The sequence below is a fragment of the Mytilus galloprovincialis genome, chromosome 5 (assembly GCF_965363235.1).
Source record: "Mytilus galloprovincialis chromosome 5, xbMytGall1.hap1.1, whole genome shotgun sequence".
NCBI lineage: Eukaryota > Metazoa > Mollusca > Bivalvia > Mytilida > Mytilidae > Mytilus > Mytilus galloprovincialis.
Genome location: NC_134842.1, coordinates 37,547,810 through 37,619,898, shown reverse-complemented (window position 1 = coordinate 37,619,898; position 72,089 = coordinate 37,547,810). Strand labels below are relative to the sequence as shown.

At 31.0% G+C, this 72,089-nt stretch overlaps 4 protein-coding genes across 4 annotated transcripts in view; 3 read left to right on the top strand and 1 right to left on the bottom strand.

Annotated features, from left to right (window-relative positions):
* Positions 1–24,911, top strand: part of LOC143075754 (vacuolar protein sorting-associated protein 53 homolog) — a 27,698-nt gene extending 2,787 nt beyond the window's left edge. Inside the window, exons 3-20 of the mRNA XM_076251318.1 lie at positions 1,198–1,351; positions 1,885–2,000; positions 2,524–2,643; positions 5,486–5,564; positions 6,064–6,207; positions 6,727–6,869; positions 7,281–7,419; positions 8,412–8,528; positions 10,820–10,911; positions 11,204–11,446; positions 12,051–12,281; positions 15,345–15,423; positions 16,460–16,608; positions 17,082–17,151; positions 18,988–19,073; positions 20,583–20,634; positions 22,688–22,792; positions 23,821–24,911. Of these exons, the coding sequence (XP_076107433.1) occupies positions 1,198–1,351; positions 1,885–2,000; positions 2,524–2,643; positions 5,486–5,564; positions 6,064–6,207; positions 6,727–6,869; positions 7,281–7,419; positions 8,412–8,528; positions 10,820–10,911; positions 11,204–11,446; positions 12,051–12,281; positions 15,345–15,423; positions 16,460–16,608; positions 17,082–17,151; positions 18,988–19,073; positions 20,583–20,634; positions 22,688–22,792; positions 23,821–23,988 (2,287 nt within the window). The 3' untranslated portion in view covers positions 23,989–24,911. The remainder of the gene's footprint in view (positions 1–1,197; positions 1,352–1,884; positions 2,001–2,523; positions 2,644–5,485; positions 5,565–6,063; positions 6,208–6,726; positions 6,870–7,280; positions 7,420–8,411; positions 8,529–10,819; positions 10,912–11,203; positions 11,447–12,050; positions 12,282–15,344; positions 15,424–16,459; positions 16,609–17,081; positions 17,152–18,987; positions 19,074–20,582; positions 20,635–22,687; positions 22,793–23,820) is intronic.
* Positions 24,912–28,350: 3,439 nt separating this feature from the next.
* LOC143075751 (conditioned medium factor receptor 1-like) lies at positions 28,351–49,012 on the bottom strand. Its single transcript, XM_076251315.1, has 11 exons — positions 48,827–49,012; positions 45,356–45,431; positions 44,521–44,669; positions 41,760–41,896; positions 38,348–38,459; positions 37,276–37,435; positions 34,253–34,432; positions 31,874–31,963; positions 30,933–31,077; positions 30,025–30,140; positions 28,351–28,566 (listed from the first exon to the last, which is right to left on the bottom strand). The coding sequence occupies exons 1-11, from the start codon at positions 48,953–48,955 to the stop codon at positions 28,445–28,447; spliced, it is 1,416 nt and encodes a 471-aa protein (XP_076107430.1). The 5' UTR covers positions 48,956–49,012; the 3' UTR covers positions 28,351–28,444.
* A 159-nt stretch (positions 49,013–49,171) lies between these two features.
* Positions 49,172–63,314, top strand: LOC143075752 (phosphatidylinositol transfer protein alpha isoform-like). The gene is made up of 10 exons (XM_076251316.1): positions 49,172–49,286; positions 54,599–54,629; positions 55,204–55,391; positions 55,923–56,022; positions 56,663–56,740; positions 58,527–58,607; positions 59,236–59,313; positions 60,465–60,560; positions 62,003–62,125; positions 62,852–63,314. Exons 1-10 carry the CDS (start codon positions 49,255–49,257, stop codon positions 62,903–62,905), a joined length of 861 nt encoding a protein of 286 aa, XP_076107431.1. The 5' UTR covers positions 49,172–49,254; the 3' UTR covers positions 62,906–63,314.
* Positions 63,315–69,976: 6,662 nt separating this feature from the next.
* Positions 69,977–70,699, top strand: LOC143077063 (serine-enriched protein-like). The gene has a single exon (XM_076252947.1). The coding sequence runs from the start codon at positions 69,977–69,979 to the stop codon at positions 70,697–70,699; it is 723 nt and encodes a 240-aa protein (XP_076109062.1).
* The last annotated feature ends 1,390 nt before the right edge of the window (positions 70,700–72,089 follow it).

Genomic DNA, 72,089 nt, shown 5'->3' with positions numbered 1-72,089 from the left:
TAAAATCTACAAAAAAGTCAGCATGGACCCCTTGAGGAGTTATTGCCCTTTATAGTCAAATTTTGTCAATTTTTGTTATCTTGTACAAAAATCTTCTCCTCTGAAACTACTAAAACAAATTTAACCAAACTTGTCCACAATGAATTGGAAATTTTTAAGGAAATTTTGCTGTTTTTGGTTATTATCTTGAATATTTTTATAGATATAGATAAACTGTAAACAGCAATAATGTTCAGCAAAGTAAAATCCACAAACAAGTCAACATGACCAAAAAGGTCAGTTGACCCCTTAAGGAGTTATTGCTCTTTATAGTCAATTTTTAATAATTTTGTAAATTTTGAAAATTTTTGTAAATTTTAACAAAATATTTTCCTCTGTAACTAATGGGCCAAGTTCATTATAAATTGAGATAATTGTAAGAAGCAAGAATTTTCAGTAAAGTAAGATCTACAAACACATCACCATCACCAAAACACAATTTTGTCATGAATCCATCTGTGTCCTTTGTTTAATATGCACATAGACCAAGGTGAGCGACACAAGCTCTTAAGAGCCTCTAGTTTTCAAAGTTAAGGTTTGTATATGTAAAAATTTATAACATTATATGGTCAATAAAATTTGTAAACAAGGCTTTTTCTTGTCTTCATGTATTTATTTTGACTGTCAGTAGACTCAGTACCATGTTAAAAAAAAAATCATTTTTATGCCCCACCTACGATAGTAGAGGGGCATCGTGTTTTCTGGTCTGTGCGTCCGTTTGTCAGTCTGTCCCGCTTCAGGTTGAAGTTTTTGGTAAAAGGTAGTTTTTGATGAAGCTGAAGTCCAATCAACTTGAAACTTAGTACACTTGTTGCTTATGATATGATCTTTCTAATTTTAAAGCCAATTTTGACTTTTGACCCCAATTTCACAGTCCACTGAACATAGAAAATGAAAGTGGGAGTTTCTGGTTAAAGTTTTTGGTCAAGGTAGTCTTTGATGAAGTTGAATACCAATCAACTTGAAACTTAGTACACATGTTCCCCTTGGTATGATCTTTCTAATTTTAATGCCAAATTAGATTTTTTACCCAATTTCACGGTCCATTGAAGATGGAAAATGACAGTGCGACTGGGGCATCCATGTACTTTGGACACATTCTTGTTAAATGTGTTTCAGTTATTCGCAAAACAAATAATTTCTTCTACCATGTTTTAGGAGCCTTGATGATGATATCCGTTTAGTTGTAAGAGGTCAGACCAATGTTGGAGAAAGTGGGAGGCAGTCATTGGAAGAGGCACAGAAAGCAATACAGGAATTGTTTGCCAAGATAAAAGACATCAAAGATAAAGCTGAAAAATCAGAAGAAATGGTGAGGAGGATTTATTACAATGATTTGATCTCACAAACTTATAACTAGACTTTCACAAATATTTTCAATTTTATATTTCAAAACTTTAATTCTTAACTATACATAACATCTTCTTATATCTATAACAATAAATAAAGTAAAGGAAAATAAAACCATAAATGAAACCTGCATTTTTTACTTAATTAATTTTCTGCTACTTTATTAATTATTAACGTGTTTCATATTCCCAGAATACTCCAAATATTCCCATAGTTTGGGTTGCTTATGTAAATAATGAAATGATACTCTCAAGTAAGTGGAACAGAACTCGTCCTATATATATATTAAGTTCAAAATTTTTACTTCATGCTTCCATATGTTAAAGATTCAACTTTATATAAGACAAATTAGTGTCCTTTCAAGGAAATGTGTTTAGTAAATTTGGAAAAGAACTGTGTTGGATTCATTATTAATCATGTTAATTCTGTTTATACATTTTAACTTTTTTCATTTGTTTTTTTATACCAGTTTATTATTTTGTGTTTTTGTTTTAGGTTAAAGAAATTACAAGAGATATCAAACAACTTGACCATGCAAAGAAAAATTTGACATCATCAATAACAACACTAAATCATTTACATATGTTAGTAGGAGGGGTTGATTCTCTGACGTAAGTATCACTCTTCTTAATTTGTAATAGAAATAGTGTTCTACTATTTTAATATTTAGACATTTATTTCATTCTAAATTTTTTATTATCTATATCCTCAACATTGCTTTGTTGTAAACCAACAGATTTGTGCAAACAACAACATCAAAAAAGTAATACAACTGTGACAATAAATTTTGGCAAAGTTGGCTTATTAAAATCTGAGACATTACTGCACAAATTCTTATATCCACAGGAGGCAACAAACAGGAAATCCCCATTAAAGAATCACTGATTATTTATAAAGGACAAGTTCATTTTTATCATAAATTTTGGTGTGAAGTATTTTGGGGCATTTTCATATTGAGGCCAAAAAAAGCACAACAGTCATTCTTAATGTTTGATGTACTAAGAGTTTGTAAAGGTGGATGATTTTTCTCAAAAAGTCTTTCTATTTATCAAGTGGTGTTTGATTACCACCTTATGAAGTTATGCCTTAAAACGTGTTTCAGTTATATTCAAGATATATGTACATTAATTACAGATTACTAACCAAGAGAAGACAATATGGAGAAGTAGCTAATCTGTTACAAGGTGTTCTCAACGTACAGGAACATTTTGACAGATACATGTCTATTCCTCAGATCAAACAACTGTCAGACAGGTAATTCATCCCTAAAGATATTAGTGCTATTCCATAAAAATATATATGTATATGATGTTAACACTGTTTTTATATAAAATGGAGATTGTACATACTATTTTAAAGAAGTTTTGCCTTGTCTTTGATGGATTGCCTAGTGTTGTATAAAATATTAAATGTGGCTACTGCCTACATTGTATGTGAGACTATGGATGTTGATATTTTGTAAGTAACCATCCATTCATTATTATTTTTTAAATAAGAGTTTTAACCTAAACCAGAACAAATATATAGAAAACAGGATGATTCAGGTTCTTCATGGCTTATGTTAAATATTCATATATTATATTATTTTCTACTTTTCTTTGAAATTTTTTGCATAACTTAGAAAATTTATTTCAAAAATGCACTGTAAAATGATGTTTTCCAGCTTTCAAATTTAGTGCCAGGAGAGGCCAGAATCCAGGATTTTGCACCATTTTACCCCAGACCCCTCGCCGTAAGTGCACCTTGCTTCACGAGGTGCATTGACTCACTTCGTGAGTCACAGTTTCAAATTCAAAATTTTCAGTTTGTTTTTTTTATGCCAGAATCATGTCTGAAAATTGTATGACAAGTAATTTAACACTAAAGATATTTAGCTTTTAAGATATATTTTACAATGTAATTAAAGTTGGATGGATTTATAGTTGCATCATCATTCTTAAACTAGTGGTAAATGATGAGAACATATAGAATTATAGATATACAATTTGAATGTATATATGTACTGGACCAACAGGTTAACATTCTAGCTCGCAAGGTAACAGTCAGTTAGAAGAAAAATAGTCTCTTCTCTTCTGGATGCAGCAAAATTTGGTAGTTTTTATACGACCGCAAAATTTGAAAATTTTTTCGTCGTATATTGCTATCACGTTGGCGTCGTCGTCTGCGTCGTCGTCGTCGTCGTCGTCCGAATACTTTTAGTTTTCGCACTCTATCTTTAGTAAAAGTGAATGGAAATCTATGAAATTTTAACACAAGGTTTATGACCACAAAAGGAAGGTTGGTATTGATTTTGGGAGTTTTGGTCCCAACATTTTAGGAATTAGGGGCCAAAATGGGCCCAAATAAGCATTTTCTTGGTTTTCGCACTATAACTTTAGTTTAAGTTAATAGAAATCTATGAAATTTTGACACAAGGTTTATGACCACAAAAGAACGGTTGAGATTGATTTTGGGAGTTTTGGTTTCAACAGTTTAGGAATTAGGGGCCAAAAAAGGGCCCAAATAAGCATTATTCTTGGTTTTCGCACAATAACTTTAGTTTAAGTAAATAGAAATCAATGAAATTTAAATACAATGTTAATGACTACAAAAGGAAGGTTGGTATTGATTTTGGGAGTTTAGGTCCCAACAGTTTAGGAATTAGGGGCCAAAAAGGGACCCAAATAAGCATTTTTCTTGGTTTTCGCACCATAACGTTAGTATAAGTAAATAGAAATCTATGAAATTTAAACACAAGGTTTATGACCATAAAAGGAAGGTTGGTATTGATTTTGGGAGTTTTGGTCCCAACAGAATAAGGGGCCCAAAGGGTCCAAAATTAAACTTTGTTTGATTTCATCAAAATTGAATAATTGGGGTTCTTTGATATGCTGAATCCAAAAATGTACTTAGATTTTTTATTATGGGCCCAGTTTTCAAGTTGGTCCAAATCAGGATCTAAAATTATTATATTAAGTATTGTGCAATAGCAAGTCTTTTCAATTGCACAGTATTGCGCAATGGCAAGAAATATCTAATTGCACAATATTGTGAAATAGCAAATTTTTTTTTTAATTAGAGTTATCTTTCTTTGTCCAGAATAGTAAGCAAGAAATATCTAATTGCAAAATATTGTGCAATAGCAAGATTTTTTTTAATTGGAGTTATCTTTCTTTGTCCAGAATCAACTTAAATCTTTGTTATATACAATATACAATGTATATTCACTTTTTACTACCAACTGATAAATTAAAATAATCTTTACCATTCAGTGATAACAAGCAGTTTTTTTACATCTTAATATTTTATGATGTATTTAAATGAGTAGTTATTGTTGCAAACTCCATTAGAAATTTTAATTGAGATCAGTTTTGGAATAAGGGAAAGGGGGATGTGATTAAAAAAATTGGGTTCAATTTTTCTCATTTGAAATTTCATAAATAAAAAAGAAAATTTCTTCAAACATTTTTTTGAGAGGATTAATATTCAACAGCATAGTGAATTGCTCTAAGAGAAAACAAAAATTTTAAGTTCATTAGAACACATTCATTCTGTGTCAGAAACCTATGCTGTGTCAACTATTTAATCACAATCCAAATTTAGAGCTGAATCCAGCTTGAATGTTGTGTCCATACTTGCCCCAACCGTTCAGGGTTCAACCTCTGCGGTCGTATAAAGCTACGCCCTGCGGAGCATCTGGTTATAGTGTTGGCCTGACTGATCTCAATTGATTCCTCCATTTGTGCATCTCATGCACATATTTGTTTCCTAAGAAACGAAAGATGTGTTACAATCCAATGAATTTAATTTGATAGATAATTCACTAATATAAGTCCATCATAAGTAAGAAATATAGATTTTTAATGATAATTTTAAATAGAATAACTGAAATACCTTAAGTCTTCGCTTTTGCCTTTTTATCAATGTACATGTAGTTTTAAGTAATATAGTCAGAGGGGTATGAAAAAATAAGTTAGTTTATATAAATACACTATGTAGAGCTTGATTTAGTGTATAGATCCATGTCTAAATTGAAAGATATTTATATTGTTGGGGTTGGGTGTATACCCTATAAGTTTTATCCATAATTACACTAAATCCTGATTTTTATTGACAGAGTAAAACAGATACAAGGTGAACTAGGAACACAAATACAAGCTGATTTTGAAGAGGCATTTCAGGGAGCGGGAGCTAAGGTATATTTTATTTAGAATTAAAGATGTTTTCAAATTAATTATTAATTAAAATATTTTAAGAAATACACTGTTTTAAGAATGGATAAGATTTTAAACCAATTAACCAAACAACAAGAAAAAGTGCAATGAAAAAAGAACTTAGATCTTGAAAAAGATAATAATGCGAAATATACCTACTGATTTTTCATAAAATTATAGTCTTGATATATTTCAATATGTTTAAAATTTTCAACAATTTAATGGCTACCAAATATTTTTTTAATTTTCCAGTGTTTTTGTACAAACAATATTGATGTATGAAGATGAAACACATTTTGGACCTACATGTAGTTGTCAGATTATGAACTGTTACCTAATGATATGTACATGTAATTTCAAACTTTAAAATTACAATTTCTAAACCCTTAGTTAGAGAACATTAAACAAATAACAGGTAATCAGACCTAAATGTTAGTGACTTCATCTCTTTTTTTGTTCTTACCCAGTACATTTATTGCAGTATGGTCCAGGAAATCAGAGACAGTTAAAGGAAGCCTGCCTTGTAGTTAGTGTATTAGACCCAAGAGTAAAGAAAGATCTCCTGAACTGGTTTGTCAAACTTCAGCTGTCAGAATACCTGGTACTATTTGGAGAAAATCAAGATGTAAGTATTTTGAACTAGACTGCTCTTCCATCAATTGGCATCAAACAAATTAAATGTTTTTCAAAATTTTCGCTTCTGAAACCAATGAAACATTAGAAGCAAAGTTGAATGATGCTTCAACTGCATTATAGTTGCCGTTTCACTAATTAAGTTAATAGCCTTTTTGTGCTAATGCGGCGTAAAGCAACCAACAATCAATCAATCAAACTAATTAAGTTTACACAAGTCATTTAAGTGAACTTAACGGAAAATAGAAAGATCTGTTGTAAACACAAAAGATAATCAAATACAAAAAAAACCAATGTACTTAAAAATAAGTTTCTTATAGAAAAACATGGATATAACAGATTTCTTCTCTAAATGAGTTACTATAGTAACAATCCAAAGCATAATAATATGTATTTCATTTATATCCTTAAAGAGTCATGGAAGTATTCAACGAAAACATTGAGAAATTTTATATTATACAATAGTAGCTAAATTGATTAAAGATGTTAACTAGTTTTATTGTTATTTTAGGTGGCCTGGTTAGACAAGATAGACAGAAGATATGCATGGATAAAGAGAACATTAGTGGACTTTGAAGAAAAGTTTGGTCACTTGTTTCCATCAGACTGGGAAGTTAGTGAAAGAATATGTGTGGAATTTTGTGATTTAACCAGGTAAAGTTTTATACAAGTGCTACACGTGATGCAATTGCATTGAAAAAATATACAAATATTCCAGTCATCACTAGTAACCATAATCTTTTTTTGTCAGGCCAGTAGAATTTTCCTTAAAAGAGGTCTCACAAAAAATGTAAAAAAAAAGAGTGATCTCAGACTAATAAGTTAATTTTTGTTTAAAAGCTTAATACAAAATGTACAAGGAAATTGAATGCTGGTAAGAGTTATTGAGCACATTTAAAGCAAGAGATAAAAAAAAATCTACATTGATTTTTATACTTGCTGTTCTGATATCAGACCTATTTGCATCTCTTGCATTTTCTGCTGTTGGGCTTTATCAAGCATGACATATAAGTTGCAGCTTGAAATTTAAACCGGTTCAGAAACCATCATTATTTGTATTTCCAGGAAAGAGCTTTCAAAGATTATGACAAAGAGGAAGGTTGAGATAGATGTTAAGCTGTTATTGTTTGCTATACAAAGGACAACTAACTTTGAGACCTTACTGGCCAAAAGGTTTACTGGTGTTACATTGCAAGAGTTTCAGGTATATATTTACTGTTACTATTGTCAATAGTTTGAACTGTACATGTATAGGTTTGAATATTATACACCCACATATTATGGTAGTTAAACTGCAATTACCTGGTCTTGCCATTTATCTATCTATTCCTCCCTTTGTTTTGTCTGTAGATTTTGGCACATATTCAGCAGGGTTCTCACTAAGGCGAGTCCATTAGTCCTGGACTCATCAAAATCTGTCTGGACTCACCATTTTCAAAACTGGTGAGTCCACAGATGCATTAAGATTGAAATATTTTGTATAAACTGAACACAGTTAAACACAAATATCATCATTTTATAGCAAAAGTTTAAAAGTGATCTGAATTTGATTTGATTTCATTGCTCTGTTTGGAAATGGAGACTAAAGTATTACTTTATATTGCAATAAAATATTTTCTTCTTGCTGTTGGACTCATCATACCTAAAAAATCCTTAGCGAGAACCCTGAATATTGTTCAGCATCAATACTAAGGAATTATTTGATATTTGAATTATGATTTTATAATGTTGATTTACACATTGGAATAGATTTCATACTTAATGCTATTTATATTTATTGTACAGATTATTCATTTAATTTTTTGACAAAATCTACTAGCAACTTAGGGTATACTTTACTGTCTCATCGGCATATACCCCAACAATTAAGGGACATATATATGTCTTTAAGACAGCAACCAAACCACATAAAATAGCAAAAGATATTCTCTTTGACAATAGACAGGAAAACAGGATTACCAAAATATCACACTCGCTATTGTAGAATTAAATAAGTTTGAAGTGTGAACCCCTCTATAGTATACATATATAACATATTTAATTTCGAATTTTAAATCAAATTATTGAATAGTGTTTTTTCCTGGGTTCAGTTAATTTTCATTGTAAGAAAAAATTGTTCAATGATATCTATTCCATGACAATGTATTCAACAATGACTATGCACAAAATTTAAGTAATGTAAATTCTGATGAACAGGGAAAGAAATCAGTGAGTGTAGCTCCAACAACAAGTAATCCATTTGAGGAAGAATCTTCTAATCCATTTGAAAGTGATATGGAGAACGAAGAGAAAACACAATCAGATGACAATAAGGTTTGTTTTATCTAAATATTATTATATATTTCAACATGTGGTGAAATATACAATTTTAATATATGTTTATTAAGGAATTGTTGTCGAATGGAATTAACTTTGTTTTTAAAAATTATAAAAGTGCACAAAAAATAACTTTATTTGACATTCATATATTTTTAATTGAGTTAAAAATGAACACATCAAAACATTTAAAAAAATACTTAAAACTCAGATTCAACATTTTGTTTATAAGATGTGATAGAATGTACATATTTTTAGCTCACCTGGCCCGAAGGGCAAAGTGAGCTTTTGCCATCACTTGGCGTCCGTCGTCCGTCGTCGTTAACTTTTACAAAAATCTTCTCCTCTGAAACTACTGGGCCAAATTAAACCAAACTTGGCCACAATCATCATTGGGGTATCTAGTTTAAAAAATGTGTGGCGTGACCCGGCCAACCAACCAAGATGGCCGCCATGGCTAAAAATAGAACATAGGGGTAAAATGCAGTTTTTGGCTTATAACTCAAAAACCAAAGCATTTAGAGCAAATCTGACATGTTGTAAAATTGTTTAACAGGTCAAGATCTATCTGCCCTCAAATCTTCAAATGAATCCAACAACCCGTTATTGGGTTGCTGCCCCTGAACTGGTAATTTTAGGGAATTTTTGCTGTTTTTGGCAATTATCTTGAATATTATTATAGATAGAGATAAACTGTAAACAGCAATAATGTTCAGCAAAGTAAGATTTACAAATAAGTCAACATGACCAAAATGGTCAGTTGACCCCTTTAGGAGTTATTGACCTTTATAGTCAATTTTTAACCATTTTTCGTAAATCTTAGTAATCTTTTACAAAAATCTTCTCCTCTGAAACTACTGGGCCAAATTAATCCAAATTGGCCACAATCATCTTTGGGATATGTAGTTTAAAAAATGTGTGGCGTGACCCGGCCAACTAACCAAGATGGCCGCCATGGCTAAAAATAGAACATAGGGGTAAAATGCAGTTTTTGGCTTATAACTCAAAAACCAAAGCATTTAGAGCAAATCTGACATGCGGTTAAAGTGTTTATCAGGTCAAGATCTATCCGTCCTGAAATTTTCAGATGAATCGGACAACCTGTTGTTGGGTTGCTGCCCACTGAATTGGTAATTTTAAGGAAATTTTGCTGTTTTTGGTTATTATCTTGAATATTATTATAGATAGAGATAAACTGTAAACAGCAATAATGTTCAGCAAAGTAAGATTTACAAATAAGTCAACATGACCAAAATGGTCAGTTGACCCCTGAAGGAGTTATTGCCCTTTATAGTCAATTTTTTACCATTTTTTCGTAAATCTTAGTAATCTTTTACAAAAATCTTCTTCTCTGAAACTACTGGGCCAAATTAAACTAAACTTGGCCACAATCATCATAGGGGTAACTTGTTTAAAAAATGTGTGGCGTGACCTGGCCAATCAACCAAAATGGCTGCCACGGCTAATAATAGAACATAGGGGTAAAATGGCTTATAACTCAAAAAACGAAGCATTAAGAGAAAATCTGACAGGGTTTAATTGTTTATCAGGTCAAGATCTATCTGCCCTGATGTTTTCACATGGATCGGACAACCCGTTGTTAGGTTACTGTCCTGAATTGGTAATTTTAAGGAAATTTTGCTGTTTTTTGTTATTATCTTGAATATTATTATAGATAGAGATAAACTGTATACAGCAATAACGTTCAGCAAAATAAGATCTACAAATAAGTTTACATGACCAAAATAGTCAATTGACCCCTTAAGGAGTTATTGCCCTTTATAGTTAATTTTTAACATTTTTCATAAATTTTTGTAAATTTTTAGAAAATATTTTCCACTGTAATTACTGGGCCAAGTTCATTATAGATAGAGATAATTGTAGCAACAAAAATGTTTAGTAAAATAAGATCTACAAACACATCACTATCACCAAAACACAATTTTGTCATGAATTTATCCGTGTCCATTGTTTAATATGCACAAGACCAAGGTGAGCGACACAGGCTCTTTAGAGCCTCTAGTTAAGGTTAAAAAAATACTGTAGAATTATTATTTCTTAACATTGATGTAAAGAATTATGCAGTGAAATAAATAGATCTTAAAATTTATAAAAAGGGTACATGAAATGCTTTAAAAAATGTTGTGTATCGGTGTGTTTTCCTTGAAATAACATTTCAATTTTGTTTAAAGAGAAAGTATATGATTAATTTACAGATAAAGACGCTTTTTAGCATTACTATGCTTGAATGGTTTTTTTTTTTTTTAATTTAAATTTTTTTTTTACAGGATAGTGAAAAGAATACATCCTCTCCTTTTGGTGGTATTATTTCCCAATGTTTTGAGACACATCTAGACATCTATATTGATTCACAAGATAGGTAATATAATAATAAAGGATGATTGCAATATCAAGTGATACTTAGTAAAGACAAACCTGTTTCAAGCTTCACATATTTATTTTCAAACATAGTGTTAAATTAAAAAAAAATCACATAAAAGGTAGATGTACTTTTAAGCACAAAGTTATATGTACAAAATTTCATACTTTTTCTCATCAATTTTTGAAAGTAGTTTTATCTATAATTTGATATCAATAAAACAATATGATTCAGTATCAATATACATGTATGTATCTGTCTTCATTTAAAGTCATATTCTTATTATTTATAGGAATCTATCAGAGTTAGTAAACAGATTCTTAGAAGACCTCCGACAGTTCGGAACACCTCGCATGGAATCAGAAGATAGTAGTAATGTATTACCTAGCTGTGCTGATTTGTTTGTATTTTATAAGAAATGTATGGTGCAGTGTTCACAGCTGAGTAATGGACAACCAATGATAGACCTAACAAGGACATTCCAAAAATATCTCAAAGAATATTCTAACAGAGTTCTGCTTAATTCTTTACCAAAGTAAGATATATAATTTGTCTTTTCTTCAACATTAAAAGTGCTCATAGATGACAGTTGTGATCCATTCCTTTGATGTATTTGAGCTTTTGATTTTACCATATGATTATGCTCTTTCAGTTTTGAATTTTCTCAGAGTTTTTTTTTTTTCTTCTTTTATATCTTGAAAGCCAAAAAATACAGAAATCATATTTAAGTTAGATAAGCAGACAGCATTGTTGTGTACTATTTAATAGGTCTTATGTTGATAGACTTAATTATAGAGTCATACTTTTTAATTATATTGCAAAATCAAGATCAAATTTAAGGGACTGATAAATTAGTCCAATCAACTTGAAACTTAGTGCATGTGTTCCCTATGCTATGATCTTTCTAATTTTGATGCCAAATAACAGTTTTAACCCCAAGTACACAGTCCACTGAACATAAAAAATGAGTGCGAGTGGACTATGGACACATTCTTGTTTTATCTTGCATTTCCATTAGTCAAAGTATTGAAGGTTTAATTTCTGTCATGAAAAGAATGATTTTAATTTTTGTTGTAAGCATTGGTGGTACATTGAGTTTCACTGATATTCAAGTTATTATGTTTTTTCATCTTATTCAGACAAAGCAAAGAGGGGACCAGTTCAGCCTCTGGTATATTACAAAGTATCCTCAAGGAAGGGGAGATAACAAAGTTTACAGAGGAAGAACATTGTAGAATTTGTAGTATCTTATGTACAGCTGAATATTGTATGGAAACTACGCAACAGCTGGAGGAGAAACTGAAAGAGAAAGTAGATCCAGGTCTAACCAGTCAGATTGACCTGAATCCAGAACAAGATACATTCCATAAGTATGTCACTGTAAATGAATTTAAAACAAACAAACGTTTTTTTCCTCACATCATCTGCCTTTTAAAAAATGTAAATGTTAGCATTGACCTATATGTTCTTGCACAATTTTTACGAACCCATTTAGCTAAAGTTTACTGTCAAAACCAAAAATGATATGTTATATCTGAGGAATTGGACACCATTTTGAATTTCTGAAATTGATATGTTAAATTATTATATATAAGGCCACACCAATTTAATTCCTTGTCAGAACATATGATTTTATGTTTACTAAACAAACAAAAAATCGCTCGCCTTTACTTTACAAGCTTTGCCTCAAAAATTTGTAAATTTATTTTATTTTGTAGTATCAAAATTTTCAAATTGCTCGCTCACCCTATTTTTTGGGGGGGAAAATCTGTAGAACAAGAAATTAAATTGGTGTGGCCTTAATAATAATAAAAAATATCTTCCTCAGTTACACTATTTAAAAAAAGAGATATTATCTTTTATCATTTGAATTGAAAAGGTAATAATATAACCTTCAGAAGGAAAGTTTAAATTTATGTTATGTTGTGTTTTGCAATTACAGTATATATTAATGTTGTCAACGGTTAACCTAGTTCTAGTCCTAGTTTTAGTTTTAGTTCCAAGTTTCGTTTCTAGGTCTAGTCCAAGTCCTAGTTCTAGTCCTAATATTAGTTCTAGTCATAGTCCTAGTTCTCGTCTTGGTTCTAATCCTTGTCCTAGTTATAGTCCTAGTTTTAGATCTAATCCTAGTTCTTATTTCTAGTCCTAGTTCTATTCCTAGTGCTAGTTTTAGTCCTAGTTCTAGATCTAATCCTAGTTCTTATTTCTAGTCCTATTTCTAGTCCTAGTGCTAATTATAGTCCTAGTTTTAGATCTAATCCTAGTTCTTATTTTTAGTCCTAGTTCTAGTCCTAGTGCTAATTCTAGTCCCAGTTCTAGATCTAATCCTAGTTCTTATTTCTAGTCCTAGTGCTAGTTCTAGTCCTAGTTCTAGATCTAGTCCTTGTTTTAGTCCTAGTTCTAATTTTAGTTCTAGTCCTAGTTCTAACTCTAGTCCTAGTTCTAGTTCTAGTCATAGTCCTCGATGAAGTCCTAGTTCTAGTTCTAGTCTAAGTCCTAGTTTTAGTTCTAGTTCTAATCCTAGTTCTTATTTCTAGTCCTAGTTCTAGTCCTAGTCCTAGTTCTAGTCCTAGTTCTAGATCTAATTCTAGTTCTTATATCTAGTTCTAGTTCTAGTGCTAGTTCTAGATCTAGTCCTTGTACTAGTTTTAGTTCTAAATCTAGTTTTAGTCCTAGTTCTAATTTTAGTTCTAGTCCTAGTTCTAATTCTAGTCCTCGATGAAGTCCTAGTTCTAGTCTAAGTCCTAGTTTTAGTTCTAGTTCTAATCCTAGTTCTTATTTCTAGTCTTAGTTCTAGTTCTAGTCCTTGTCCTAGTTCTAGTCCTAGTTTTAGTTTTAGTTCCAAGTTTTGTTTCTAGTTCTAGTGGTAGTCCTAGTTCAAGTTCTAGTCCTAGTCCTTGTCCTAGTTTTAGTTTTAGTTCCAAGTCTTAGTTTTAGATCCAAGTCTTAGTTCTAGTTCTAATTCTAGTTCTAGTCCCAGTTCTATTTCTAGTCCCAGTTCTATTTCTAGTCCCAATTCTATTTCTCATTCTAGTTCTTGTTCTAGTCTGAGTTCTAGTTCTAGATCTAGTTCTAATTTTAGTTCTAGCTCTAGTTCTAATTCTAAATCAAGTTCTAGTTCTTATTTTAGTTCTAATTCTAGTTCTTGTTCTAGTTATAGTTCTAGGTGTGGTCCTAGTTCTAATTCTAGTCTTAGTCCTAGTTCTAGTTTTAGTTTTAGTTCTAGTTTTAGTCTTAGTCCTAGTTTTAGTCCTATTCCTAGTTCTACTTCTATTCCTATTTCTAGCTCTAGTCCTAGTTCTAGATCTAGTCCTTGTTTTAGTCCTAGTTCTAATTTTAGTTCTAGTCCTAGTTCTAACTCTAGTCCTAGTTCTAGTTCTAGTCATAGTCCTCGATGAAGTCCTAGTTCTAGTTCTAGTCTAAGTCCTAGTTTTAGTTCTAGTTCTAATCCTAGTTCTTATTTCTAGTCCTAGTTCTAGTCCTAGTTCTAGTCCTAGTCCTAGTTCTAGTCCTAGTTCTAGATCTAATTCTAGTTCTTATATCTAGTTCTAGTTCTAGTGCTAGTTCTAGATCTAGTCCTTGTACTAGTTTTAGTTCTAAATCTAGTTTTAGTCCTAGTTCTAATTTTAGTTCTAGTCCTAGTTCTAATTCTAGTCCTCGATGAAGTCCTAGTTCTAGTTCTAGTCTAAGTCCTAGTTTTAGTTCTAGTTCTAATCCTAGTTCTTATTTCTAGTCCTAGTTCTAGTTCTAGTCCTTGTCCTAGTTCTAGTCCTAGTTTTAGTTTTAGTTCCAAGTTTTGTTTCTAGTTCTAGTGGTAGTCCTAGTTCAAGTTCTAGTCCTAGTCCTTGTCCTAGTTTTAGTTTTAGTTCCAAGTCTTAGTTTTAGATCCAAGTCTTAGTTCTAGTTCTAATTCTAGTTCTAGTCCCAGTTCTAGTTCTAGTCCCAGTTCTATTTCTAGTCCTAGTTCTATTTCTAGTCCCAGTTCTATTTCTAGTCCCAATTCTATTTCTCATTCTAGTTCTTGTTCTAGTCCGAGTTCTAGTTCTAGATCTAGTTCTAATTTTAGTTCTAGCTCTAGTTCTAATTCTAAATCAAGTTCTAGTTCTTATTTTAGTTCTAATTCTAGTTCTTGTTCTAGTTATAGTTCTAGGTGTGGTCCTAGTTCTAATTCTAGTCTTAGTCCTAGTTCTAGTTTTAGTTTTAGTTCTAGTTTTAGTCCTAGTCCTAGTTTTAGTCCTATTCCTAGTTCTACTTCTATTCCTATTTCTAGCTCTAGTTCTAATTATTCTATAGGTCCATTTTATTGTATTAAATTAAGTTAGAATAGTCCCCCTTCTATTTATACATGAAATAAATTATAAACAAGTTAATTGGTATAAAATCAATAAAATTTGTATTAACAAGTATTTAGAATATTGTTTATAATATTTCAGTGTGATATCAAGTTGTATACAGTTACTTGTACAGGACTTAGAAACAGCTTGTGAGCCTGCTCTTACAGCCATGAGTAAGGTAAATACATAGTAAACAGTTCAAACAACTATGACTACTAATATTGTGTAACCTATGAGAAAGTAAATGTTCAGTAAACAGTTTCTAACAAAAGATATAGTATACATATATAAGACAACAATTCAATAACACAAAAAAAACATCAACAACACATATATTGATATACATAACTACCATTTTACGACACACAAAAAACCATGGTAAAATGCTAATAATGTGAAAGGTTCAACCAATGAGTTAACTATGAATAAAGTGAAGGTGTTTGAATATATTTTGTCATGGACATTTGATTAATAGGTTATCCTGTTCACAACTTACAATATCAACAGGATAGCAGATTTCTTGTGAAAAAGGTTTTACTATTACTGTAACTAATGCTTACCATAATGCTAAAACTGAACATAAGCAACACCTAAAACCTAAAAAAAAAACATTTCACATTATTTTTGTATACCAAAATGCTAAAACTTGCTTTTACCTTAGTTCTATTCCAGAAAAAAATGTATAGGGGGGGGGGGGGGGTTGGAAGGCAGTTTTTGTCAGCACCCGCCACCCAGACAATTGTAATTGAGAATGATAGTGCATTATAGTGTGAAAAGTTGCTCTGATACCCATCACCCATGTATTATTAATACAATGTGCCTTCCAACCCCCCCCCCCTTACATTTTTTTCTGGAATAGCCCTTAGGCCAAATAAAAATATATGTGTGGTTCCAGTAACCCTACCGTCCCTACTTTTTCGGCTTAAAAATAGCCTACCCTAAAGATTTTATTGTCATTTTTCATTAAGCACTGTTAAAGTCAGAATGTTGCTCCCATAGACTCAATGTAAAAAAAAACATAAAATAAAAAAAAATCCCTACCTACCCTAACTTTTTTTCAGATCATGTAATTGGAACCACTCATACTTTTTTATTTGGCCTTATTATCACCTACATACTAACAAAAACAAAGGATTGAACCCTTACCCATTAGCATTAGGTTCCCAAGGATTATAATCTTAGAATTGTTAGATGTACTGGTTCTCTATTTTCAGATGTCATGGTCATCAGTAGAAGCTGTTGGGGACCAGAGTGGATATGTGTCTGCTGTTACTACACATCTCAAACAGAATATACCAATCATCAGAGATAACTTAGCTTCATCTAGAAAATTCTTCACTCAGTTCTGTCTAAAATTTGTAAAGTAAGTCAAACACCATAGATATATGAACATTGTTGGAAAATGTGTGTGTGGGGGGGGGGGGGGAATGTTCTCATGTCAAATCTGGTTGAAAGCTCTGTGAGTCTTGTTCCTTCTTTTTGAAAGCTTAAAAATAAATATTGTATTTTCTTACAATGTATTTATTTATTTTTTATGCTTGCATGGCTTGGTAAAGTGGGGATAAAGGTTAACCTGTGTCTGTCTGTTCATCTGTCAGTACTTCTGTACTCCCAAAATTAAATTACTACATTTACAACTGGGCATCTGTGTCTCATGTACACATTCTTCATTTATTTGTATTAGTGTTAAAGAATTGACCTTTGTATATCTAAAACCAGGTAATAATGTCAAAATGTTAACCTGAAATTGTGTACCTTGTTTTGTGAGTTTAAGGTGTGTTCTACATAATTATTACAGTACCTTATGTTAATTTCTTCTTTTTCTCTCTTTTTCAGTACATTCATTCCAAAATTTATTAACAACTTATTCCGATGTAAATCTATCAACACAGTGGCAGCTGAGCAGGTTTGTTATACAATAATATTTTGTTTGTGTTTTCATGTCCCATTTATGGGTAATTTGTTTTGTTTTTGACCCCAATTACACAGTCCACTGAGCATAGAAAATGATAATGGGAGTGGGGCATCCTTGTACTATTGATGCATTCTTGTTTTTTCTGTCTTGACCATAGCATAACACAGACTTTGACCAATGGGCAATATGATATGTAAAAAGCTTTTTTCCCTATGTTAATTTTATTCTTTTATGCATTTGTTTGTCTTTGGTCCAACATTTTTAGCTCACCTGTCCCGAAGGGACAAGTGAGCTTATGCCATCACTTGGCGTCCGTCGTCGTCCGTCGTCTGTCGTCCGTCGTCTGTCGTCGTAAACTATTTCAAGAATCTTCTCCTCTGAAACTACTGGGCCAAATACTTTCAAACTTTAACTGAATGTTCCTTAGGGTATCTTATTTATAAATTGTATCCGAAGTTTTGATCTATCAACAAACATGGTCGCCATTGCTAAAAATAGAACATAGGGGTCAAATGCAGTTTTTGGCTTATAACTCAAAAACCAAAGCATTTAGAGCAAATCTGACATGGGGGTAATATTGTTTATCAGGTCAAGATCTATCTGCCCTGAAATTTTCAGATGAATCAGACAACCCGTTGTTGGGTTGCTGCCCCTGAATTGGTAATTTTAAGGAAATTTTGCTGTTTTTGGTTATTATCTTGAATATTATTATAGATAGAGATAAACTGTAAACAGGAATAATGTTCAGCAAAGTAAGATTTACAAATAAGTCAACATGACGGAAATGGTCAGTTGACCCCTTTAGGAGTTATTGCCCTTTATAGTCAATTTTTAACCATTTTTCGTAAATCTTAGTAATCTTTTACAAAAATCTTCTCCTCTGAAACTACTGGGCCAAATACTTCCAAACTTTAACTGAATGTTCCTTAGGGTATCTAGTTTGTAAATTGTATCCGAAGTTATGATCTATCAACAAACATGGTCGCCATTGCTAAAAATAGAACATAGGGGTCAAATGCAGTTTTTGGCTTATAACTCAAAAACCAAAGCATTTAGAGCAAATCTGACGTTGGGTAATATTGTTTATCAGGTCAAGATCTATCTGCCCTGAAATTTTCAGATGAATCAGACAACCTGTTGTTGGGTTGCTGCCCCTGAATTGATAATTTTAAGGAAATTTTGCTGTTTTTGTTTATTATCTTGACTATAATTATAGATAGAAATAAACTGTAAACAGCAATAATGTTCAGCAAAGTAAGATCTTCAATTAAGTCAATTTGACCAAAATTGTCAATTGACCCCTTAAGGAGTTATTGCCCTATAAGACTTTTTTCACAATTTGTTCATCATGTTGACTTACTTTAAAAAATCTTCTCCTTTGAAACTGCTGTATCAATTTCAGCCAAACTTAGGCTAAATGAGTTTCAGAGTATCTAGTATAAATTTTATATTTTATTTCCTTGTATGTCAAGAAACATAGCTCCTATGGCTAAAATAGAACATAGGAGAAAATGATTATTTTTTTTGGCTTTTGAAGAAAATAGGACGATCCAAAAAACATTTAAATAAATTGAAAAGCCAAAATAATCATTGATGAGAGATTTAACCAAAAGAATTAAGGTGAGCGATTCAGGCTCTTGAGAGCCTCTTGTTATAAAATATACTCTCCAGAGATAAAAGTACACACAATAAAGAAATAAATAGATAAAGTCGTTTCAATTAGCCTTGTCTAAACTTAACAGAATGATGTAATTTTAAATTTTATTTCTTTTTTTATCATTTACTAGTTACCATGGTTACAGTAGGTGTTATATTGTCTATTTTCAGTTATTATTAGATACTCATTCACTGAAAACAGTTTTATTAGATCTACCATCACTAGGTTCACAGGTTATAAGAAAAGCTCCAGCAAGGTAAAATATCATATCATAGTTATCAAATTGAAAGATTGAATGCAACACTAATAATAGAACTGAATATATTTAATCATAAATTTAAAAATATCAGACACAGAAAAATTGTTTTAAAAAAAAAGAATAGACATTTTCGTGATTACTCATGGCAAAACAAGATAATGTGCATTTAGCAACTCTGGTAATCAATAACCATTTGTTTAATATAAAAAAGAAGATGTGGTATGATTACCAATGAGATAACTCTCCAAAAGAGACCAAAGGATGTAGAAATTAACAACTTCTGGTCACCGTACATCCTTCCACAATGATCAAAGCCCATACCTCATAGTCAGCTTTGAAAGGCCCTGAAATGAGATATGTAAAACCATAATGCACAACAGCATATCTATGAAAATGAAGATGTGGTATGATTGCCAATAAGACAACTCTCTACATCTTTATGGTTTAGTTTTCAGGTATGGTATGATTATTTGAGGTTTCAAGTATTATGCCACATACTTATTCTTTGAGAGTCTCAGTTTGTTTGGTGATTATAACACTAGTGCTGTCACAACACAACTTGCAAACAAAGCATTAAAAATTTTAAAATAAGTATTATTAGCTCACCTGGCCCACAGGGCCTAGTGAGATTTTCTCATCACTTGTATGTCTTCTTGTGTCCGTTGTCTTTGTCCATCGGTAACTTTTACTAAAATCTTCTCCTCTTGAACTTCTTGGCCTAATTTAACTAAACTTGACCACAATCATCATTGGGGTAAGTATTTTATAAAATGTGTCCGGTGACCGGGCCATTAAAACAAGATGGCCACCATGGCTAAAAATAGAACATAAAAGTAAAATGAAGATCTCTGAAACCAAAGCATTAAGAGCAAATCTGACATGGGGTAAAATTGATTCTCAGTTCAAGATGTATCTGCCATGAAATTTTCAGACCAATCAGGCAACCCGTTTTTGGGTTGCTCTCACTGAATTAGCAATTTTCAGAAAATTTTGCAGATTTTGCAGCTTTTGGTTATTATCTTGAATATTATTATAGATAGAGATAAACTGTAAACAGCAATAATGTACAGCAAAGTGAGACCTACAAATAAGTCAACATGACCAAAATGGCCAATTGACCCCTTAAGGAGTCATTGCCCTTTATAGACAATTTTTAACAATTTTCATAAATTTTGTAAATTTTTGTAAATTTTACAAAATACTTTCCTCTGTAACTACTGGGCCAAGTTGATTATAGATAAAAAAAAATTGCAAGCAGCAAGAATGATCAGTAAAGTAAGATCTACAAACACCTCACCATCACCAAAACACAATTTTGTGATGAATCATCAGTGTCTTTTGTTTAATATGCACATAGACCAAGGTGAGCGACACAGGCTCTTTAGAGCCTCTAGTTTTAAGACATATCTAAAATTTTATATTTTGATTTATATGTAATAGTTTTGATGGGTATTTTGCTTTCATTAAAAGAGATGATATGAAATGTATTGAATTCAATATTTTCAGTTATACTAAGATTGTTGTTAAAGGTATGACTAAAGCAGAGATGATTCTTAAGGTAAATTTATGTAGGTGGTATCTCAAGTTCATGTACAATGTATTTCTGAGTATGGGTTCCAATTTTCTTTTATGAAACGAAGCACTTTATAATGTGTATGTAAACAACACTTTTACAACCTTATAAAAATACAAAAAAAAGAATTATTCCAATTCTTATAATTAGGGCTGATCCATTTAAATGATGTGGGAGGGTAGACAGGGACTTCTAAAATATCCCTACAACCATGAACCATTTTTTAGACATTTTTGCATAATGATATAAATAAACGCATACTGAAAAAAGACCCATGACCCACATTTGATCATAAAAGTTCCTTTCCTACCCTCCAACATACATTTTAATGGAATAGCCCTTACATTTTTACGCTATATAACCATGAAATTACAAGTTTGATAAAGTTTTTGTTGTTTTCATATGAATTTTGATGTAATTATTATGAGGGTTTACTACAGTCATGAATGTACATAATATTTAGAATCAAAATATCATAAAATTATTTTGGAATCCCTTATGATTGCTGTGTGCCAATCAAAATTATCCATTCTTATGAATTATGTAAGTAATGTAGATATTTGAGATTGAAGTCTTCAGATAAATGAGTACTCAAAGATCAAATTATTGATTCAATCTCTGCAAAAGAAGAATGTGCAGATGTTTTCAGTATACTGAAAATTCAGATATTATTGCATGCATTTATTATTGCCATTTTTGAAGAACTGACAAAAATTGGAGATAAATTATTGTGATACATGTAAAATGAAATGCTGTATATTTATAGATTATCAGTGATCATCTCAACGAGATTAGTTTCTCGCTTGAGCCGGGACGGCGAAAGCGAGAAAGGCAATGAGTTGAGAAGAACAATGATAATCTTTTTATCGCTTTTTTACCTATGACGACGTTGTCAATTCCATGTCAATTTCGTTAGCAGCGCCATGTGCATGCTTAGTTTCTAGCGATAATTTTCCATCTCAAGCGAGTAGCATGATATGAAAATTATCACAAACAAAGATCAAAGGAAAAATGCACAAAATAGCGATAAAGATAGATATATGTATAATATATTTGAAAAGTTTTTCTAAATAAAGCCATACTCACCCAAATGAAATATTGTCACTAATGAAAACCTCTCAACAATTTCTAAATTTACAAAAATTTTAAACCATACAACAAACTAACAATCTGAATTTAAGAATTAATTCCGTACAATATTATAATGAGACCAACAAACAAAAGAAGTGTCAACTAAAAAATAACAAAGAAAGCCATACTTCGTACTGTATGGTGCAGTGAAATTGGTACTGTTAATGTTATTATTGGTACAGCTTGATATATGAAATGAAGTTAAATGGTTTTATAGGTATCTTCATGTCCCTTTCAATATGATGTTATAATGTCACAATTCTGTTGATTCATTATAATTTGTTAGGCTAAATGTTGGATACCAATTTTCATGGATTTCATCGGTAAAGTTGAACCATGAATTCAAATTTCAACGAATTACAAATTTCCGATAGACTTGTATATACATGAATCATGTATGCAAACTTTAACAAAAGGATGAAGTCAAATATCCACAAACCTACGATATTTCCTCAAACCATGAAAATTTATATCTAGAAAATAAATGACTCCACAGTATGTTATTGATAGATTGTGAAGTAACAACAGCTACAATGTCCATAATATGATATTATATATTATAGGTTGTGATGTCACCACATGAACAGCCACATAATATGATATTATATATTATAGGTTGTGATGTACAGCCACATAATATGATATTATATATTATAGGTTGTGATGTCACCACATGTACAGCCACATAATATGATATTATATATTATAGGTTGTGATGTCACCACATGAACAGCCACATAATATGATATTATATATTATAGGTTGTGATGTACAGCCACATAATATGATATTATATATTATAGGTTGTGATGTCACCACATGTACAGCCACATAATATGATATTATATATTATAGGTTGTGATGTCACCACATGAACAGCCACATAATATGATATTATATATTATAGGTTGTGATGTCACCACATGAACAGCCACAAGGTTTTGTAGATAATTACATCAGATTATTAAGTGATTCAGATATTAATGAATTCCAAAAAGTTTTAGAAATGAAGGTGAGAGTTATTGTGATTTTACAGTAAAATATTTGTCTATGCAAAACAATTTTCTTAATCTTCAAGTGTAGTACATCTCACAATGAATAAATTACATTTATTGAGAAATCTTTGTTTGTGTTATCCACATGTCACAGTTACTGGTTGAAGAATAAAAATATAATAATAAAATTATTTCATAATTAGAGTTGTCATTGTGTATACTCAAAATATTCTCGAGTCTTATGTTAGTGTAAGGAAACTATCTAGCGCTAATATCATGATCATTTTGTTCATAAATATGGAGATGAGGGGTTTATATCTTAAAGTCAGCAACCCAATGACTCAAAAGACACCTAAAGTTGAACATATTGTATTCAACAATAGACAATTATAGACTGTATTCAATAATAAGCATCTCTAGAAAGGGGGTCTCATTGAGGGGGTTCCGATCCCGGATCCCGCTTACTGTTTTGTCAGATTCCCGTATCCCGCTTACAATATATACGTAAGCAATTCTCATTTTTTGTCATTTCCCGGGTCCCGCAAGACCTCATTTCCCGTTTTCACTTCACAAAATTTGACTTTCATGTGTCACGCTTACAAAAAATGGCCAATCCCGCGTCACGCTTAGACCCCAATGAGACCCACTAGAAATTGTCTTATCTTCCTTTGTGATGTGAAAATTAGTTATATCAGGTTTATTGCTATGTTCCAAATTTTAATAATACCGGTAATTGTTATGCAACAATTATATATGAAAATATGTATTAGTAAAGAGAGGTTTGGAAAATGTCAGACAGCAAGCCAACAATTAAAAAGTTTAATACATGCACTTCTACATCTATCATTCACATAAATCATATGTTTATATATTAAGTTCATTAATGAGTTTTTCTAAAATATGTTTCAAAAGATAACTACAATGCATCTTCTACTTTGTGATCTTCTTATAGTGTGTAGACTTGCAATTTCAATATATTATTAAGATTTAGCCAGAGTAACTGCAGTGAAGATTTGTTATTTTGAATTTAATATCTATATTTTAGGGTTTAAGACGAGGTGAACAGAGTAACTTATTAGAGATTTACAGAGCAAGAATACCTATATCATCTATACTGGGTAGTGCTAATGATCAGACACCAGTGACTTCAGCTCCGGATCAGGAGTCTAGTCGTATAAGAAAACTAGAAAAATTAATTAAAAAGAGATTGTAGTTGATATAAACTTTAGGGTTATTTTTTTAAAGTTGTGATAAATTTGAAAAGAATACTGTTTTCTAATGGCATTAAGAAGTGAACTTGCTAAAGTATATATTCATTCATTCATTTTCTTAAAACGAGAGAATTAAGATTGGGAAAATGGGGAAACTAAACTTCATGTTATAGGCTTAATTTTAAGCTCGACTAATAGGAAAATTTTGGAGTATTTTTGTTTTGCTTTAAATTTTCAATACACTAATTATTAATAATGAGATGATTCTCTAAACTTATTATTTTAAGTTATTATAATATAAAATATTGTAAAATATTATTAATAATATCTTGCATTAGTTTAAACATATTTATTTATAGTGGATTGGGAAACAAGTTTTGCAACTTATATTAATCCCTTTCCACTTTGCAGGTGCGAGTGCTGCCTGGTAGTGGCATTAGCCTGCTCTTTTTCGAAATCTACAAGGGTGTCTTTAACGTGGAAGAGATATGGCTCTCTCTTAACACGGGTCAGCCATTTATCGTCCCCCTTCCGACGGACTATCATCATTTCCTCAAGACCATACTCGCAAATGGTGTCAAGGGAGAGCCAAAAATTCAGTCCCTGAAATTCTTGCATTAGCACAACCATATAAAAATAATACACAAAAGTGCTTTATAAAATGTGCAATATGTTTTATTTGAATCCATTACAGTCTGGTCTGGTAATTTAGATTGTCTGATGAGGTTGAATTGTATTGTTGTTTTGTTTATTTAACTAACTTAAGGTATTTTGTGTATTTGATGGAAGCTATGCTTATTGAACTAATTTATAGAACTGACTATATTGCAGGCCAGTATTGTAATGGTGAACTTTCTTCAGGATCTGTGAGATTGTTATAACGAAATGTAATTATATCACTAAATTATTTCTTATAGAAATATTATTCTTATTTTATTTTTTTTTTGCCAACTTTTGTTTACATAACAAGAACATGCATCCATAAAAAACCATACACAACTCACACAGTCTTGTTTCCATGTTCAGTAAACAATAAAATCTGTAAAAAGAAAACTCAATTTGGAATGTAATTTTTAAAATCAACATCATAATGAACATATGCACCAAATTTCAAATTGATGTCACTACAACTTCACAGTAAAATTTCTCAATTTTTAATAAGGTACAGGATAGACTTTTGGAAGTGCAGACTAGAAAAACACAACTCCCCTTCACTATCAAATGTCAGACAAAAATAGAAAAGATGTGGTCTAGTTGTACATGAGATAATACATGTATCATAATTTTAAACTGAACAATAAGCTGTAGCAAAGAAAATATTGTTTTAGTAGGGAAAGTACTATACCTTTTTTTTGGTAAAATATATTAATGCCCCTGCCATAGTGGAGGGGGCATTAAGTTTTACTCTTGTCTGTCAGTATGTCATAATGTACGTCCCAAAGTTGGTTTTCCATTCTCTAACTTTAGTTTGTCTCAAACAAATGTTATGAAACTTAAACACATTGCTTATCACCACTAAACTCAGATCAAGTTTGGATATTGGCGGTATCACTTTACTGTTTCTATGGTATGTCCCTTTATAAATGGAAAAATTGCTGAACTTTAGTTTGCCTCACCCAAATGCCATTAAACATGTTAAACTTGTTTACAATAGTTATTGCTTATCTAAGAAGTTTATTTTTAGATTAATCTCTAGATGTCATTTCTAGTAGTGTTTTGTTGTCTGGTTGCTGTATCCTTGATGTATTCTCTTTAAGTTTTTTTAAATTCCAATTCATAAGCTCAGTTATAATATGCACTCACAAGAAAGAAAAAATATACCAGTAATAAAGAATCTTTATTTTTGCTAGTAAAATAAACATCAAATAAATTGCATTGTCTCGACCAGATAAAATAACATATAAAGATAGATTTACAATGAAAAAGAATTGACTAGACAACATGTTAATTTTTCATGGAATGCAAAACAATGTTATTTCATAACATCTCTAAATCATATAGTCCAATCGAAATAACATTAAATGGATTTATAATGACAAGGCATCATACAAATCATACATGGAATGCAAACAAAGGTTATTCTTTAATTTTGAATATAGCATGTCTTCTGATTGACTAAAAGTTTTTTGTCTATTAGCTCATAGACATAAGTTTGTCATGTGACCTTGACATCACCAATGTTTTTTCATTTAATCCTCAAAAATGGAAACAATTGAATTTAAATAAAAAACTGCAATATTTTTTCTCTCTGAAAAAATAACATAAAAATGTGGTACACACTGAATTCCTTATCTGGAATCATACATATCAAAATAGCACAAAACATGATTTACAGTGTAAAACTATTTACCAGGCTTAATACAAATTATTCATTGAATGTAAAACAATGTTATTTTATAACATCTCTGAATCATATGTACAAATCAATATAACATGAAATAGGATTTCAAATATAAGAGCATTGACCAGGCAACATACATAACAAACATGGATCACTCAAAATGTTATATCATAACACCTCTGAATGATATTTACCGATCAAAATAACATATGATAGATTTATAATGTAAGAGTACTGACCAGGCAGCATACAAATCATACATGGAATTCAAACAAATGTTATTCTAAATTAATTCAATAACATCTAATGATTGGCTGAAAGTTTTTTGTCTATCAGCTCATAGACATAATTTTGTCATGTAACCGTGACTTCATCAACATTTTTTTCATTTATTCACCAAAAATAGAATTAAGAACTAAATTTTAAGGAATGACTGCAATATTTTTTCTCTCTGAAAAAAAAAACATAAAAATGTGGTGCACACTGAATAACCAGCATATTATTAAAAATCTCTGAATGATATTAAACAACCAAATAACATAAAATAGGATTTTCAAGTTTAAAAGTATTGACCAGGCAAACATACAAATAATACATGGAATACACATCTCTAAACCATATTGACCAATTGAAATAACATAAAATGGATTTACAATGTAAGAGTATTGACTGCAACATACAATGGTACATGAAATGAAAAACAAATGTTATTATCGACTCCTAGGAGTCGATATTAAGAATTGAACGATGGACAGTCAGTTGGTGAATTTTTCTTGCTACCTGATTGGAAGATATTACGAGACGTGAATAATCAAAGTTTATTGATTGGTTAGGACAATCCAAACCTAGTAAATGTCCTTCAATCCTGTAGAGTATCGGATTTGTCCTCTCTATTTTAGCAATTAGATTTTGCCTGGTCATTAATCATGCATATTCATGATATTGGTACACAGGTAACTTTTATCTATAAATAGTCGAATCTTCTGGAGTTTCGTAAACAACAACATTAAACGATGTATACTACTTCATAACGTGCGACCTCACGTGTGTGGTAAAATTTGTTGATTGATGCAAGTGGCTATTCTAGTAAATGAATTAATCTACAAAGCGAGAGCACTTTCCATTTTCATCAGTTAAGAATCGACTAGCCCTTTTTGAAAGGCTAATGCTTGTTCTATATTATTTCAATTTTGGAAATAACACGTCTTCTGATTGGCTGAAAGATTTTGTCTATCAGCTCATAGACATGATTTTGTCATGTGACTGTGGCTTCAACAACATTTTTTTCATTTACTCCTCAAACATGGAATTACATGTAATAATTTAATTTTAAGGAATGACTGCAATATTTGATCTCTCTGAAACATTAACATGTAAAATCTGGTACACACTGTATAACCATAAAATAAGATTTCAAAAATAAAAGTATTGACGAGACAACATACAAATCATACATGGAATGCAAAACAATGTTATTATATAACATCACTGTAAAATAACAAAAAATATTTAAATATTTCAAATAAATTCAACAATTTTCTATTCCCTTTAAGGCACTTTATCACTAAATAAGTAAAATGCATATATAATTAAGAATTAAAGTATATTATGAGTATTTCTCAAAATTGGGCAAAAGGCTTGCAACAATCTTAAGGGAGCTGACTTCTCAGTTTCAAAGTAATTAACTTTTTAAAACACTAGCATATATTGATAGGGGATTGATAAAGAAATCAAAACAGCAAAAAAATATATAGGTCACCGTGCTTGTTTTCGAGATATTAGCCATTGAAATTTTGTCGGGAAAATATTCTCTTTTGACTTTTCATAGCTTTATCATTGACAAGTTTAAGTCCTCAAAAACTATTAAAAAGTAATTAAAATTTTATAAGACTTTAACAGACAGCTTATCATAATATATGTAATAGAATTATAGAAAGAAAAATGGGGGTCACCGGGCAAATTTTGTTAAGGCATTCAAATGGATAAAACCAGAGGATTCCGAAAATCTGACCAAAATTCCAAAACATGACAAGCAAGCTTCCTTAAACAATAAAAACTAAACACATGTTCATAATACTGATTGAAATTCTTCATGATATTTTTAATTGTTGTCCTATTTATTCTGCTTTCTTCTGTTTACCATTGGATCCTTTGAGTCGATGCAATGTTAATCGAACCAATTCATATATAATTGTAAATGAGAATTCTGGTTTTAACATGTAGATCTTTGGAAGTCGTCCTGAAAAATTAAGTTATGTATGTTTTGTAAAATGGTTAAATGAGATGTGATAAAGATAAACATGTCTAAGTGCAAAGAATATAGAGGCTTACGTAGAAATCCAGCTAATAGAGAAATGCATACCTGCTATGTTTTCAAGATGTCAAAAGCAGAGTTTTAGAACCTTTTTGCGTTTTTATATGTTTAGTACCTTAAACCTTTATGCATCTCTGACACATGCCATACCGGTACTATTATTCTCAAATTAAATTTTATACTGTTATAATAAAATAAACTATGGTTTTGATTGAGTATAAGTGTGCTTATAAAATGTCATTTAAAAATATATTTGTAGTACATGTGTTTAGTTTGTAAAAATAAGGACTTTTTAAAGAATCGGGTCAGTATATCATGTGTGGGAAATCTTTGAGCCGAAAATTTCATTGAACCATATAAAATATCAGGGTCTTTATAATACATTGTGTTCAATTGCTTCTAAAGAAAAAGTAATATTTAATTAAATGTGTAAAAATGTCAGTCTATCAATTGGTGTTGTGGACTTTGGTTTTTGACCATGTCAACAATAACTATTTTCACTTTTTCTTCATCTATATGTTTTCTGTTTATTCCTAAATCATTGTGTGCATTTATTGTTGCGATTTTTGAAGAATGGACAAAAATGCATGATTTATTAATGCAATATCAGCAAAATCATTAAGATATACAGGACAACTGAATGTGAGTTCTTATTACAGCAATGCTCACTTAGTCACATTATTCCCATTGATAAAATCTCACAATAATTTCTGTCAGAATTTACAATATATAGTATTTAGAGCAAACAACTTTCAAATCAGCAAATAAATCTACTTGTAAATAATGATATGTCAATACTTTTTACATGTTTTATGCCTCGTTCACACGTACCTTGAATTCGAATTGAATGCGAAGCGAATTCGCTAATTGGGTTCACACACTCTTCTTTTTTAATTTGAATTGATTCGAATTGGCTAATGCGAATTAACTAATTCGCATTAGAAATACGTTTTTGTTAATCCGAATTAAAAGTTAACGTCGTTAGGACATTAAAGCGAATTTGATGCGTATTCCAGTTCGAATTAGAATTGACATTAAACTAATTCGAATTAGAATTGACATTAAACTAATTCGAATTAGTTAATGCGAATCGAATTCGAATTACGTGTGAACTCAGCATTAAATCAAAGTATCATATTGATATGTACAGTTTCATTCAGTTGGAGCAACCAGAAAAATCATCATTATGAGGATTCAAAGAAACATTTGTTGAGATACTATTCAGTGAATTTTCAAATTTCAAAAATATAGAGAGAATCATACCATAAGTTGACTAGCATTGACTGACATAATTAATACCTGTCATTATATCTGACATAATTAATACCTGTCATTATATCTGACATAATTAATACCTGTCATTATATCTGACATAATTAATACCTGTCATTATATCTGCCCATTTGGCAACAAATTTATCTGACTTTCTTTGCAGTGCAGCTGTAGAAGCATCAAGGAGTATGGGGAATCTGTATAACATCTGACTAAATACCATAGACCTATAGAGAAAAGACACATTTAACTAAGTGGTTGATTGTATATGTTTTATCATATTTAGATATAAGAAGATGTGGTATGAGTTGCAGTGAAACAACCCTCCATCCACGTTACAATTTGTAAAAGTACACCATTATAGGTCAAAGTCTTCATATTTGTATAATTAATATTTCATTTATTGTCTTGGTCACAAATCAAGCTGTTTTTCGTTGTGTTTTTTTTTCCTCTTTTATAGATTATAGCTTGTTATGTGGTATGATTTTAAATCATTGTTAACGAACTTACTGTTACAAATGACCTCTATAGTGGCTTACTTTGGTTTTTGGAAGATTACATGTTATCAAATTGGTAATCATAAAACATGGAAACTGACTATGCAGTATGGGCTTTGCTCATCATTGAAGGCCATACAGTGGCCTATAGTTGTTAATTTCTGTGTCCTTTAATTTCTTGTGGAGAGTTGTCTCATTGGCAATAATACCACATCTTTTATATATTGTTTGAGACATCTGCAAACTTCATTGTGTAAATTTACAAAAAAATATTGAAATGGCCAAATCAAAATTTTAAAATAACTAAGTAAGAATGTTTACAATAGCAGATCATATTTGTTTACATAATATTTTCAATTTTCAAGAGTTCTCTTTTGAAATTTTTAATGTTGCTAAAGTTAGAAAATAACTTGCTGGATTTGATATAAAGGTATATCAACCACCTTGAACTTTTCGTGAAACCTAAATTTATATTACAACTACTAATTGAACAGCACTTCAGATGTTCAGAATAGTTATTACCATTTAAAATCATCCCCAAATTTAGACATCCAACGCTGATGGAAAATCTTCATACATTCTGCATCATAATTCCCATGATTCAATGCTTCATCCAGAAAAATGGCTGCTATTTTCCCTCCCTCCATGGCATGGTGTATTCCTTCACCTGTACACATAAATATATTCAATAATTGCTACTCTAACACTTTGTGAATCAGTCATCAAAAGAATTGTACTCATGAATTAGTGAAAAAGAAAATGGAAGTATACTGTCAGTAAATTGCATGTTAAAACATAGATGTAATAAAAATTAATTGTGATTTTAAAATCACACTCATGGCAGGTACATTTGACTCCTATCTTAATTGTCTAGGTTTTCCTGCCAAAGGTTGTGACTCTCTCCTGGTACTCCACCTTCCTCTACCTATAAACTTTAGATACTGTGTTACAACCTAGCGTGCTGAAAGTGGCATTAACACCAACAATCAATCAATCAGTGGAGACAAATGTAAGGGAGCTACCATTTGATTTTTATGGGGGGGGGGGGGCTAGGATGAAATTTGAAAAAAAAGGCAGGACAGGATTTTGAGTAAAAAAAACGGGAAGACGAGTAACTTGGCCAAAAAAAAAAAGCAGGATGACAATTGTTGTAAAAAAGTCAGGATAAGCTAAGAAAACAAAAAGGCAGGACTGAGTAGACTGAAAAATAAAAAGGCAGGACAGAGATTACAACTAAAAAAAAAAGGCAGAACACAATTTTTCATCCTAGCCCCCCCCATAAAAATCAAATGGTAGCTCCCCAAGTCAGAAGAACCTACTAAAACTTATTGTCAGATGCAGTTATACTATCAAAGATGAGACTAGTTCAAAGTAACATATTACATAACACCTGTCTTTGGAATAACACTTGTAAGTAATACTTGAGATAAAGTGTTTTGAAATTGTATCTATTTTTGCCTTACCTGTCATCGGATCCGTCATTCCTGCAGCATCGCCTACTACTAGAACATGGTCATCATATGTACGTTTTTCTCCACCTAGTCTTAAACTGGCTATTAAATATAGATTATGTGATAAATTATTCAGTTTTTTTAAACTTATAGATTTTGCCCCAAAAAAACAATAATAAAAGAAGAAATTATCAAAAAGCTTCAAATACATAATTCATCTTACTAAGGGTTTATTTTACATACAAATTAGAAAGGCAACTTATTTTTAATATTTTTTTACATATTATATACAGCAATGCAGTCCGGAATGCGGTTCGATAAAATTGCTCCCCTTGTTTTTTTCGCTCTCCTGTCAAATCATGTAATTTCGCTACCTCCAATGGTAGACGCTACAAGGATGGGTGTCGTCAAGAAAGGTACGATTAAAGGAATCAGCTAGGAATTAGACGATCATTATTGGTATAGGTGAGTTGTTTAATAGTTGTTGTTTTGGGATAAATGCATGTTTTGGATTAATTCATAATCAGGAATAGCTGGAAGGGAAAGAAATGTGTTGCTATTTGTGAACCCTGAAACCGATGGAAGAATTACTTAAACAAATCTAGAGACGATAGTTCTGAGTGTGCCACCTACACATTCAAACATGTACACTAGCACAGTATTCCCTATCTATATAATCTGTTTTCATAATTATGTGATATAGGGCAAAAAAAGGTAGCAGTTTTTTTAGTCTTGTTGTTAAGCATTTCCAGGGGAGATAATGTTATTTTTCAAGGTGTGTTTGATAGGTTTGTTACATTGTAACATTATATAATACACACTCATAAAGTGGATTAAAATAGCCTTCCACACTCAATTAATTGAATTTCAATTATTCTATTTACTGTAGTGCTATAATATAAGACTTGGGAGGTTCATATCACTTGTATTCAACGTTTTTATATATTGGATTTTTTTTCTATTGATGTTGAACAGTTCATAGTAAAAAAAAAAATCTGATATAACCGTTGAATGTAAATGATTTGCGATAATACACCAGAGGTGGTATGCAAATTATTTGAAGAACATGAAGAAGAAGAAGATATGAACCTCAGAAGTCTTATATATTGTCCTTTAATATAAGACCGGAGGTTCATATCATTTACATTCAACATATTTTATCGGATTTTTGTTTACTATCAATGTTGAACAATTGAAAGGTTCAACATTGGTAGTTAAAAAAAACCTGATAAAAAATTAACGGTTCAATATTGACAGTAAAAAAAAATCTGATAAAAATTAACAGTTCAACATTGATAGTATATTTCATAACATGTTTATATTTTGTGATGCATCTGATATATAAATCCACTGGCAAATCTGGGAAAGAGCTCTGAGTTCTGTCTTCAAAGATGATTTTTTTTTTTCTTTTTTTTCCTGACCGACCAACCCGACTTTTTCATGGGGAAAATTCGAAAACCAACAAATTAAAAAACCGTGGCCTAAGAAAAGAAAAGGATATAAATAATAAATTCAAATCGTATGAATAATATTGGCGAACAAACAAAGTATCACACACAAACATAGTCAAAATATGACACCAAAAAAATAAGACGCAAACTAAATTACAAGAAATTACAAGATCAATAAATGATGTATAAAAAATAATTCCGAAAGTGCAATTGGTTAACACAAACAAAAAAAAATACAACGATATAAATCTATGCTACCCAAAAAACTCAACTTCACAATGTGATTTGTGAATCCGCGTTACTGTAGAACTAAGGTGTAACAAAATGTTTAACAAAACTTTTTAAAATAATACAGAAATTATGACTGTCGGTGTAATTGTAATTGTTTAAGAAAAAAACATATCAAACATGAAAATATTATTTTAAAAAATATGGTTTTAATCATTTAAAAGTCATGTGATGTTACATATGTAGGACGGGGTGTGTTCGATGCGTAAATTAACAAACCCTGTCATATAACATCCAACTTTGAAATTGCGTACAAATGTCAAATTTAGGTGTGCCTCTTTGAGAATGGTCTTAAACGATTGACAATTCATTTCACAATTTTGGTAGTTTTTCCCCGATTTTTTCTATGTCGGGCAAAAAAAATTAGCAGTTTATAAGGAGACCCCCTAAATGACATAACAACTTGACTTATGGTCGTTTTAAAAACGATTGTTTGCAAGTTGCATTGTTAACAGTTGTACAATATGAAAATTAATCAACATGGATGCAAATATTTATAATGACTTTACGGAATGTAACTTTTGTGACATCTTGACAACTGTATACAAAGTTCATTTCACTTTTCTACCTTCTAAACACAAGAGGTTGAATTCTTTTGTTCTGTTTAAACCGCATATCATACTGAATGAAAATATCAAGTTTTACAACCAACCTGTTTTTATTTTTTCCATTTTGAAGTTATCCCCAAGTGCTCTGCTAATGTTTTGGTCTTTTTTCATTAACCAGTTATGCCAATAGTCTAACTTTTCAGGAACTACTTTAGGATTTCCAGGAATAACATTTACACAGAAGCTTAATTCATCATTAGGATGTCTAAATAATGCTGAGTAACCTATAGAGACAAAAATATAAAGCAAAATAATTAAAATTAAAAACCAATTGTTCAGAGAACAATTGAAGGTCTTTCCACCAGTTAATATCTATTATGATATTGAAATATAAAAAATCAGTCTGAAATGTCAGTTCATATGGCTTTATGATGTTTAGATATGAATTTAAAGCAAAGGTCAAAATCTAGAACGTCAAATTAACCTATGACCTTGACCTCAATTTCAAGGTCACAAACTGAGGATTTCAAATCAAAAGACCCTAGTCTCTAATATGTATGGTTAATAAGTTATATCACTTTAAACATAATTTAAGATATGATAGGGGCTAAAACTCCCGTTCATTGTTTACGCACACTTTCAACTAAAATTATTTAGTTACAACATGTCGCAACTAACAATTTATACAAAATAATTTGTCGATATCTTATAAGGTTAATGAAAATGAGTGAAAATAAGACAAATTCAAAAATTAGAATATGACCTTGACCTTTGACCTTGACCTAATTTTCATTTTTTTGGACCAAGGACCTCAAATCAAAAGATCCTAGGTCTCTATCACTTATGGTGTTCCAGTTTAAAATACATTTTAAAATTTCAAATACAAAAAGGGAAATAACTCTCATATGGAGCGTTCATATTGCTTCGGTCGAAATTGAACAAATCATGCGAAGGATATAACGAGCAATTTTATAAAATAAATTTGTCGTAATCTTTTACGGTTGCGAAGGAGTTGTGAGCACAAGAAAAACAGTGTTTGGGGAGATAACTCCTACAAAGAAAAGTATTCGGTTACGCAGGGTAAATTTCAAAAGCGCATAAACTGTTCAATATCATATACCAAATATCTAAGCGACATATTGCAAAACAAATGTTTATCGCAAGAACAAAATTTGGCGGAAGAAAAAAAAAAAAAAAAAAAAATAATCAGAAGAAAAACAATAGGTCTTTCCACAGAAAAGTGGAAAGACCTAAAAATAAATCTACCTAGTTATAAAATAGAAATTTAAATGAGTGGCATAATGGACAAAAAAACAAAATAATAATGAATTCAAATAATTCTGCTGTAGCCTGCCTCTAATTGGGATTTTCTCGATGTGTTGAAGAACTATATTGGTGGCCTTGGACTGTTTTCTGCTCTATGGTATAGTTGTTGTTTCTTTGACACATTCCTTGTTTTCTGCTCTATGGTATAGTTGTTGTTTCTTTGACACATTCCCTGTTTTCTGCTCTATGGTATAGTTGTTGTTTCTTTGACACATTCCCTGTTTTATGCTCTTTTGTCTAGTTGTTGTTTCTTTGACACATTCCCCCAAAATTACTCTCTGTGGAAAGTCTTGCCACTTAGTTATATACAAAAATTGGGGGGGGGGGACAAAATTTTACACTCAAGTCAAGAAGGATTGCTTTATATAGCAGAAAAAGTTAATCCGTTTTGGATGATATCCTGGTAATTTTTTCCAAGTTAAAAAATAAGCTTAAAGCTGAAAACAATTCTGAAATTCTGTCCCAGTCCATATGGCTGAACCCAAACATCAAATGGATGGCAAGATGATTTTGAGGTTCAAATATATTAAAATAGTATATTCTTCATTAATGATCTGATGTCAGATAATAATGCATTATTCACAAATGATGAAGTTTAAAAAAAAAAAAAATGATATTAATACTAATTTTGTAGAGTTTTATGGTATTTTAAGTGTGATTCCGAACAGATGGAAAAGTATAATAGAAGGTAGTTCAAAACTGCAAATTATTGAAAATAAATTAATAGATAAAGTTAAAAGCGAACCAAAATCTTGTAAATTTTTCTATACATTATTTTTGGAGAATAATAAAGTGATATCTTTATCTTCCCTTGAAAAATGGGAAAGAGATTTACTAATGCAGATTGAAGATTGAAATACTATTTATTCTATGCCCTTCATTATAACAAGAAATTCTTTTTTTACAAAACTTTCAATTTAAGATTGTTCATAGGATTCTATTATGTAATTCATTTTTATTGAAATGTAAATTAAAAGAAACTGAACTATGTACATTTTGTTCAGAAATTAAAGAAAATCTTTTTCACATATTTTGGGAATGTAATGTATTACATAACTTTTGGCTATCCGTTATAGATTGGATTAAAAATTATGGCATTCTCCTGCCTTTCGGTACAAAAGAAGTCATTTTAGGTGTGTCGGAGGATTTTGTCAACAGTAAAATAGTTAATATAGTTTTGTTGTTATTCAAATATTATATATACAAATGTAAATGTAAGAACATGCCAACCACAACATATGGTGGAATAGAATATTTAAAGTATTGGATTAATATAGAAAAATACTTTGTATGTTTCTTAACTCCTGTACAAAAAGTAAAAATGGATCAGAAATGGAATTTGTTAGAAGCAGCTTTTATTTAATTTATTAACAAAATCATTTGTAATATTTATATTTATATCTTATTATATCCTAAGATTTAATTGATCTTTCAAGTATTACTTTATTTTTTATAATATGTATCGAATACTGTAGTATGCCATGTATGTAATTTTACATGTTTCATGAAAAATAAAATAATTACAAAAAAACTGAAAAAAAAAAAGAAAAAAAAAGAAATTCAGATCCCCATCATAAAATGTACATAATCTAACGAGGGAACAAGGACAGCTAAACGGAAGAATATACACTAGATGAAAAGTAAAGACAACAGGTCATAAAGATCAGGTAAGCTTAATTTAGTTTTAAACTATATGTATGAAACATAAACTAAAAATAGAATTAATTGGAAACTGTAAAAAAATGCTAAATAAATTAGTCTATAAGGATTTTATGGAAAGTTTCCTGAGTTTGTAAATTACCTGGCAATAATTCTTTATTAAAAAATACTACACCATCAGCATCAAATCTATGTGTACCACCTTCTACATATGTTCTGGAACATGTGCTATCTGGTGGACGTGTCACTAAACCTAATTTTGTAGCAAGTCTTGAAGGGGCACCATCAGAACATACCAACACCTTTATAAAAGATAACAGAAGCATGCATTTTAACAGTATAATTTTAAATGGCATAATTTGTGTCAAAATTTTTTTTTTCAAAACAATTTAAATTTTTATGAAAATTACCAGTACATTTCAAATTCAAGTATTGTAAATTCAGAAATTTTCACAAGGTTTTATTAATGCGGTTAATTAACTTGGTGAGTATTGCAATTATAACAACTCACATTCTGATAGCTTATGCAATATATATCTATATGCAGATTTTCCTGAAATTGCAATTATTTATTTCACATCTTTGTCCATACTTCAAAAATCGACTAAAAATAAATGCATGCAAAAATTTCTGAATATATAAGAACTAAGTGTTTTTGGATAAACAATAATTGCATAATTTAGAGCTGAGATGTTTGAGAGCTTGACATATTGTATAAATACTTGTCTCCAATTCTTTCTCGATTTTTCCTTTTCCTGACTTTTTTTGTTGAATATTTTTTATTTAATCAACATGTGGTTGGTTTGATCTCAGTTCTTCATTGGTCAACATTCTATTATGATGTTAAATTTTCTTGCTTTCTTCTGAATTTCCTATTGAGATGTCATGAAAAAAGCTGACCATGTCTGACGACATCATGTGGAAAGAATACATCTTTTTGCAGGTTGTTTGAAAAGAAAGATTAATATTGTCTGCATATATTCTTAAAATCAATAGAGAAACAGATTCCACCACCAAAACTAGTGCAATTTACAACATTTATCCACCTTTGGCAATTAAATTTTAAACATTTAATATGCAGTGGTAGAATCTTTATTTCAATTTAATGACTAACTTGACCTCTAGATGTCATGGTGTTTCTTTTTGTGTCTCTGGTTTGCTTTATCATTTATGTTTACTCATGTCTGCTTCTATTAATAACATTTAGTTAATACCCTGGATGTTAATGTATCTGTTGTACCATATTTGTATACAGTCCATAGTCCAGTATCTTCATCAAATTTAGTTTCTGTCACTGGCCAGTTCTCTTTTAAATCTGCCCCCATCCTTAAAAATTTTGTTTATTTTGAATAGTATGAAATTTGAAATAATAATGAAGAGTATTCAAAAAATTTAAATGCAGGTTGTTGAAAATCTAAGTACTTTTTAATACAATTTACATATAGAATAACCATACATTGTCTCGAAATATCAATGTTATTTGTACAAGGCTTAGAAACAGGTAGAAAGCGAGGCTGTGCCGAGCATTTCTACATGTTTCGAGCCGAGTACAAATAACATTGATATTTCGAGACATTATGTATGGTTATTCTTTATATACTGCAACTCTTATAACTGTTCTAAATGAAGTATTTAGGGTAAAAACCATCATTTCTTTTAAATTCTGAGCGGAAGACGTAAAATTTCCGTGAACCTGTATGTTTTATTGACGTCATAAATAAAACTCTACAGAAACACATTGTCAACATCATAAACAAGGTGATATACGGTCAGTGACTGTATATCACATATGAATATACTGTCAATGCAATTTGACTGCTCAAATAGCACAGCTGCAGTATATAATAATATAATTTCAACTGTTTGAAGGAACTGAATTAGATTGAAATTAATTTCTTCTAGTTGCCTGCCCATATACCGTTATTTGTGTTCCTGCACTTCAGCACGACAGGGCCGATTCGATTAGATGATATTCCAAGATATTTTTTTTATCTTTCTTATGTGAATTTATTGGATGTTATATTTGTTTTATTATATGTTTTGATTTTAGTTATATGTATAAATTACTGACTATATTTTGTGGGGGTCTCATGGGGGGTTCCGATCCCGGATCCCGCTTACTGTTTTGTCAGATTCCCGTATCCTGCTTACACTATGTACGTCAGCAATTCTCATTTTTTTGTCATTTCCTGGGTCCCTCTAGACCTCATTTCCCGTTTTCACGACACAATAATGTGACTTTCACATGTCCCGCTTACAAAAAATCAGCAATCCTGCATGACGCTTAGACCCCAATGAGACCCACTTTTGTCGACATGATATTATACATAATAATCACCGTGTAGAACGCCACATGCGGGGTGTCGGCTATGTTTGACATGGGGTGGCAATTTTGAAGCGACGGAAAAGTAACAAGGTAAGTTCAAGCATCAAAATTTCTTATTTTTAGAACTCTCAGTACCATATAATGTATTGCACGGAAAGAACCGCAACATAATCTATTTCCTGAAAGCAGAAGCAGTCGTTTTCAGTGCTCAGTTTTCTCAAACACCTCGCCCTAGTTTTCCGTGTTGCAGATTTTGAGGCTTTATATGCAAATTTCGGTATAAAAAACTACTTTACACAGCTACCCTCCGTATCATTTATATAGAATTGTATTCCTCTCATTGACTTATACCAAATACCAGTTTCTTAGTTAAAATTAATTGGTTTTAAAACTGTTATTCATCAAAATATAAAGTGTCGCTCGGGGTGTCAGATTCTGCGTCGCAAGGGGTAGAGGCTTGTCATAAAAAAATACATATTTGCATGTAAATTAGTCTTCATATGATACATTTTATTTCAAACACATCTACTTAACCATGACAAAATAAGGATTTTTCATTTTGCCTGTTTTTGGTCTTATAAAACATGTGCTTTTGATTTCATTCATAGTAAAAAAATGGCTCAAAATATTTAGTTTTCAAGCTGGTAAACGATTTCTTTTCCTTTTCAGTCGCTATCATGGTAAAAAAAAGTCAAGGCTATGGCTCAATAAACCAAAACATGGTAGAAAATCACAAAATAGTCCTCAATATAAGATATGCCCGAAGCCTCCACCAGCCAAAATGCATCATAGTTCATCACCAGGTTCATCTAAAAATCACTCGTGCACGCCGCAAAAATCCATCACTCCTAAAAGAATTAGAACACTCTCTCCAATGAAACACTCACCAGCATCTTTTTCGGCGAATGACAACACAACTTCAAGTAATCCCGAAGACGATGATACTACAATTGTCAATGAGAAAACAACGACTTGTACACAAATATACAACGGAACAGGTTTACAAGAAAAAATGATTCAAGACAGTTATTTCGTTCGTAATCGCCTAGCTAGAACTATCCGTTTTGTGTTACACATCTATTATATCATATCATATCATATCATACCATAGTAAGAGTAGACCTTCAAAGTAGATATGATATGATAGATGTGTAACAAAAAAAATCATATCATATCTACTTTGAAGGTCTACTCTGACTATGATATGATATGATATGATATGATGCCCTTTTTTACTATGAATCAATGAAATCAAAAGCACATGTTTTATAAGACCAAAAACAGACAAAATGAAAAACCCCTATTTTGTCATGGTAAAGTAGATGTGAATGAAATCAAAAGCATATATTTTATAAGACCAAAAATAGGCAAAATGAAAAATCCTTGTTTCGTCATGGTAAAGTAGATGTGTTTGAAATAAAATGTATCATATGAAGACTAATTTACATGCAAATATGTATTTTTTATGACAAGCCTCTACCCCTTGCGACGCAAAATCTGACACCCCGAGCGACACTTTATATTTTGATGAATAACAGTTTTAAAACCAATTAATTTTAACTAAGAAACTGGTATTTGGTATAAGTCAATGAGAGGAATACAATTCTATATAAATGATATGGAGAGTAGCTGTGTAAAGTAGTTTTTTATACCGAAATTTGCATATAAAGCCTCAAAATCTGCAACACGGAAAACTAGGGCGAGGTGTTTGAGAAAACTGAGCACTGAAAACGACTGCTTCTGCTTTCAGGAAATAGATTATGTTGCGATTCCTTCCGTGCAATACATTATATGGTACTGAGAGTTCTAAAAATAAGAAATTTTGATGCTTGAACTTACCTTGTTACTTTTTCGTCGCTTCAAAATTGCCACCCATGTCAAACATAGCCGACACCCCGCATGTGGCGTTCTACACGGTGATAATGTGCAATTACAATCAGCACATGGCACTGTCGTGTGGGTATTCAATTTGAACTTTAATTTGGTTTTTATTTGTGATATTTGTTTAGAGTTAGGTAGTCTATGGGCGTTAGTAATTGCAGAAAAATCAACTTCATCACAATGAAAGCAACTAAGAATTTTGCTGTGGAAAAAAATTCTTTCAGTAAAAATCTTTTTAAATCTAATCTAATTTCAGATTTATATCTGTGTATGTGTGTGTGTCACAATATAAATAAACAGTTAGCACAATTATGTTTCCAAAAAAAATGTAACAACTAACAATATATTATAAATTATAAAAATGTAAATTTCTTAATTTTAAATTTGAAGCATTAGAGTACATGCTGCAACAACTATACCTTTTTGCTGCCATGGCAATACTCTCATCTAATAAGATTCTTTTACAAGCAATGGCCACTGGTATTTCTCCAAATTTTATTGGTCTTCCCCAAATATAGCTTAATCCACCAGGACTACATAAACTCCTATACTCCATCTGAGAAAACATAATAAATTCTGATTAATATGGCATGCTAGAAAACTTTTGAAAATTAAAATTTGTTTTAAGAACAATTAAGATTAGGGCAATTTAGAGCAGGAACAGGATCTGCTGTAACCCTTCTGAAGCACCTCAGATCATACTGGAGGGTTTGGATGGGGTTAAATGATTAAAGAATAATGCCCTTAAAAAATGAAGATTAGAGAATAACGGGCAAAAAAAAGGAAGATTAGAGAAAAAGGGGTTAATTTTTTGAAGATTAGAGAAAAAAGGGGTTAATTTTTTAATGATTAGAGAAAGAAGGGGTGAAAATTAAATGTTTACAGAATAACAGACCCCCCCCCCCATCCAGACCCTGATACTGGTTTTTTATGGTGTTTGTGTTGCTCAGACTGTAGTTTTCTGTTTTCTGTATTTGTTTTCTGTATTTGTTTTCTGTATTTGTTTTCGACTTACAAACTTTAAAAGGGGTTTTGTTTTCAAATGGGTTTTCAACTTATGAGTTTAAAAAGAGTTTTGTTTTTGACCAGTTTGCACTAACATAAGCAATATGATGTGCGTCACATATGGAGCAGGATCAAATTACTTTTCTGGGGAATGTGCGATTATCCCCAGTTTTTGGTGGAGTTTGTGTTGCTCAGTCTTTAGTTTCTATGTTGTGTTTTGTGTACTATTTTATCTGTTTGTCTTTTTATTTTTTAGCCATGGCATTGTCAGTATATTTTTTAGCCATGGCGTTGTCAGTATATTTTTTAGCCATGGCGTTGTCAGTATATTTTTTAGCCATGGCATTGTCAGTATATTTTTTAGCCATGGCATTGTCTTTTTATTTTTTAGCCATGACATGGTCAGTATATTTTTAGCCATGGCATTGTCTTTTTATTTTTTAGCCATGGCATTGTCAGTTTATTTTTTAATCATGGCATTGTCTTTTTATTTTTTAGCTATGGCATTGTCAGTTTATTTTTTAATCATGGCATTGTCTTTTTATTTTTTAGCCATGGCATTGTCAGTTTATTTTTTAGCCATGGCATTGTCAGTTTATTTTTTAGCCATTGCATTGTCAGTTTATTTTTAGCCATGGTGTTGTCAGTTTATTTTTTAGCCATGGCATTGTCAGTATATTTTTTAGCCATGGCATTGTCAGTTTATTTTTTAGCCATGGCATTGTCAGTTTATTTTTTAGCCATGGCATTGTCAGTATATTTTTTAGCCATGGCATTGTCAGTATATTTTTTAGCCATGGCGTTGTCAGTATATTTTAGCCATGGCATTGTCAGTTTATTTTTTAGCCATGGCATTGTCAGTATATTTTTTAGCCATGGCATTGTCAGTATATTTTTTAGCCATGGCATTGTCAGTTTATTTTTTAGCCATGGCATTGTCAGTTTATTTTTGACTTATCGGTTCGAATGTTCATTAGGTATCTTTTTCTTCTCTTTAACTTTCCCTTTTATATTTACCATCTCTCTTTTAGAGCTTCAAATACTGTATAGACAATTGTTTGATGTTGAAGACTGTATAATGACCACCTTATGGTTTGTGACTGATGTTTACCCCTTTTATACATACAGTCAAACCTGTTTTAAGAGACCACTTAAGGTATAAAACCACTAATTCATAGCCCCATTGCTTTCTATGTTAAATTCTGCAATTTCAAGCATTTATGGCTACTTTGTCTTAAGTTCAAATAAAGTGGCAGTTATTTCATGTCAAAACTGTACCTTATCCTGACTTGTGCTGAAACATACCTTTAATTGCATATTAGAGCGTACTGGTTCCCCAAAGTTTGATAGTACAAAAACAGGAACTTCTGATCTGACCAACAGGCCAAATGTGCCCTCCTATTAAAATGTCATTTACTTCTTTATTATTCAAGTAAAACTTTTGACAAGGGTTCTGCAGTGATCCCAAGCACCCAAGCCTTCATTTGATACAAAAACTACCAAAATATTCCCACTATTGACAAAGATACTGCTTTGCTCAGGAACTATTTTGTTTAAAATATGTACTACTTTCTTGTATGTTCTTTCCAACCGGGCCTGAATTAGTGGTTCTATACCTTAAGGGACAGCAAAAAAGTGATCTCTTAAGACGGTGGTCTTTTAATAGAGGTTCAATTTATATGAAATGTACTACAGAGGGACCTTAAATTATTGGCCTTTTAACACAGCTTTTTGCTTAATACAGATGGTCTCTTAAGCAGGTTTGACTGAAATAAGAAAAAAGCCATCTGTGTAAATATTATGACTTGTTTAATTCTTGCTACCTATAATGATACTGATGAATACTGATGTCAACTTATATTTGTTCACCCTAACAAAAAAGTTTATTCGGTAGGAAACAAATGATGTAATCTTTGTTTCAGAGGAAATTAAATATAAAAAAAAAATTCTTCCATTTGGAACTTCTATTTTGAAAGAACTAAAAAATCTGCCAACTTTTCATGAAGCAAAAGCTGAAATTTGGCCAAAATTGTAGACATCAACATGACCAAAGAGAAAAAACAATAGATCAAGGGAAAATGACGCCAAATAAGCATTAAATTTCGTGAGTCTCACGCTTAATTCATGACTTGGCAGCCGTTAAAAAAATTTACTTCTATTCAATGACATACATACAACATGTGCCTTGTTTTCTTTGATTAAGTGTTGATAAACTCCCATGTCTATCAATATTTCTATAGCAGTTCTACACACAGCATCTCCACAGTATTTATCTCTAGGAAATTTCTTTTTCTCCAGTAACAGAACTTTCCATCCTTTCTGTGCTGTAATACAAAATAATTTCTTAAAGAGTTTTCAATATATCTTTTTCTTTTTTCATATAATAATAAGGTATAAATTGTCCCCCTCTTTTTCCTAGTGGGAACCTTAAACACCTCTCTCTAATTTTTCTTGCTCGTCAAAATACACAATGTTCATTTGATACCAAATGTATTTCTTTTTCAGCATAAACTGTAAATTCTGAAATTATTGTGTGCATTTATTATTGCTATTGTTCAATAATGGAAATAATTGTGAATTTATTTAAAGCAATTACACAAAAATCTGCATAAAGATCTATCATTCAGTTATCAGAATGCGAGTTCTTATAATTGAGATACTCACCCTGTCGCATTATTTGTGTTTAAATAAAAATCTCGCAATGATTTCTGAATTTACAATACTACACAAAATGGTCAAGAATGCAACTAAACCTTGTGTTTTGACTATGACGGCAGTTGGCTACTGTCACCGCAAATGTATACCATACCAGTAATGTTGATTTTTGCCACAGGAATGACAACAAGAGCTTTGAAATTCTAAAATTTCTTTTAATTTAGTGTCCGTGTAAGTGTAAAACAGTAAATTGTTTATATAATATATTGTGTACCAATCAGGCAGCTATACACACAAGGCTAACATTCATTTAAAAGTACAGCATTTCTCTAAATTGTTTCAATTCTGAACTAACCCAGAAAATAAGCACATGTTGACCCTGCTGGTCCTGCTCCCACTATAGCTACATCATAGTGATCTTTTTCTTCATTCTATAAAACATAAGGAGATGGGATGTACGTTAACTTCTTGTTTGTCTTAGTCATTCACATTTAAAGCTCTTAGCCTCTACTGTCTTTTTAGCAACATGTAAATTTGTACATTATAATACATCTTTGTTTTCATTTTAAAACACATAGTTATATGTCCATCAGTTGACAAGTCATATAAAAAAGAAGATGTACCGGTAGTATGATTGCCAATGAGACAACTGTCCACAAGAGACAAAAATGACACAGAAATTAACAACTATAGGTCACCATACAGCCTTCAACAATGAGCAAAGCCCATACCACATAGTCAGCTATAAAAGGCATAGTTGTTTTCCCTTTGTTTGTTGTGTTTAAGCTTTGGATTTTGCAATTTGAATTCCTTTGGTGTTCAGTATTTTTGTTTTAATTTTACTTTTTATCTACGCATTGAGTCAGCAGACCTTTTTCATCCGTTTATAAGTGGTGTCATGATCAATACTGCAGTCACAAATGATCATTATTTATTTAAGGTGGTACCCAACACCTTGACTGATATTTATTTGGCTCTTTTAATTTTCATAAATTTTTTTACAAATTGTTTACTTTGACCCTTTGACAAAAATATAAAAAATTCCAAAAATTTGAATCAACCACTTTATCATGTTTATCAGAAAATATTGTTGGTTATATAGCAGAGGGGCGTAAAGGGAGGTACATATGTATCTGCACGGAAGAACGCGAAATAAAATTGTCATTTCACGATGAACAAACAATTAGAAATGTCTTGCAGGTTGATCTTTTTACCAATTTCACGAAACACAGTGAATAACGAACCTTTATCACGGCTGCATGGGAAATAAAAATGACAAAAACATGTTGCACGAAATTAACCCTTTACAACCCTCATAGCAGTTTGACAAACACTAATTTTGATCATTGAGAAGCTTAATATTTCCTTACCAAAACATTGTGATTTTTACAGAGTTATCTCCCTGTAGTGTTAGGTACCAACTTAAATATGCAAATTATATCACAATTCAAGTTTAGAATTATTTTCTTCATTCTGTGAATGTATAGAAGTAGTTAACTTAGTTTGTTGCTTATTATCCAATGCATTACTGATTTTTGTAGTTATAAATGTATTAATAATTGAATTGTAATTTTGGGATTTAATGTGTATATATATATAACAGTCAGGGGCATCTTTTAAGAATTATTCATATGAGGTCAAAGACAAAAGTCTTTTGGGACTACAGAAGTACCACTTCCCTTAGAAAATCTTGAATGTCATGCAGGTAGACATATATAAATAAATGGATGTGTGATTAAATTGAGATCTATGGTTATTTATAGTTTGTACTCTAAACCAATTACATATTTTCTTTATAGATATATAATAGTTATTATAATTTCTTTAAAAAAATGTTTACAATTACTTCAAATTTTACAAAATCAGCTGTATTATTAATTACCCTGAAGACGCCACGCTTACATGTAATTGATGGCAAAACATTGATGTGTACCAAAAACTAACTTTGCGGTAATTTGAAACTTGTTCTTCATGGTATTTTGGGGGGGGGGGGGGGATTTGTTATATCTTAAAGGTCTTAATATTTTGGCCAAAAAAAAACTTTGAAACCTCTCCATGTATTTTTTATTCATCATTAAGTAAAGGGGCTCGAGGGTATATATATAAATCATTTTTTTTCTGTCAATCAACTTTATCATATACCATGTATACTTAATAATAAAAATAAATTAAAAAAATGGGGTCAATATTCATTTAAGCTCACAATCTGCCTTTGTAAGAAGCATGCATTTTTGTTTTAGGTACTTTTTTCTTTTGAACTAATCACTGCTAATAGGAGAAATAGAGGTATAATATCGAAATAAAAAAAAGAACTAAATTACAGAAATAGCTTAAATTTTACAATTGTGTAGTTTAAGTAAAGCTTATTTGAAAAAAAATATATAAACAAGAATGTGTCCATAGTACACGGATGCCCCACTCACATTATCATTTTCTATGTTCAGTAGACCGTGAAATTGGGGTCAAAACTCTAATTTGGCAATTAAATTAGAAATATCATATCATAGAGAACATGTGTACTAAGTTTGAAGTTGATTGGACTTCAACTTCATCAAAAACTACCTTGACCAAAAAATTTAACCTGAACGAACGGATGGAAGGACGGACGGACGGACGAACAGACCAGAAAACATAATGCCCCTCTACTATCGTAGGTGGGGCATAAAAATATAGGTTACCAATGAGTTAAAAAAGATTTCAATTTAAAATGCCAAAAAAATGGCATTAAACACCAAAGGTAGATAATTTGGGCTTTTTCAATGATGTAAACATTTTTAAAGTCATGTAAGGCCAAAAGGAATGATATCCTTGGTTGATTTTTGTACTATATCATAAAGTAACAACTAATAGTGTAATAAATAAAATTTTAAATGAAAAAAAATGTTTAAAATGTTGCTGAAATTTTTGTCCTCCAGCCTCATTAAATAGAGTAAAAAAGAAAATAATTCCAACATTTGATTGGCAATGTAAAAACATCACACCTACAACTCTTGAGGCAACAAAAAACATTATACAGCTTCCAGCCCCACTTAGGGAGGAAGAAAAAGCAGATTGTTAGGCTGATTTTCTATAAAGCACTTTAATCATGTTAATTTGTCTCCTATTTTTTTTCTTATTTAATTTTGTGTGTTCACACTAAGGTTTACAATAGGTGAGAGACCATAATTACTATGTATCACCTATTGATTTATTATAAAAAAAAAATATTAATTATTTATAACTTGAACTTATTAGTTCTATCTATGTCATTTATGAAAAAAATACATTTCTTCAAACTTTAAAAAATGGCAGTGTCTGCGTGTACCCGCATGCGGGTACGAATAGCAAAATTGCCGTTCGTAGGCTACGCGTACCCACATCCGGTTTTATAATAAATTGCCATCGGATCGGGAATTAAACGTAAAATATATACAGAAATTATCGCAATCAGTGAATAAAATTGATCAACTACTTAGAAGTTTTGTAAACATTTATATATGTAAGTGAGCAGTTTTAATAAATAAAGTTTTACAGAATAATTTTTTCCTGTATTCACGGAGGCAAAAATTTCTAAACAAGTTCGACAGGAAAAATTAAGGCCTAACACATTATTTCTGATAAACAAAGGCCGATGCCAATAATGCCTTAAAAAATATTATGTTTGAAAAAGCAAATGAGATGACATTTTACACAGTAAACATTTAAGAGTTTTAAACTTTATAAATAAAATGGGATTTTTTATTAACATATATAGATTTAAGAAATATGATGCATTAGCAAAAGTGGTGTTTGGAAAAGAAAAATAGCACAAAATTGTCTCCCCTTCTGAGTCATTTTTACTTTTTACCTTGTTTTTATCATTAGAAAACCTGATGGGAAAATCTTCAACCGATTTTCTGTTAGAATTTTTAGTTAAGTAAATGTAAACAGCTGCAAATGTTGCTGTCATCACACAGATCGTCTCAAATAATGTCATCTTTATCTGATGCTGTTATTGAATCTGACCTCTGACCCAAGTGAACTTTGAGCTGCTGATTAAGTTTCTGTAAATATAGTAAGAAAAAAATACGAGATTCTGAGTTAATTAATACTTGAATTTTATAATAAATTAAAAAATGATAAAATATGAGAAATTACAAGTCATTCGAATAGTTTCAACGTCCGGAAATTCCTATATCTTCACTGCAGAACGAAAAAGCTGTCCGCACATGACGTCATTCGGTCCACCCAGGGAAACACATTTCTGAAAGACCGGCTATAAAAATACGTTAAAATATGCCTCCTACGTCCCCAAACATTAGTGAATAGTAAGTTTGGTGTTTACTTTTGGGTGTTGGAACTTGCATGAGTATTTTGAGTTGTTTTATGTAAGGTAAAGTGAATTGTGACTGAGATCAAGACCAGATTATGTCAATCGCTACTGATCAACTCCTGATCTAAAATCAATAACATGTTAATCCCATTCATTCCATAGTTTTCTTTTGTATCTTTTTAACACAGATAACTGTAACAGCTTTTAGTTTAACTAGAAATTGCTGTTGATATGTTAGTAGCAAAAGTTCAAATGAGGAATCTCAAAGAATGACTACACTGTCAGTGCACTCTAAAGCAGGGTCAAAAAGTAGGTTTAAAATCACATACATATTTAGTTAATTATTTACTTATTGAAAAATCTAAATGGTGCTTGATAGGAGGTAATCTTTATAAATTGATTCAAGACTTGCTGATCATGATATTAATGATTACTTGAAAATATTGGTTCAAGCCAATAAAAGGGCATTTTTCAGAGGCTGGTCTTCAAGTTGGGGGCCCCCTTCTTCAAACACAAAAAGGTTGTCTGTTTAGCTGAGTGAGATGTATAACATGCATACTGAATATTTATGTATTATTTGCCTCTGAAATAGGCCAACAACAGTCAATAAACATGATAAATCAAGAAATCTGCATTGCAAATTTCGGGTCTCACTAATTAGCGACAAGAAGAATTTTTTTTGCGACAAGAATTTTTTTTTATTACGATTTCTTATTCTTATTTGCATATGTTATTGTTTATAATAATATTGTCTGTATGCTATATGCCCTCCTGGGGCCCTAATTTGGTAAATAAAAATATTCTATTCTATTCTATTCTATTCTATTCCAAATAAATATTAGATAGTATGCATTTAATTTTTTTTATTATTTAGTTTAACAGTATTTATTAATGAAAAATTACAAAAATAAAATATTACAATGTTTTCCTCTTGTTTGATTTCAGTTCTTTGTATTTCACAATTTGTGTCTGTATTTGTATTTTCTGGACAATGATGCACAAAATAATGCATTTTTCAAGGTTATTATATACATGTATTGTACAAAGAGAGTTTTAAAAACAAATTATAAGATAGATATATTATTGTTCTAAAAAACAAGTAAAATTAATATCGTAATGGAACAGGGTAAACGTAATTCTTGCTGTAATATTCATAATAAATAATAAAATATCACACAAATAAATATAGTAATTAGAACTATGTTTCAATTTTTTTTCTATCTATTTATTGGTAAAATATTAACTTTCTTGTCGCTAAAATAGTTTTTGTTGCATATTCTTTTAAAATTTATTTGGAATACATTATTTTGATATAAAAAAAAATGTTTTCCTGTCGCTAAACAGTCTTCTTGTCGCTAAAATTCTTCATTTGTCGCTAATTAGTGAGACAGCAAATTTCTATATCAAATTTTCTGAATTCAAGATTAATCCAGATTCAATAATTTTTTATTTTCAGAGTACAAATGTATTACAACTTATATAGAAGTCTTATAAACATATAAAAATGAGACAGAGAGTACCAAAGCGATAATCAAATACCTTAAGTCAAAGATAAATTAAAAATATCATTAAAAATATATTTTCAAATTGACAAAAAAACAAATTACAGTCTTCAAAACTTGACTAACAAACTACATTACGAATATGTGCAATTGATATATATATATAGGTGTTCAAGTAAAAATACTTGCTTCATATTGTTACTCATTTCAAGTCCATAAGAAAAGAGGGGGCATTGTAATAAACATCAAAATGAATATATATATGATTGTAAAAATAAGAAATAAAACATTGTGAATTTAATATCTTATTCTCAAATTCTTAATATTTGTCAAAAGTATCCCTTTAGCAAAGTATGTCATGTATGTGGTGTACATAATAGTAAGCCTATTTATTTCATGGGATGGGATAAAGATTAAATAAAAATATGTAACGTTAACAGACTTGAAAATGAAAATATGGGGCAAATGTGCATGTGACCAAGCACATTACATACTTGATTGAAAGTTTGTAAGTTAAAAAGTATACATAACCAACTCAGCAACAGGTTCTGTCCATCACATGACATATTACTATATTATTTTTTGCCTTAAAAAATCAAACCTGTCCATTTTCCAAAAACCAGTTTGTGAATTAGAGCATGGGAAGACTATAATTCAATAGCAGTACATTTCTGAAGATTTTTTATAGAATAAAGGATTTTCTTTTTAAAAAAAGAAAGTTTTAATTTACATACATGTGTTTTATAGAAAAACTCAGCCTTTCAAGTTTGTATATACATGTAAAACTACTTTTTTTTATTAATCTGAAGTAACATTTGACTTTCATGACTTTATGAATTACATACAGTCTGGGATTACCTTTTATTCACAACACTAACTTCATTATACTTTCATGGAATGTTTTGAAAATTACCTTGGTCAATATCAAGAAATAGTATACGAGAAATGGTTTGATTATGTTGTGTTTTTCCTTATTAAACTGAATGTCAATCAAAATTTTACTCTTACACTGAAAACTTCAATCACAAGTGAGACACACGGTTGGAATTCTATGAAACTATTTACAATTTCTTGAATTTTTGAAAAAAATATAAATATTCTTATTACAAGTGTGCCTTTTTCTTGGATTGGGGGGATTTAAAACCAGATTATGAATATATATATACCTTTCAAGATCCTAAAGTATACACATACACGTATATGTACATTTTATGTCTAAATTATCTTTGCGGTTACTTGACCTACTTTCATGACTTAATATTCCTTCACAAAACTGTACTTGTATGATAAACTTCCTCCTATTATATAAATCTTTATATCTAGGTCATGTGTTATGCCCTATAACATGAAGAGATAGTCTAATATTGCTATAATACAATGTTAACTTGTACATGCTTCATAGATTTGTTAGCCTTGGGTTAATATATTCATTATCTAAAATATTTCAAATATATATTAATATTTGTATCAGATAAATTATATTATATAATAAAGGTTATTTCAAGTAATCATATGAGCATTAAATATATACGATGTATATTTCAAAATTCTGCATGCACATTTGGAAAGTTCTGTGATACATTTGTAGTTGCAACACAAATTTAGAAAAACAGATAATTTGAAAAGGATGGTTGACAAAATATAGCACTTGGTCACCTGATCATGTTGATACTGTAGACCAAAAACATTGTGGGGAAAGTTTCAAAAGAAACATGTTTTTTTCTTCAAATTTTATGCATTTTTAACTTCTGTATAATTATACCCCCGCTTTAAAAAAGGGGGGGTATACTGTTTTACCTCTGTCTGTCCGTCCATCAGTCCGTCCATCAGTCCGTCAGTCCGTCAGTCAGTCCGTCCCATGAAACTTTCGTCACATTTTTCTCAGGAACTACACATCCACCCTTTCTGTAATTTGGTATCAACATTTATATATGTCAGCCATACCGTGTGATGCGTTTTCAGATTCATCACTTGACAACTTCCTGTTTACCGAACACTTGTCTGATTTTACACATGATAGCCAAGTTGAAAATTTTCGTCACATTTTTCTCAGGAACTACAATACAAGGATTTCTGAAATTTGGTTTCAGGATTTATATAAGTCAGCTATACCGTGTAATGCGTTTTCAGATTCATCACTCGACAACTTCCTGTTTACCGAACACTTGTATGATTTTACACATGATAGCCAAGTTGAAAATTTTCGTCACATTTTTCTCAGGAACTACAATACAAGGATTTCTGAAATTTGGTTTCAGGATTTATATAAGTCAGCTATACCGTGTGATGCGTTTTCAGATTCATCACTCGACAACTTCCTGTTTACCGAACACTTGTATGATTTTACACATGATAACCAAGTTAAAAATTTTCGTCACATTTTTCTCAGGAACTACAATACAAGGATTTCTGAAATTTGGTTTCAGGATTTTTATAAGTCAGCTATACCGTGTGATGCGTTTTCAGATTCATCACTCGACAACTTCCTGTTTACCGAACACTTGCATATTTTTACACTATTAATATTATCCACTTGCGGCGGGGGTATCATCAGTGAGCAGTAGCTCGCAGTTTTTTGGGAGGGCAAGTACATTTGTACATGAAGTAGGTAAAGAATTTGAGAATATTTAGGCAAATACAGCCTTTGACAAAATCATTTTCATCCTTATATAGGACATGACTGACTGAATACAACTTCATGGCAGCATAATATGCACCCTTTCTCAGAAACTTTGTTCAAGGTTAAATTTTCTGAATATTAATTTAAACACAACTGAAAATATTAGTGTTAGAAGTGTGTAATTCTAGATATATCTGCAACTGAAATATATTCTCATATTCTCTTTGGACAAAATTTCCTTAAATGTTATCATGAAAGAACCTGAATTAACACTATATCAATTTATAACCCTAAATCTTCTCATTTTTCTTCTAAAATTATATTTTTTGTATCTTCTCATTTTTCTAAAATGATATTTTTTTTATACCTTCTCATTTATCTTCTAAAATATTAATATGTTTGTCCCAGTTATATTTGAAGATGAAGAATTTGTGAAGTTTTTTGATGTTTCAGATTAAAATTCATAGTTGAAATGTCATTGTATCAGTCCAAGAAAAAAATTTGTGGTTGAAAAGAGTGAAGTCTGATACTGCTTATTTTCTATTCAAGAAAATGTTAAATTGTTTACATGGTTTGAGTGTTCTTTCAAATGTTGGTCTAGTGCTTACAGCAATAAAACTTTCAAGGGAACAAGGGAACAATCATACTCTTAAGGTGGTACCCAACACTTTAAGTAAAATTAATTTGGCTCGTTTAATTTTCTTAAAATTTTGACAAAGTATTTACCTTGACCCTTTTACATAAATATAAAAATTTCAAAAAATTTGAACCAACCGTTTTATCAGAAAAATTACACTGGTTATATAGCAGTTTGACAAACACTTATTTTGATCATTGAGAAGCTTAATATTTCCTTAACAACACAACGAAATTAAATGTTTAGCTGATTTTACAGAGTTATCTCCCTGTAGTGTTAGGTACCACCTTAACTCAGAAATCAACCAATGTAATACTGGAGTTTGTGTTTCCAGAATGAATTTTGTACTCGAGCCGAGTTGCGTATACGTAATAAGTTAAGAAAAACTGACTGCCACAAAATGACCAAAATGCTAAAAAAAGGTTTTGAGAACTCTGTGGTTTAATAATATACATGTCATAGTCTTGTAACTAAGCCATACAATGTTTGTATCTGATTATTATAATGATATACATGTATTAACATCTTTCTAATTCTTTCTCTTTCAGTCGTGTGGTACTTCCTATGACAGTGGATGAGGTAAGTACAAGTTTGTTATTGTTACCATGGAAATGAAATCCTTTCAATTCTTTACATTTAAAAACAGTTTGGGCTATCAATACTTGGAAAGCATTGTTAAAATCCTTTAAAAGTTAAGATGAGACAAAATCAAAATCAATTTGCCAAAAGCTGCTGTACATGCCTGTTTCTTAACATGGCCATACTTTTATGTTTTGCCAAAGCATTACATACATGACATATGAAGTTAATTATACAAAAAATGTAAAATTTCTGGGAGCTTAGTGATTGTCTAGTTTTATCATTTATTGATTTAAAGTTTAATTCACTCTTCAATTTTTGTTTTCAATTCTAGACTTGGTAAGAGTTGGTAGAAAATAGCATTTTGGAAAGTTGGGGAAAGTGTTATTGAAGTGAATTTATATCATTTTCAGATCATATTAATCAAAGGCATATATGTTCATAGATTTTAAATCGTCTTTACATTCTCTGACTAAATTGTCAACAAAATTTGTCCAATTTTCCTTAACAAGTATTTGAAAAATTGATAATCTGAGTGGAAAAATGTATGCAATGAATTAATCATCTGTTTCAGTATCAAGTTGCTCAATTATGGTCCGTTGCTGAAGCAAGTAAAAACGAGACAGGAGGAGGTGAAGGTATTGAAGTTCGTGTCAATGAACCTTTTGATGAAACTCATCATGCACCCAAGTCAAAGTTAGAGGCTAATGGTAAAACATATACCACTGGACAGTTTACACATAAAATCTACCACTTATCAAGGTAAGAATGTGTAAATATAAAAATAAGAAGATATTGTATTATTGCCAAAAGGCCTCGACATAAAAAAATTGTTATACAATACAAACGAGAAAACTAATGGCCTAACTTATGTACAAAATAATGAACAAAAAATGAATATGCTACACAGCAACAAACAACAATCTATGAATTACAGGCTCCTGACTTGGGACAGGAACATGCAAAATGTGGCAGGGTTAAACTCATTTGATGGTGCCAAACTGGCCCCCAACCTGGTATACTGGTGTAAAGGCACAAACTAGGAACAAACTATGCAAAACAATTAAAAACAATCAAATATGAGAAAAAACCAACAACCAATCAATTACAGGCTCCTGACTTGTGACTGGCATATATAGAATGTGGCTGTGTTAAACTTATTTGACGGCAAAGTATATATGTGCAGATTTCATGTGAAAGGTTAAAAAGAAGACTACAATAATTCATTTTTTGACCTTTAGAATGTAAATATGAATGTGCAACAAATTATCTATGTTGAAATGTATTTTTCAGTCGAGTTCCAGCTTTTATACGTTTGATAGCCCCTAAAGGATCTCTGGAGATACATGAAGAAGCTTGGAATGCTTATCCTTATTGTAGAACTATTATTACAGTAAGTTACCATAGAAACAACATTAAATATATATCGAAACAAGTGTAAGAAGATGTGGTATGATTGCCAATGAGACAACTCTCACCCATAGACCACATGCCATAGAATTTGATAACTATAATTCGCCTTACAAAACTCAACAATGAGCAAAACCAATACCACATACTCAGCTTTTAAAGTCCCAAGAATGACATATATAAAACTGATTTAAATGAGAAGTTGTTGTTTTAGAATAGAGAGTTTATGACTGGTTTGAACTCTTTTGTGTTCCCCTACACCACTTAGGAAACCATTTAATTATTACATGTATTATAGAATAAGTTTTCGTAGCAACGCTTTAAAAGTGTTGATAATTATGAATAACATGTCTGATAAAAAAAAAAAGATGATGTGGTATGATTGCCAATGAGTCAACTCACCACAAGAGACCAAATGACACAAAAATTAAAAGCTATAGGTCACTGTACAGCCTTCAACAATGAGCAAATGCCACTACCGCCTAGTCAGCTATAAATGGTCCTGAAAACTAACGGCCCAATTAATTTAAAAAAAAAAAAGCACACATGTAACACATGAACAAATGACAACCACTGATATATATTTTCACATTTACAAACCATAACTTTCTTCCTTTTTTCAGAATCCAGATTACATGAAAGATGCTTTTTATATAAAGATAGAAACCATGCACATGGATGATAAAGGCAATAAAGAAAATGTAAGGTTATGCCCCTCTTTTCTCCAAAATATGATGCCTTAATAGTGACATAATTGAGGTTCATTTTGTTTTTATTGTTCATAAACAGGGTCATGTATTTAAACAAAATATATGAACATATCTTACAGCTAAATTTATGAGTGTTGAATTGATAAGAAATTTTAAATACTAACTTTTCAGTTTGATAGGACCTACTTGTAAAGATCAATGATATTTTTTTTTATTAATTTGCATTTCTATCAGTACCAGGGATCTCCATGGATGAAAATTGAACGATGGAGGAACTTACACATTACAAACCGTGTCTACGCTGTACAGTGTAGCGCGATCGGAAGTATTTTATCTCTCTATACAAGGAATGGTGAACATGCTAATTTAAATTATATTTATTTGAATTTTCATTATAGAATTAGAAGTATCAATATTTTCATTTATTGCCGTTTTTAACCATTCAAATGCCAAGTCTTCATGGTCCCCCTTTAGTCGAGAATGACCAAAAGCTGTCATGAAGGTCCCCATGTAGATTTCTTGTATTTTTGGTAATTGTTATGGGGGTTAAAAATCAAATGATGTGGAGCTTATTTTTCATGGACAGTTGTCAAATTCAGAACCCATTACCGGTATGGCTGATTTGCAGCAACAACAAAACGATTCGTACGGGTTATGTAAAAGGTTAAAGAGATTTGTAAAGCAAACATTGACAAATGAAAACGTTTTTAATGACTTTATCTGTCAAATTGATGCTGTGCAACATGCATCTTTCGAGTCTGAATAGAAACCGGAAACGCGGATGTATCAATTTGATTGTAATATACGAAATGAATTCGGAATTACGATACGATATTCCTTTACAGGAAATATTTAAGTTTTTACTTTTAAACTTTTAAAGTAATTCTAAATTATCGTTACAGCAGTATTCAAGTTATTTGCAATGAAATAATATTTACTGTTTTGCGTCTTATTTTGTACTTCTTAAAAAAGGGGGATGCTGATTGCGTAAGTCAAAATAAAGCACGTGTTCTACTTGTTAAACTGTTTTCTTTGTAACTGGATTATGAATTTTTTTATTTAATCCAAAATATCATAATCATTTGCTAAAACTTAGTTGATTAATTCGACAAATGGATCGTCTATCCTCAGATAAGTATTCTCCTGTGTGGTTTGTTGATCTACCTGTACAAGCTCAGGTACAACTGATTGGCGATCTTAATCCGGATAACCCTCAGGCGTTAGAACTATATTGGATTATAACATAAAAAGCCTAAGGGTTATGCAATTACATGCATTTGATAATAATTGATAAAAAAAATGGCGTCGGGCTGCAAAAAACGATGAAGTTTTGAACGATGGCGGAAGACAATTTAACGATGGCGCAAAACAATTTAACGATGGCGCAAGTCATTTGACGATGGCGCAAGACATTTGAACGATGGCGGGGCGCCATCGTTAAACAGGCCATGGAGATCCCTGCAGTACATATCAGTTTTAAGGCCCTGCCACCTGTTGCTATGTTGTTGTTGCTGTCCATCAGATTGTCTTTTTTTTTCAGCCAAAAGATATCTCTGTGTGTGTCACCAGTTTATAATGAAAAAATCACATTTATAGTGAAAAAATCACATTCAAGTATATGCAAAGTTCAAATGATTCCATTCAATGTATATATAGTTATATTCGCAAAAATTGAATCCCCCACTCTCTTATAAACTTTTTTGGAATCCAGAACCAGAAAATGTTATGAGTAAAATACTATTTAAACTAAAATTCATTTTATATGTTTTCCTTTCAGGTACACGGTTTAATCCCAGAAGATATGAGAATTAGAAAAGTTGTACCTATAGACATAGCCAATGATCCTATTAAACATGACGTACGTATTATGTTTACCTGCACTTGGGCAATTAATTTGCAATCCTGAAATTGGGGGGAGGGGGGATGAAATCAACAATTTTCCAATAGGATTATATTTACTGCAGTCACAGTCAGTTTGATTTACGAAGTTATAGCTGATATCATGTTTATTTATATTTTCTGAAAGCAATAAAGTCCTTGAAAATTTTTTAATTTGGCTGGCAGAGATAATTTTTTATCGGCCAATTATTGAAAAACATTTCTGGTATATTGTAAGATTATATACTTTATATTGTAAAACTGTCAGTTCAGGAATTTAACCGTTTTGGTAGTAAAATCTAACTCTTTAAATAATCAAAGTTCCTCTGTTCAAATGCAAAATTGATACTAGTAATTTACTAGCCAGGCAAATCATGGGATGGGTCACAAAAAGGATGGCTGAAAATCTTCTGTGAACAGGTAGTTTTTACATACAGGGTATATTTATGTATATATATATATATATATACAATATATAGTAAAGAATTAAAGGTTAACCTTTAAACAAACAAGCAAATAAGTTAATGTTTAGATTAAGAATTCAATAATTTATGAAAGTTTGAATCTGTAATATTTATAACTTGTGAGGTGTTTTTTTCTGTTAACAGGACTACAAATTAGAATGGGATCCATCGAAGAATAAATCAGAGAAAACCAATAGAGGTCCCTTAGTAGGAAATTGGCAGGTTAGTCTTGATATAGTCACTGCTGTAATCGCTAGCCAGTCCACACTGAGGTTGTGAGTTCCAATCTGGCTCATGCAGGTGCACTCTACTCAAATCTTAATTGACTTGGATCGCCAGATTTCCTATCGTTGGTTGGTGGTTTTCTCTAGGGACTCCTGCTTCCTCCACAAATAAAAAGTGGCCATCACGAAATAGCCTAAATGCGGTGCTTAAAAGTGGTGTTAACACCAAAAGTCAAATTATATTCCTTGCAGGGGATATAATGGAATCAGGTTCTATGGTTCAGATTACAAAATTTGAGCTTGAAACACCAAATCAAGTATTTTTATTGGTTGAATTCTGAGTGAATAAGATAATTATACACTGAATTTTTATGACCATAAGGCCAAGTGTCTCACTTATAAACCCCAGTGTTCTTTGTACACCACTGTTCCGTATTAACATGAAACAGTTGTTAAGCAGTACTGGAAATTTTGTCACTAAAATTGTAAAATGAAGCCATTTAACTTTAATTGATGTTTATAACAATAAAAAAACATTTCAGTTATATACAGGTTGTTTGAGGGATTGTTGAAGATACTTTTCTGTCTTGCTTACATCCACCATCACTGCCACAAACTGGGTCAAAGCCACAATACACCAAGATAGTACTAGGTCATAGTTCAAATGTATCATATAGCAAATAAGAACTGGGTCATAGTTCAAATATATGGAATGGGTCATAGTGCAAATATTTCATGTAGCATCAAAGAACTGGGTCATAGTGCAAATATATCCTGTAGTAAGAAAGAACTGGGTCATAGTGCAAATATATCGTGTAGCAAGAAAGAACTGGGTTATTGCAAATATACTATACAGCTAGGAAGAACTGGGTCATTGTTCAAATATATCAACCACACAAAGAACTTGGCCATTGAGCAGATATATCAGCAGCAAAGAAATTCCACAAAGAGCAAATATATTATGCAACAATAAAGGAAGGGTTAAAACATAACAGATGGGAAAAAAATGAACTTTTAATTTCAAGTTTACAGTTATCATAAAAAAATGGTATAGACACATTCCTACTTCGAAACAGAATGTTTGATATTTTAAGGTAAGTTATAGTGAATGTTTGATTAAAGAATTATTTTTTTTTTTCAATTTTGTAGGAAAAAGCTGACCCTGTGATGTGTTGTTATAAATTGGTTTCCTGTAAATTTAAATGGTTTGGTTTACAGAACAGAGTAGAAAAATTTATACAAACTGTAAGTATGTTATGTGTTAATATTTAGTGACACTGTATAGTTATAATTTAATACATAACTGGATGATTGAGGTAGATTTTATAGGTAAATATTAAGTGATACACAGTCAGTTTACTTATAATTGGATACATAATTAAAAGATAGCTAAAGGGAAGTTAATTTGTGTGGATTACATGCCTGTCATATAGACAAGTATAGGTTTTTATGCCTTTGCAGCTGGGCCAATGGGGCATTAAGTGTTACTCTTCTTGGTCCTTTCCGTCTATGGTGTACATACCAAAGGATATAAAACTTATACAATGCTTATTACCACAAAACACAAATCAAGTTGAAATAGGATGGCTTCACTTTTAACATTCATGAGTTATGCCCCTTTATAAACATAAAAATTGCTGAATTTTTTATTTCTGTTTTATCTTTAGTTTGCCTCAACAAAATGTTATAAATATACACAATGCTTAATACCATAAAAAACAGATCAAGTTTGACATTGATGGTGTCAATTTTATTGTTCTTGAGTTATGCCCCTTTATAAATGGAAAAATTGCTAAATCTCATTCTGTCATTTCCCTTCTTTAACTTTGAGTTTAACTTAAGTTTAACTAAACCAAATGTTATAAAACTTACACAATGCTTATTACCTCATAACACAGATCAAGTTAAAAATTGGGTGGCATCACTTTTACAATTAGTACATTGTCTCATGCATATTTACTAGGGAGGACCCATAGACACTTTCTCCATTTATTTGTATTTTAACGTGATGAAAAAAAAGATACAATTATCTCACAAAACAAATGCTTATTTGTTGATAAATCTTACATTGATACTCTGCTATATATAGAATTATGTTAATTGAAAACTTTGGTTGCAAAGGATTCATATGAAATTGTTGGTTATGAAATGTATTTTATCTTAGACAATCATTTTGCTTGATCACCTTAATATCAAATAGTTAATCTGGAGATTCCTTTTGAAAACTAAGTCATCATATTCCTATACTAGTACATCTTATATTTCATTGAGCTGGTTTTTGTTGGGGTTCATACTTATGCACCTAGGGCTGCATTAAATGTGACCATTGACAGTTTTTCTTTCCGTCTTTCCATCACTCCATTTGTAGACGGTTCATTGGCTTTTCATCATTTTCCAAAGCTGCAGTAACAACAATATAAAGTTTTGATAGGTTATTTTAAGGGGATTCACTAGTGGTAGGTCATTGATATATGTATGCATGTTGTATTTGCACATCTCATTCCAATGGAGATTACTTTGACCCACATCCTTAGACAATTCAACTTACAAGCATAATTTTTTACTGTCCCTTTGCTGACTTGTACTTTTTTTTAATTGACATGTTTAATATTTGAAAAGAGTTTTTGTCATGAAGTGAGCATTAGCTATAGTCATAGTGTGTTAGATTTGTCTTGTTCTTTTTACAGCAAGAAAAAAGAATATTTACAAATTTCCATAGACAAGTGTTTTGTTGGATGGATAAATGGCACGGTTTTACTATGGAAGATATCAGACGGATAGAAGAAGAAACAAAGAATGAATTAGATGAGGTAGGAAGTTTGTTGATATTCAGTTCAGTCAGAAATTACAAAGTGCGGTAGAATAGAGATGGATAAAATATAGATCATGGAATGTATGTAGTGATTGAATATAGATTTAATTAAAATGTGGATGATGGAAGAATTTTAAAATGAGCACAGAAAAATGTGTTTTGTTTCTAGTTAAAACCCTGAAAATGGAAAGTGTCTTTCAGTTAGAATTAAAGATTTATAAAAAATTAGAAATTATTCAGTAGTACAACAGTAAAATACTGACCTTATTTTGAGTGGTAAATCATTGGTTACCTGATTTATTTTACACCCTGTTTGACAATGTAATTCTTAAACAATGCTATAGGGAAAATTATAGACAATGAAATATTATCTATGCAGTGCTTATGTATTTACTGATGGAAATACGGTACTGTTCTTTTGCATTCTTTTTTGGTAAAACCAAAAGTTCTTTTGCTATAGAGGCCTCAGTAAACTACTGTATCACTAGCCTGTCAACACTGAGGTTGTGAGTTTTAAATCCATCAAGGGTCAGTTGCTCTTGACTCAAATCCTAATTGACTAGGGTTGTCAGCTTTCCCACAAATGGTTGTGGTTCTCTCTGACTTCCTCCAACAAATAATAAATAAATGCCTCAAAATAGCACAATAATGTTGAAAGTGGCGTTAAACACCACCTACTCAATCAACCTTTTGCTATATTTAAAATTCCATTTTGTATTTTCAGGCAAGAAGAAAAGGCAGTATAAAGGGAACTAAAGGCACTGATGAAGAAAAATAATGACAGGAATCTTAGATACTTAATTTATACACTCATTCCTTTGTTTTTATTTCTCATGATGAAAGCAATCTTTTTTGTTTTTATATGTTTGTTTCATTTGTTTCACAGAACAGAGCCACCTTTAAAAGTACAATGGTGATATCTTAATGCACAAAACCAGTATTTTATGTTAATGTATGCTAATTATTGTTTATATTGCCTTTGTCCGTCAGCTCCACATCTCCAGTTTATTATGTAATTCTCACTATAGGGCTTTCAATTTTACCCGATTTCATTGACTAACTATCAGTAGCTGAAATCATCGGTAAATTGGCCTTTTAAAAAATTTTGGACTCACACCCATATATTTTTTGCTGAATGATTTTTGTATGTTTGTTTTGTTGTATATTTATTAACACAACATCTTTTCATTGTGACAAGCAATCCTTCATAAATAAAGCTCATATCATTATTTGTAATTATTTTTTAGACTTCAAAACTAAAGTGTATTTATAGATTGCTTTACTGCTTATAACTATCTACATAGCAGCCATAAAGAGTCATGGAATTTTAAGAAGTATTAGCCGTGAAATTGAATGGAACACTTTTGATAATTTACGGGTTCTGTAATATATTTGAACATCTACTAGATATAGATTTTTTGACAGATATTTTTTACATCATGACATATAAAAAGTCTGACGCAACATTTCAAAAGTGATTATTCTATGATGTCAATAGTTCAAGTATTTCAGATTCCGAAAAAAAAAGATGAAAAAGTCTATCATTACAACAATCCAAATGTGCCTACCAAGTCAGTTTGAGGTTTCTTACAAGGAAGATTTAACCATGATACTTTGTTAAGAGTTATTTAATGATGAGATTTATAATTTTCAAGAGAGAAAAAATATCACCTTTGAATGAAGTTTAAGGGTCAAAATATGATCATAAAGTTGGATTTTCATGTCCTGATTCTAATCCTCTCAATTTTAAATTTAAAGGAAAGGATATTGTAGCAATTTATCTTGAATCCTAAAATGTGGAAAATAAACAACTCACACAAATACCCCACTTGACAGTTTTGCACTTGTCAATCATACAATTAATTTCAGAGCATATTGCCATATTTCATATAAAGACATTATGCATATGATATTGAGTGACTTTTATTCATTACATTCGTGTATGGTTGCATGAAGGTATGTGTGTTTACAGCTTTCTTAATTAAAAAACATAAATATCAAAATCACAATATATTTTGAATACACTTGATTTTTGTTTTTTTAATTAAGATACCAAACTTCAAATCTATTATAAGTCATGAGTTGTAAATTTAGATTATTAAAAGAAATATTGTGATAGAATTCTGAAACTAGGGCTTAATAATTGTAAATTCGCAAAAGTAATTGAGAATTCAATAGTAATGCTCGCTAATTGCTACCAAATAAATCTGATTCTATTGTAAATAGAATGGAAAGGAAATGAAATGAAATGCTTTCTAAAAAATTTAACAAAATGTCAGGCTAACATAGAATTATCAAGTTTTAAAAAAAGTAACAAATCAAAACCGCTACCTCTTATAGGAAAGTTAAAAGTTTATTTGCCAGTATACAGTGTAGAATATAGTGTTTTTCTTCTCCCTTTAATAAGAGTTTTTTTGAAGGGTTGTAATTGTTAAGAATTGCTATATCAATGATACAATAACATGCATTTAATATTTAGGTTGTGTAACATTAGGTAAAAGTATTTTTATACTGCTGCATCATTATTGTTAAGGACTTGGCGTTATTAAAACCATGTATCTACTAGAATTTCATTGTGATATACTCTTCATTTTTTATTTTTGTTTTCTGTATTTTTATATATGTAGGTATAATTCTTACCCCTCTAAGCACACACATTTGTTATATAACTTCCCTCTGAATAAACATATGTCATGAGTTTCTTCCCTTTGAATAAAATAAAATTCATGAATTACTTCCCTTTGACAGTCTAACAGAAAATCAGACTAAAAGTGAAAGACTAACAATGTTCATAAGAATATTGTGATATTTTTACCAAATATAATGTCTCAAAATAAATGAACCATGATAAACAGTGTATTATTTTGTTTTTGGTTCTGGGCAGGTCCTGTGAAATGTTTAGTTTAGTGCAGCACAAATATGTTTATTAAATATTTATATTATACAATGTAGTACAATACTATTTTGTCAATTAAGAGATTTAAGAGATAGCTTTCGAGGCTTAAAGCTTTCAAAAGTCGAATCAATGCCTTGTGTAGTAATGTATTATTTAAAAGTTCTTTGTAGTTCACATGTATTCATACTGTCTTTCAAATTTGAGGAATCTTATGTTTACATTTGCTACTGTACTAATTTATATTCATAATACTGTTGATTAAATGTAAAAAAATAACAAAGACCTTGGTTAATTCAAACTTTGTTAACTTTGTTTATTTAATAGAAGTGCTATTAATGTATACACATTTTTAAAGAAGAAGTCAGTTGAAACCTTGTCACTGTACCAAATTTATATCACCAATACAACTTAGCTAGTATTGGTCCATTTTGAATTTAGAAGTAATAAATATTTTCTCAAATCCTTATTATTTATTTTAATATCAGGAAACCTATCAATTTCCCTTTTCGCTTTCTTTGGAGATTGTAAACATCACTATGTATAACAGGTTCTTACAATTGGAAGGTATGGAAGGTTTTAGAAAGGCAAACAGTGTCAAAAGGGTAAAATACTAGGAAAATGAATAAACTATCATTTTCTTTTGTCATTTTGCACATGTAATTAGTAACAAAAATACTGCTTATTGATATTTGTCATGATTTGTTAATTTTAAAACAATAACTGGCAAAATAATTTTTGAATCAAATGTACATTGATATTTAGCTATAGTCACCTTTCAAAACAACAGTCTGTTAAAAAATTCTCTGTTTATGTCATGCTATCTGCTCCTGTGCTCATAAATGTATCAACTGTGTCCTCAACGCACATACACATGTTGAAAATGAAAAATCTTGTTTGCACCAAAACTTTCTAATGAAATACATTTGTATTGTACTCCCAACACTACCCACCCACTCCTTGGGTTGTATACTACAATGATTTTGTCCGTCCTTCTGTTAAGTTTGTTACATATTACTCTCCTACTCTGTTATGGAATGATATTTGGTCAGGAACTTCATAGTATTGAGAAGAATGATGTGAAAGATTTTTGACTCTGTAGGGCCTTACTTGGAATTTATCTTTTCTTGAAGGTAAATAAAAAAGTGACATATACATTGCATATAACACTGTACATGTTGCAGTATACATCTCTCTATATAACCTGCAAAATAGTCAAATTTCAGACAAACACATTTTAGTATGAATAGACAAATTCTCAGTTTTTTTGTTTTTTTTAAACCTGTTAAAACGGTTTTAAAAAATATCAATATTTGACGGATTTCTGTTTCATTCCAACTACAGTTTTCTAATAACTATTTTTTTACCGGGAATAAGCTCTTAGGATGACTCTTGAGGATTTATTTTGTGCAATGAAGTTTTGTAAATTGATGTAGATTTTAGTTTTTGTATAATCCATTATCTTCATAAGAACAAAGATATGAGTGTTATATATTCACTACATAAATATTCTGTTTTTTAAAACTTTGTATATTAATTATAAAAGCTTGATAGATTTCCTTAAGATATTATCATACAATTGTACCTTTATTGTACTGAAAGCTAAACAAAATATAAAATGCCAAGACTACAGATTCCAGTGTTTTTGTGTAATATAAATGATGTCCTATAACAAAGTTTAATTTCACGTAAACCTGAAGAAAACTTGCAGGTTGCATACAAATGTTCTCTCTGTTAAAGCCTCTTTTGATGAAAAAAAAATCATTATATTTTTGTGCATTTTCTATTCAAAATAACTGATTACTGGTATTCATGTCAGATTAGAAGCTAAAATAACACATTTCTGCATGTTTTATCATCCAAATATCAAACTAAAAGAAGCATAACTAATTAAAGTGGAATATACTCAGCATTTTTTGTTTACAGTTCATTAAATGTTTCTGCTGATATGCTTAGCTTCAGAAGACAATTTATGGAAATGGTTTATAACAATTTATGAATTCTACTTATGGTAAAAAGATCTTTTAAATTCCAACTATTTTTTTTACAAAATATCTAAGATTGTTTTGGTGTGTATCATCCTTGGTTTAAAACCATTAGAAGAATTCACAAACCACCATAACAAATTTAAAAAAAAGGAGTACACAGAGGTCAGATGAAATGTATATAACCAATAGGCTGATAGATAAAACATTTTCATATTCAAAGTTATTGCTGTTGAAGGATTTGGTTTACAGAATGGAGCACCACTTTGTGTTATGATTTTCTGGGTGGACTGATAAGGTCTGAAATTTTCATGGACTAACAGGGTCTACAATACAAACCATATTTATATATAGACCCCATGAAAACTATTGCTGATTTTAAGTGAAACGAGATATTTTCTGTAGCTATTTATTTTGTACATGTCATATTTCTCAATCATGTCAAAAATATTTGTTTATGTCTAGATGAATAAATACTACTGAGTTAGCATTTTGTTTCAGAAGTTTTATGTATAGTATAAAAATAAGAAGATGTGATGTGACTGTCAATAAGTCAACTGTCCATCAGAGACCAAATGATGAGGATGTTGACAACTATAGGTCATTTGCCTTCAACAATAAGCAAAACACATACAATATATAATGAAAGCTTGAAAAGGTCCTGGCATGAAAAAATGTGAAACATCTCAAAAGAGATGGCATGATTTATGCCAAAACAAAAGCGTTATTAGGCAACCTATAGATAACAGGCAACTTACTTAGAAGAGGCACACAAAAATGTGGGGTCAAACTTATTTGTGAGACCAACACTCACTTATTCTGTTACAGCACAAAATAAGAAGGACCAAGTACAGCACGCCTCCGGGTGCGGGAATTTCTCGCTACATTGAAGACCTGTTGGTGACCTTCTGCTGTTGTTGTTTTTTTTTTTTTTTTTCTATGGTCGGGTTGTTGTCTCTTTGGCACATTCCCCATTTCCATTCTCAATTTTATTCAACTCATAAAATAATACATGTATGATATTCTGATTCTAAAATAATGAATATTCAACATGGACATAAAAAATAAATAAAAAACTGGATTTGCTTTGACTTTTCAATGTGGTTGCAGATGTATGTAGTTTTACTTGACAGTATTCACAATTAATTTTTATCCGGATTTTTATGACAAAAATGTCGGTTATTGATTTGGGGATGTACATCGGGCAGGCGGGCGGGCGGGCGGCAATCAAATGTTGTCCGTGCATTAACTCATGAACCGTTCAACCAAAGCTTTTAAAATTTAATATGTTATTACTGACAACTATACGAAGGTCAAGTTCAATAATGGCGATTTTGACTTTTACCGTTCAGGAGTTATGGTTCTTGAAAGATTGAAAAATGGAGTTTCCAGTCGTGTCCGTGCATTTACGCATGAACTGTTCTACCAAAGCTTCCCAAATTTTAATATATTGTTACTGATGACAGAATGGAGGTCAAGTTCAATAATGACGATTTTGACTTTTACCGTTCAGGAGTTATGGTTCTTGAAAGATTGAAAAATGGAGTTTCCAGTCGTGTCCGTGCATTTATGCAAGAACTGTTCTACCAAAGCTTCCGAAATTTTAATATGCTGTTACTGATGACAAAATGGAGGTCAAGTTCAATAATGACGATTTTGACTTTTACCGTTCTGGAGTTATGGTTCTTGAAAGATTGAAAAATGGTGTTTCCCGTCGTGTCCGTGCATTTTCTCATGAACCATTCAACCAAAGCTTTTGAAATTTTAGTATGTTGTTACTGATGACAAAATAGAGGTCAAGTTCAGTAATGACGATTTTGGCTTTTACCATTCAGGAGTTATGGTTCTTGAAAGATCGTAAAATGGCGTTTCCATTCACGTTGTTGCATTTACTCATGAACCATTCAATCTAAGCTTTTCAAATTTTAATATGTTGATACTGATGACAAAATGGAGGTCAAATTTGATATTGACGATTTTCACTTTCACCATTCATCAGTAATGGTTCTTGTGATATTGCCAGGACACAAAAAAATGTTAATAAATCCGGTTTGCTGTCGTTGTGACAGCCTCTTGTTAAGCTTTATCTCTAGTTGACTTGGTTAGAATTTATCTTATTTACTAAATTCTAAGATGCACACACCAAGACATACATTATATATGATATATTATAATATTAAATTTATCACTTTCAATATTAGTAAGTTCATATAAAAAAAATTGATACAGTCAAATTAAGGTGGTACCTAACACTTTAACTAAAATTAATTTGGCTCGTTTAATTTTCTTAAAATTTTGACAAAGTATTAACTTTGACCCTTTGACAAAAATATAAAAATTTCAAAAAATTTGAACCAACCGTTTAATCAGAAAAATTACACTGGTTATATAGCAGTTTGACGAACACTTATTTTGATCTTTGAGAAGCTTAATATTCCTTTATGAACACAACGTCATTAAAACGTTCTGCTAATTTTACAGAGTTATCTCCCTGTAGTGTTAGGTACCACCTTAATCCAAATAAAAGTTGACTTAAAAATTCAAATGATTGATATCTTTACTGTTAGTTTTGTTAGGAAAAGTAATATTTTTTAATGTCACCTTCCATAAATAAATTCAAACAATTCAAACTGTTATTGATTTAATTACAAAACTATCAATCAGATTTGCTCATATTGTTTTCACCTCGTTAGATTATAACAGGATTTATCAATTAGCTTTACAAACTAATCAACCTGTTAATTGGATTAATTCAATACATTGATGACCCCAAGCCATAGACAAGCCAACTACTCTGTGGAACTGAGAATTGACAGAAATGTCTCCATGTCTCAATTTATATGTCATTTTATGCTACTTGTCAAAAAGGAGCATTTCATTTCGTTAAATGCTTGAATATAAATACAGTTATTTGAAAGTCCATATCATTTCAAATTATATCTTAAACTATATACACTTTAACAACTACAATATGGATAGATGTGAATCCACTCTGGCTTTAATGGACTTTGAGAAGGTGGAGCAGGATGAGTATTCATCTGGTTATGAATCCACACCTTCAGACTCAGAGTCATCTACACCAACTCAGAAATCACAATATGACACACTTGTACCAACCAGCTACAACAGGGACCCAGTCAAGATCAAAGAAAAGATGAGTTACAGAAATACACAAGCTCTGACTGAACAACTGAAGGTCATCTCATCCATACCAGAACTTTGTGATGTCACATTTGAAGTTGGACCAGAAAATGTCAAAGTTTATGGTGTCAAGGCCATCTTAGGAACAAGAAGCAGGGTGCTGTACAATCTCATTTTAAAGAAACAAAAAGAAGCTGAATTTCAGAGTAAAGCTGACAAAAAAGGAAAGAAAAAGAAAACCATAGTAAAATCAGACAAAGTTACCATTATTGTGAGGAAGTATGAACCAGAGGACTTCAAAAAGATAATACAGTTCATACACAGTGGTTCTGTGGATATCAACAGTTCATGTGTAGCTGGACTTTTATGTGGTGCATCACAGTTTGGTCTGGATGACCTTGAAAAGGCATGCTGGGACTTTGTCAACCATTCTGTTAAATCAGGGACTATCTCAAAGATTATACCAACTGCCAAGAGATACAGTCATCATAAAACTGGACAACGACTCTTGGAGAAATTATTTAGTAATACACAGCAACATGTTGAATTATAAATGACTATATAAATGAGTGATTGATTCTATTATTACTATTAGTGCTATGATATGTTATTAATTGATAAATAAGTAAATAAATATATAGACACAACAACTGTTTTTGATGATCAAATGTGTTTACTATCTAGCTAGTCTACTGAAATAGTATGTTTCTTTATAGCTTTTATCACATGCATGATTTGTTCAGTCATTATGGCTAACCCACGAACGAATAACAAGTGTTCGAGTTCAGTTAAGAATTCTGAATTCCAGTTAAAAAGTTACAGTCAGGGTTCAAGTCATAGTTCGAGTTCAAGTTTGAGTTAAAGTATGAACTATGCTTCGAGTTCGAGTTTGAGTCAAATTTAGAGATAAATTTCGAGCTGTGTGTTTCGATTAAAACTTCGAATACAAGTTATTAATGAGTTTGAGTTCAAATTTAACTTTCAGTTACAATCGTAGTTATGAAGTTCTTTCATAATGCACTTCAATCTCGGATCTTGAACCTTCAAAATTACCGTGTTTCATGAAATTCAGAAAGAAGTAATTTTTTAGGCGAAATGATTTTTTGTTGAAATATGATCAAAATAAAAACATAAAAACTAGCAGAATATACCACTCTCCCAAAAATTGCAAAAAATAATGATTTTATTAGACATATTCATGCTTATCCTGTTTTAGCTTTGGAAACTAGTTTAGCCATATGTACCTCAAACTATACGTACCTCTTGGTGGCTCCATTTGACCTCTTATGTCATATCTAAAATTTGTTTAGCAAATTATCAACTTATAGGTTATACTTTCTTGGCAGGAACAATTTTAAATGACATGAAATGTGGGCACTAAAAAAGTGGGGACTTCTGACTACAAATAGTGCCATGTAAAGAATAGGTCTGAAACGTAGAGTTGCATGAATGTACACCCTTGCAAGTGTTACATATTCGAGAACTTTTGACAACAAATATATAGTGCCATGTAATTTATTGAATCTTCGAAGTCTTTTTGAATAGTCCTCTAGAAAATATTTCAATGAGTTTCAAAATTTATATTGTAAATATACACACTGCAGTTGTTCATAGATAAATACTGAAAAACATATATTCATTTATATTGGACCCTTAATCCAATAACAGCGCTCCTGAGTCGACTCCCTTCGCCTGCCATAGATAGGTTACTTTGTAAAAAAAACGTAAAAGAAACTGCAAGTGGGGAAAATACCCATGTTAAAAAAATTCAATGCTGTGACACCAAACCAAGATCAATCAATGTCCACCTTTATATAAAGATGCACATGCAGTTATAAATATGCAAAGAGATATCGTGCTGACCAAGCCATGATGGGTCCTGACACAAATGACTAGAGGCTCTCAAGAGCCTGTGTCGCTCACCTGTATTTACTGATGCTTTG

What these genes read in the sequence shown, in the direction of transcription:
- LOC143075751 (XM_076251315.1), bottom strand. Translation starts at nt 48,955, where the DNA reads ATGACATTATTTGAGACGATCTGTGTGATGACAGCAACATTTGCAGCT. An exon ending in ATTGCCATGGCAGCAAAAAG is followed by an intron (nt 38,460 to 41,759) that starts GTATAGTTGTTG and finishes AAAATTTTTAAG; the next exon opens with GATGGGGGCAGATTTAAAAG. An exon ending in TAATAAAGAATTATTGCCAG is followed by an intron (nt 34,433 to 37,275) that starts GTAATTTACAAA and finishes TTGTCTCTATAG; the next exon opens with GTTACTCAGCATTATTTAGA.
- LOC143075752 (XM_076251316.1), top strand. Translation starts at nt 49,255, where the DNA reads ATGCCTCCTACGTCCCCAAACATTAGTGAATA. An exon ending in TAGAAAAATTTATACAAACT is followed by an intron (nt 60,561 to 62,002) that starts GTAAGTATGTTA and finishes TTCTTTTTACAG; the next exon opens with CAAGAAAAAAGAATATTTAC. An exon ending in CAAAGAATGAATTAGATGAG is followed by an intron (nt 62,126 to 62,851) that starts GTAGGAAGTTTG and finishes TTGTATTTTCAG; the next exon opens with GCAAGAAGAAAAGGCAGTAT.
- LOC143077063 (XM_076252947.1), top strand. Translation starts at nt 69,977, where the DNA reads ATGGATAGATGTGAATCCACTCTGGCTTTAATGGACTTTGAGAAGGTG.